The 61,287-nt window shown below is 47.3% G+C and overlaps 1 protein-coding gene across 1 annotated transcript; it reads right to left on the bottom strand.

Moving 5' to 3' along the window:
• Positions 1 to 1,338: 1,338 nt before the first annotated feature.
• RHPN1 (rhophilin Rho GTPase binding protein 1) lies at positions 1,339 to 50,967 on the bottom strand. The gene is made up of 16 exons (XM_054985097.1): positions 50,525 to 50,967; positions 50,198 to 50,307; positions 30,713 to 30,828; positions 22,450 to 22,578; positions 19,217 to 19,292; positions 17,905 to 17,982; positions 16,760 to 16,884; positions 15,210 to 15,376; positions 12,903 to 13,090; positions 12,626 to 12,782; positions 8,336 to 8,455; positions 7,539 to 7,733; positions 6,578 to 6,654; positions 4,566 to 4,712; positions 3,494 to 3,652; positions 1,339 to 2,435 (listed from the first exon to the last, which is right to left on the bottom strand). The coding sequence occupies exons 2-16, from the start codon at positions 50,285 to 50,287 to the stop codon at positions 2,247 to 2,249; spliced, it is 2,013 nt and encodes a 670-aa protein (XP_054841072.1). The 5' UTR covers positions 50,288 to 50,307; positions 50,525 to 50,967; the 3' UTR covers positions 1,339 to 2,246.
• Positions 50,968 to 61,287: the final 10,320 nt, after the last annotated feature.

Raw genomic sequence — 61,287 nt, 5'->3', positions numbered from 1 at the left:
GCAGAACTGGCCTGGGGAAAATTGCTTCCTGACCCCTAAGTGGCGATCGGCCTTACCCTGGGCATGTAAGAAGGGGCCACAATGAGAACTAAGCACTGATGTGACCCTTCCTGCCTTACCTCTCGTGATCGGCCCAGGCTCACAGAATCAGCATTGTTGACAGGTGGCCATCTAGCCTCTGCTTAAACACCTCCCAAGAAGGAGAGCCCCCCTTCCTTTCTCACAGTATGCTTCCCCTTCTGTGTCTTCCTGAAATGGGACCCATTGGCCAAAAAACTCTCGGGGGCATAAGTGACTGAAAGGCAAGCGACACCTGTGGGCATAAGACAGCACGAGGCACTGGCAAGAGGGCGGCAGACCAGGACGTGGAAGATCCAGGTTCGAATCCCCATGAAACTTATTTGGACCGGGTCACTCTCTTTCAGCTTTGTCTACCTCACAAGGTTGTTCTGAGGATTAGACAGAGAAAGGGAGAACCACATAGGCTACTCAGAGCTCCTTGAAGGTAGGTTGAGATAAAAAGGAAAGGGTGCAGCTCCTTCCACCTGCACACCCCCCTTTGTATGAAAACCTAGACGCTCCCCTCTCCCTTAGCATTGTGCGCAACCTGGGAGCCTGCCGCTGGGTCTCGCCTGGGTTTCTGCTGATCTTTGATGCCCCCTGGCCTAGTGATTTGAAGAAATGAGCAACTCCACTCTTCCGTGCCAGAATTCTGGGCATTTTTCCCTCCTGATTTCCAGGCACGTGCTCGGCAAGCACCTCTCCCCACCATAAACGTAAACCAGTTTTAACTGCTTGGAACTTTGCCCCGAGTAGCCCCAGGGATTGAAATTCCACAGCACAGCTTGACAACCCCTTCTTACCACCACTGATAGGCGGCGACCTTGGGAATCCGGCCTCCATGAAACAACTGCAGCTTTGCACAGGGGCTAGAATGCCAGCTTTCACCGGTTTCTCCCTTTGCTCAAAGGCAGGGTCTCGCCTCTGAACGTCCTCCACAGTTGACACGTCTCCAACCTTTCCCTGAACGCTTCTAGAGAAGGAGATCCCAAAACGTTCTTGGGCAGCTTTCGGAAGCCCTGCAACTTAAGGTTAGGTTGTATTGCTGTCTGGGAGGCCCAGTTTCGCCCCCCGCCCCGCACTAGCGTGTTGCTGCTTAGAAGAACTGATTGTACTTGGCATGGATATTACACTTTCGCATGTTCAGAGTGCTTCACTTCCATTCCCTTGTGACAATTCTGGTAGAGACTCCGCAAGATGGATCAGTGCTACCTCCCTCACTGCACATGGGTGTGTGTGTGGGGGGGGGGGAGGTGGGGCTGAAAGGGTGGCTTGCCTAAGGCTACCTCAAAATTTCATGCCAGGGTGAGGTTTGGACTGGCAGCTTCCTAATACGCTTCTCAGCGTCTTACACTGCAGTCTTACTCAGCAGTAACGCCCACTTTATTCAAGGGGGATTCTGTCCACAGCCGTGTACAGCGGATCACTCCACAACAGCCGCTCCTTGCTGAGCCGCGCTTGCCCGTCTCCCTCCTCACTGTATAGGGATGCTGGAAGCGGCTTGCCTGACCTTCCCCCTTTTTTCCTTTACTCTAGACAGACCATGCCGACTCCAGCTGGCCAGAGCCCACCTCCTAGACCCTTTTAATAGCCCTCCTGGCTTTCAACAGGCTGGAATCCTCTCACCTCCCTTCTCAAAAGGCGTGGCCCAAAACTGAACGCAGGACTTCCGAGAAGGCAGCACGCGCTTGTTTTGCCAACACAGGATCCTCCGGCCAACCCAGCCCCAAATGGCCGTGGCGCTTTGTGCCACGCTGCCCCCCTCTTGCCTGGCAGCCGTGGCAAAGAGGCAGTTTTGGCAGAGGGAAAAATCAGAACGTTGAAAAGAACAGGTTTTAACCCGTTGGGGTCGATAGCCCTCATTCATTTAAAGAGCCCTGTGAGATCGGCACAAAGGTCTTTCTAAGCAAGCATCCCGTTTCCAGCAGTTCCAGGCCAGATGTGGCCAGGCAGCAGGGTTCTCCCCTGTAATTCCTCTGCAGCATCTGGAATTTAGACACTCAAGTCAGCAATGGGAGTTTGCATGCTTAGACTCGGTTTCTGGCAGTCCAGGCACTTTCCCAAAGACCTCCGGGCTTCCAGTTTTGTGGCCCCCTGTCCTTGATGAGAGCAGGCTCCACCATGGCCGAGACTTGGGTGTTTGCCCTTGCGGGGGCGCCCACCTCCTGCCCGGGCAGCCAGGCTGCTCAGCAGGCCAATTCATTGTCCCCGACGGTGGAGAAGGGGAGGCCGAACGTGCCACGCTTGCCCCTCCTGCCCCACGCCAGGAGCGTGCCGGCCCCCTTGCCGGGCAGGAGGCTCTTCCGCCGGTTCTCCTTATTGCTTTTCACCAGACCGCCAGCCCCCGAAGACATTGCCGACAGCTTCTTGTCCGCCTTCCAGAAAAGAGACAGAAAAGCAGTGTGAGAAGAGCCAGAGAAGCGAGACAGGAGACTCTGCAGAGGGCAAAAGCAATACTGCGAGGTCCCTTGCAGTACGAGCTGAGGATCACGTAAGGCCAGCCGTGCCATTCTGGCTGCTACAAAGCCTCTTCCTCTTGGTGAGCGGCCCTGTGGTGTCTCTTTTCGTGAAATCTTTCATCCCAAGTAAAAATGGCCTTCCCTTGGAACGGCAGCCAAAGGGTGAAAATGTAGACAAATCAGAAAGGTTCAGAGGAAGGCAGTGAAGTAAGTTGGGGGAACTGGAAAACAAGCCCTTTGAGGGAAGGCTGAAGGGAGTGTGTGTGTTTAACTTGAAGAAGAGAAGGCCAAGGGGGGGGGGCACAGTGGCCTGCCTCAACTAGGAGCCTCTCTACACAAGACATTTGACATGTGAAGAACACGTGTCGGGAGATGCAATGTTCGCAGGGAAGGATAGTTTTAAAAGACAGAGCTGGCGGCAGGGCAAAGGCTTTGCTATACACTGGAGCTGTGTCAAGGGACTGGGAAATACTAGAATGGAAACTTCAGCCCATTAGAACCTCTCCAGATCCAAGCCTAGCTCTGGAAGGCAGCTCCAGCCGATTTCCATCCCTCGCTGCCCTCTGGTTGCCATCCCATCCAGTTTGAGACTGGAGAGGTGAAATTGACAGAGCCTTTGGGAGGCGAAGATGAAATTAATTAACTCTCTGAGCAGCAATCTCCACCGGCTCTATCTTTTAAAACTACGCTTCCCGGCTAACATTGCGTCTCCCTGCACTTGACAAACGCACCCCGAGGTGTCTTGTGTTAGAGACACTCTTGCTGAAGGGCTGCCACATGAAAGGGGGCAGAGGCTTTTTTTCCTGCCACACCAGAGGGCAAGATGAGATCTAGCGGGCTCAAGCCGTGGGGAAAAAGGGATGCTCCAGACCACCAAGGCTGCGTGCCTCCTAAATGCAAACTCCTCTCCGCTGGCCCTGAAGTTCTCTTTGCCCCCCCAAAGGGGCCTCATCCACCACCCCAAGCGGACTTACTGTGCTCTGCCCATCGGACGGCTGCGGCGTGACCACGCTGATGTCCACTCCCTCTTCCCCAATGACCTTCAACAACTGCACCACTTCGGCATGTCTGGACCACTTGCAATCCTTGTCGCCGATGGAGACGATGTAGTCGCCCTCTTTCAGGCCGGCTTCCTGAAAAACCACCGAGCAGAACCGAGTCATGTCACGGCCCAGGGAGCCCCAGACATCCCCACTCCGAGGCTGGGGGAAGACTTCTGGGGCTGGGGCTGCGTGGGATACAAAGGCTACAAGCAACTCTGCAGCCAAAGGAAACAAGGGGAACATACAGCAGAAAGATTTCTTTTACATCCTTTGCTGACGGGTTAAAGAACTATCCGCTGAGTTACTTTTTAAAAGAGGTAGGGTTAGCCCCTTTTAATGGCTTTCAAAGGCTTACATATATTTGAGAGGGCCATCAATGACTATGAGCCAAACTGGCTAAATAGAACTTCCATGCTCAGGGACAGTGTATCTGTTTTACAGTTACTATGATGTGGAAGGCCTGGGCCTTCCAGCCTGCTTAAAGAGGCATCTAGTTGATCGCTGTGGAAAACAGGACACTGGACTTGGCGGGCCTTTGGGCTGATCCAGTAGGCCTCTATTTATCAGCCAAATTTAAATAAATTTGCAGAATGTCCTTTGCCTACATTGATGCAAGCTCAAGATGGCTTATAATTTATCAGGAAGCAATTTTTCATTAAGTTGTTTTATTACGAATGCAAAGAATTAGCTTTCTTTTTTCTGCCATGAATTGGTTGCCAATCCATTTTTCAGCTACCCAGCCCTTATTCCCTGGTTTCATTGATCTGTTTGTCTTTGCTTCGAAGCAAAAATGGATCCAGCAGTTACACAGAAGATCACAACCATCTGTAGTTAGGATAGTCCAAAAAGAAACAAATTAGCTGAGTAGAAATTGTTCTCGTAAGATGAAAGAGGCACTGGGGTTTCTTAGCAGGGAAGAAGCAGGTGGCCGTTTGAACTCACTGCCACCACAGGCTTTAGAACAAGACCCACCATTTTCACAAGGCCAAGATCCACAACTCACCGCTGCACAGCCTCCGGCTACAACTCCTGCAATGAGGACTGGAGAATCCCCTCGGAGGGTGAACCCAAAGCCCTTCTCTCCTCGGACCAGGTGAACCGTCCGTGGGGGGTGCCACTTGTTCTTAGCAGAGAAAACAGACAGCGGGCCCTGGAGAGAGCAGAGCGTACAATTTCAGGGAACAGAGGGAGGACTTGCCAATTAAGTTGCAGTGAAAACAAATCCAAGCCTTGTGGGACATCTAAAACTGAGAAGGTTTTGTTTTAACAAAAGTGTTGGCGGACTAGAATGGGCTAGATAGAACAGAAACCCTTTAGTCTTGTCCGAAGGAGCTCTGACTCTCAAAAGCTTACCCCCTGAAAATCTTGCTGGTCTCCAAGTTGCCACTGGACTATAATCCTGCTGTCCTACTGCAGACCAACACAGCTACCCCCCAAAACTATCCTTTATACTTGGGTTAACAGCAAAAACATGCAAAGGTTCCTTGAGACTCCTGAACAGTTAAGGGAAGTACCTCTGGGGCTGGGAATTGGGAGCAGCTGTCTGAGCCATTCAGTCAACATCCAGTTAACAGGCAAGTCTACCAGGTTCTAAGGGCCAAGCTACACGTGACAAATGACACGTGAACGGCAAGTGTATTTCTCCCTGTTCACTTGCCCTCCACTCAATCCACTTGCCGTTCAAGTGTCATTTGTCACTTGTAGCTTGGCCCTAAGAATGAGCACCAGGATCATTCCCGATACAGAAATAAAAATCTCACTGGGCAAATCAACAAGCTCACGGCCCCACCGTCGTCTGCTTATCTGTCTCCTGCCAGGAAATGCTACTTATGGGAGATTTTTGCAGTTGAACCCCAGATCCGCCAGCCCAGGCAGAAGCGGACAGAGAGAGTTGAGGGGCACTGTGCCAACTGATGGACCATGTGTTAGGTGCTTCCCCCACCACATACAAATAACTGCCAGCTAGACTCTCTTAAACTCTCTTCTGCCCTCCAGTTCTGGTGCATGCCTTATTCATACCTAATTTCCTGGGTTTAAAACCCTTTGTCCAAGGCCAGCCACAAGCACCGAATGAAGGAGGCAGCCCTCCCTAACTGGTATTCAAAGATACACTGCCTCTGAGCCTAGAGGTTCTACATAGTGCAGGGTTTGTTTGTACATAGAGAGTTGAGGGGCACTGTGCCAACTGATGGACCATGTGTTAGATGCCACCCCCACATATAAATAACTGCCAGCTAGACTCTCTTAAACCCTCCCCTGCCCTCTGGTGCATGCCTATCTTATTCATACCTAATTTCCTGGGTTTAAAACCCTTTGTCCAAGGGTTAACAGTGGCCAGCCACAAGCACCAAATGAAGGAGGCAGCTCTCGCTAACTGATATTCAAAGGTATACTGCTTCTGAGCCTGGAGGTTCTACATAGTGCAGAGTTTGTTTTTATGCTGTTAAATCTGGCTTTTATCATTATTTAATGTACAGTTTTATCAATGTGTTTTTATCTATATATTGTAATCCGCCCTGAGCCCATCCACGGGGAGGGCGGACTATAAATTTAATAAATAATAATAATAATAATTTACTCTTGTGTCCATCGAGAGAAGCTCTCCGCTATGCGTTTGTCTGACCCTCTTAAAGTCACCTAAGCTAGGAGCCATTGCAACACCCTGTGGCAGGGAGTTGCACAAAGCAGTTAAAGGCTGGGTAAAGAAGGACTTGCTTTTTTGTGCCCTCAATAAGCTGCCCCTCAGTTTCACTGGGCACATGACGAGTTCTAGCATTTTGGGACAGGAACCTCCATGCATAATTTTAGAACTAGAAAAGAAGACAGCAGAGTGCTGGGAGGAGGGAACTGGACCGAATCATGCCACCAACGAAGCACCAGTGCAACCCAGCAATTGCCACAGTTTATCTGCTCAGTGCGGGTGTGGCAATTCAAGCCAAATTCAACAGCCTTCTGAAATCTTGAATATTTGTATCCTTTGCTGGATGTGGCCTCACCCTGCATCTTTGTACGTACCAGTCTGTGGAAGATGTCCACGACCTTCACCTTGGAGAAGTTGGGGGATTTGATTTCTGGTCTCTGATGCGTTTTGGCTAAAAGAAGAATAGGGTGGGGGTGGGATACAATGTTAAAATTGCCACACAACTGGAATAGGCAGATGTTGCTTTCTATGCCTGGTAGCTCAGGTGAGTAAAAAGGAAATTGTGTTTCTATGCACGGGTCACCTGAACACGTACTTCAGCAAAGCGGCCCTCTTTTTCCTTTATGAAAAAAAAGATTTTAGTTCTTAAGTCTGCAAAGATGTACTTGAAACTGTGAAGCCTCAAGTGGCCAAAGGGAGGGATTCTAACAACCACCACCACCACCACTACCAACAGCAACATTCATGTCAGCAGCATGCATCAGTCAAACATAAAAACAACATTCGATTTATACACTGCCCTTCAGGACAACTTAACATGCACTCAGAGCGTTTTACAAAGTGTGTTATTACTATCCCCACAACAATCACCCTGTGAGGTGGGTGGGGCTGAGAGAGCTCTGAGAAGCTGTGATTGACCCCAGATCACCCAGCTGGCTTCAAGCGGAAGAGTGGGGAATCAAACCTGGCTATCCAGATTAGAGTCCTGCCGCTCTTAATCACTACACTAAACTGGCTCTCATGCCTAATCTGTGTTCAGTCCCCAGAGTTCAGCGTGGCTCGCTGCAGAATTCTCACTCTTATAAAAGGATGGTATCTCTGGCCCCAGACTGCAACCAATTATAAAGGCTGTGAAGCTGTACATTGGGTAGGAGATCCCAATCTCTTAATTTTGTGACAAGCTACTGCGCAGGGCTTGCCTTAGCAAGCTGCAAGAGAGAAGCACTCCCTCACAGACACACACTCACACACCACTAAGCGGCCTTGCTGGGGAATCAGAACTGGCTTACTCAGACCAGCGCCGGCCAGCCCGGACTTTGCCCCCTGCTCACTTACGGTGGATGTCCGGAGCATCCACAGTTTCGAAGAAGTCCTCCTCGTGATCAATCTCCGCATACTTGCTGAGCGAGCGCTTGTGGGCGAAGCACAGCACCTCTTGGAGAATGTCCATCTTCCTCAGGATCTTGCACAGGCTGTGGAGCCGCATGGCTTCCTCGTGCCTCATGATGGCCTTCTTGAGGTGTGCCTTTCCTGCCGAGAGATGCGAGAGAGAAACCATGGAACCAAAGGGAAAGGAAGGGCTGCGCCTTGATGGAAGGGCATCGGCGTGGCGTGCAGGTGGTCTCCAGTTCAATTCAGAGCCCTTCCTGTTCTAGGGGATCTTATGAAGAAGAGTCAGCAAAGACCTTGCTCTGTCTAACACCTGGGGAACGACTGCCAGTCAGAGCAGGCAATACGGAGCTAGACGGACCAGGGGTCTGATCTGGCAGAAGGCCGCTTCGTGTGTTCAATATAGGAACGTACGAAGCGGCCTTATACCGAATCAATTCGGTCTAGGACTGTCTACTCTGACCGGCAGCAGCTCTCCGGGGTCTCAGGTGGAGGTCTTTCTACATTGCTTACCTGGTCATAGAATCATAGGGTTGGAAGGGATCTCCAGGGTCATCTAGTCCAACCCCCTGCACAATGCAGGAAATTCACAACTACTTCCCCCCACCGCACCCCAGTGACCCCTGCTCCATGCCCCAAAGATGGCGAAACGCTGTCAGAATCCCTAGCCGAACTGGCCTGGGGAAAATGGCCTCCTGACCCCAAGGTGCCGATTGGGCTTTCCAGTGCAGTATAGCACGTACCCAGTTTCCTTCGCTCTTCCCGGTCCTGCAAGAGCTGGCAAAGGGCTGGCCCCTCTGGCACGCTGACGTGGAACTGGAGGAAGGCCTTTTCATGGTCTGCGAGATCCACATCAGACGCAGCTGCAGAAAAACACGTCAAGTAAATGCTTGCTTAGGGGACGGGATGGACGGTGGCCAAACACAGCGGAGAGAGCCTGTGTCCTCTCTGTCCCAGGGCAGGTATTTTCAGGGGAACGAGAGAGCCTTCACAGAGATCCTAAACAGTGTTGCACCCTTCTGAGGGCCAAGCTACAAGCGACAACGGCCAGGGATCCATCCCTGACCACTAACACCATTTTAAAAGCAATTGCAATTCTTTAAAAATTGCTGCAGGGCCTCGATCCAGATCGTGTATGTGGCGTAGCAGCTCCAGGAGCTCTTCCTCCCCACCCCACCCCCGGCCTTTTCAGGTGCTGAAACGGCAATTGGGGAGCTGCTTTGGCACGTGGAAAGGCCGGGGTGGGCAAACAAGAGCTCACGGGGCTGCTACACCGCACACAGATTGGGACCCTGTGGCAATTTTTACAGAATTGCAACTGCTTTTAGAATGGCGTTGCTGGCCACAGGTGGATCCATGGCTGCTCTCACTTGTAGTTTGGGCCCAAGACCATTAAAGTCAATGGCATTAGGAGGGTCTCCGGGGTCATCTAGTCCAACCCCCCTGCACAATGCAGGAAATTCACAACTACCCCCCCCCCACACACACGCATCCAGTGCCCCCTGCTCCATGCCCAGAAGATGGCAAAACACCATCAGGATCCCCAGCCAAAATAGTCTGGGGAAAATTGCTCCTTGACCCCAAGGTGGCAATTGGCATTACTCTAAGCATGTAATAAGGGGCCACAAGAACTAAGCACTGGTGTAGCCCTTCCTGCCCTCCCTCTCATGATCTGCCCAGGCTCACAGAATCAGCATTGCTGTCAAATGGCCATCTAGCCTCTGCTTTAAAACCTCCAATGACGCAAAGCCCTGTAAAGATGCTATCCTGCCGTCAGTAATGTACGTGTTACATCTCACCCACTTCACTGAGGTTGCAACCTGAGTGTGACAGGAAGGACTGCAGCTTTGGTAACAATTTCTACAAGCACGTCCATCACTTGAGAACTGCCTAAACGGAAATGCATGGTGTGAGAGTAAAGGAACATGGAGCAAGCTGGAAGCAAGCTCTGTGGCGTTACTTTCACACGTGCAATTTTCCTCCTGACGCTGCAGCGACCAAGTGGCCACGCACGCGGCAATACTGCGTGAAATCAAGGTTTCCCACAGAATCGCACATTTGGTGTGGAATTCAGACTCTTGAAACTCAGTTTTCATTATAGGCTGTTACAAATTTTGCAGCAGATGTGTCTGACTGTCAAACCGACTGCATTCAATCAAATGGAGGCTAATTACCGGATCTGTTTGTTCATTTTACCAGCCAGTGGCTCAAATGCTTGACAAATGGGTTTGCGCTGGGCTTTTACAAAACTCCACAGGCAGGAAAACCCTGCAAATCTAAAACAGATCAGCAGCTGTTAATGTCCCTAAGGACTACTTAAACGAACACCAAATAGAGGGATTGTTTTTTTTAAAATAACCATGACATTTATTTGAGACCAACTGCTATGATTTAACTATGTAAACAATTGCCTGCCAAGCACAGCAGTGGTACGGAGTGCGGGGAGGGCAGAACTCCACTGTGTAAGAATGCGCATATGCTAAAAAATGTGCTGTACACCACCAGTGAAACAATCTGCTTCAACAGCCCTGAATGGACTAACAGTCTGTTGGACATGAGTTTTAATGCTGTGCAGCTCTCTGCTCGTCTCCCGCAAGTTCCTAGTTCCTGCAATCCTATTCTCACCCGTAGCTCTTTCATTTATCTGCTTCCCTTCCTTGTAAGTGCAGAGAAAGAGGCTTACACAGACCCTATAACTGGATTTCTGAACCGGTTTGGAAACATTACATACTCAGACCCTGCTTTGCACCCTAATTTATTTTATTTATTATATTTATAATCTGCTCTCCCCACAAGTGGGCTCAGAGCAGAGCACAACGTAATAGTATACATACGAATAAAAACAATTGCAGCAGATACAATCGTATTTAACGTCAATGCAGTGCACACTGCACATCCTCATATTCTAAATATCAGGGCTCGTGGGTCAGGGAAGCCATCCGCCTGATGACAAAGTGGGAGGGCACATCCCCCCACCCCCCACTGGTGGGAGGCCAGTTGGAGAAATCGCTCGCCTCAACCCCCATAGGCCTGGTGGAACATCTCTGCCTTACAAGTCCAGCGGAACGACAATAGGTCCCGCCGAATCCGGGTCTTTAAAGAGAAGAGAGTTCCACCAGTGAGTGCCCTGGCTGAAAAAGCCCTGGTCGAGGCAAGACGAATCTCCATGGAGCCAGGGATCACCAGCAGCTGACTGAAGCATTGTCTGGGCAACATAGGGTGAGAGATGTTCCCGCAGGTATGTTGGTCCCAGTCCACGAAGGGCCTTAAAGGTTGAGACCAAAACCGTAAACCTGATCCGGAATTCTACCAGGAGTCAATGCAGCTGGCATAGAACCGATGTAATGTGCATCTGGAACACAAGAATATAAAAAGCTCCATGCTGAATTAGTCCAAATAAGTCCCGCTTTTTACAGCAGCCAGCCACATGCTTCTGAGATGGAACGAGATCACCGGTATTCCTTCTAAGGAGGAATGCCTCGGAACAAGGACGTTCCATTTAGCACTCCTGGCTAATAGGTGTTGATTGACCTCATCTGCCCCCATTAGTTTGTCTACACTCTCTACCTTTGAAGCCAGCTAAGCCTTCTTGGGGCAGGTAGTTCTACACTCCTCATCTGCCTTCCCGGGACCCCTTACAAGACAACAGTGGCTAACCAGTGAGATACAGGATAATTTAATGGTTAGAGTGTCAGACTAGAATCAGTGAGGCCCAGGTTCAAATCCCCACTCTGCCTTGGAACCTCACTCGGTGACCTTGGGCCAGTCACATACTACCTCACAGGGTTGTTGTAAGGATAAAATAGAAATGAAAGCCGCTCTGGGTCCCCAATGAGTAGAAAAGTGGGACTAAAATGAAGTAAATAATAATCATCCCCCCCCCCTTTGAAGAAAGTGTAGGATCACACAGCAAATCTAAAAATAATAATCGGCACCACAAATGTAACTAATGGGAGGATTTTACTTTCTTTAAACTACCAGGCATAGGTCATTAAAAAAAAAAAGGATTAAAACCAGAGAGCGGGGAAGGCGGCACCTGCCCACTCTTCAGCGGGCCTCTGAGCTGCGGCTTGGACGCGGCCTCACTGGACTTGGTCCCAGCTGCCGTGAAGCTGCAGAAAAGAGGGGGAGGAAGCCCTGGCCTTGGTCACCAGCCAGAGATCACAGGGCCGAGGGAGAGTTGGAGCGCTTCTGTTCAGGACGGGAAGAGCAGCCGAGCCCAACTGGATGTGAATCTGGCCCGAATAATCCATCTTCCACTTCTTTTCCTGTTTTAGAGCTTGCATGGTGCAGTGGTTAAGAGTGTCTCCGTAGGATCTGGGAGACCCAGGTTCGAATCTCCACTCTGCCATGGAAGTTCTCTGTGTGACCTTGAGCCAGTCACACCCACTCAGCCAAACCTACCTCATAGGGTTTTTATGAGGGTAAAATCGAGGAAGGGAACGTGTTATAAGCCACTTTGGTCCCCCATTGGGGAGAAAGGTGGGTTATAAATGAAGTAAAGAGCAGCAGGACTCTAATCGGGAGAGCCAGGTTTGATTCCCCACTCCTCCGCTGGAAGCCAGCTGGGCCAGTCACAGCTCTCTCAGAGCTCTCTCAGCCTCACCCACCTCACAGGGTGTTTTGTTGTGGGGATAATAATAACACACTTTGTAAACTGCTCTGAGTGGGTGTTAAGTTGTCCTGAAGGGCAGTATATAAATCAAATGTTGTTGTTGTTGTTAATTTAGCACGGGAGCCATTGGGCAGTGGCTTCTGGCTTGGGGAGGCGAACTGGGGAGGCTGGCTTTAAATATAACAAATAAATAATGTAGGTGTCCGTTAGGTGGATGCGGTGGAGTCAGGTGTCCTTGGGAGTGGACGTATGAAGCTGCGTTATACTGACCGCTAAGCCCATCCAGCCCAGAACCATCTGCTAAGACCTTCAGTGGCTTGCCAAGGACCGGGCCCTGCTACTGGAGACTGAATGCAAAGCCGGTCCTTGCCCCCAAAGCCGGAGCCCCGCTTGCATGTCGGAGTGCCAGGGTACTCACGCGGGCAGTCGCAAAGGGCAATGGCGGCGTAGTAGTGCGAGAGGGCCTTGAAGTGCTCCGACTTGACAAGCACCATGGTGGTCCACGAGAACGGGACGTAGTCCTTCACGTGGGGCTGAGCCATGGTCTGATACACCAAAGAGTAAACCTCGTCCACCTGGGGGAACGGAGGAGAGAAAAGGGCTGCGAATGAGCAGGAGCGGCCGGCGGTCCGGCCCCAAAGGCCACGGCTCCGCTTCCACCTCCCGCCCCTCCGCCTGCGCATGGACCTCGTTACCCTCGCTGCTTCCTGCGCGAGCTGCAGGCAGGTGAGGAAGTCGCTCTGGGCTGGGAGCAGAAGGACCTTCTCAAAGACGCACTCCTGCACTTGGGCGATCATCAGCCGCACGAGCATGTTCAAGGAGGCCGTGCTCATGTCCAGGCTGGGGGCGTTGGAGAAGTTCTCCTTCAGGTAGTTAAAGGCTCCTGCAAGAGAGACGGGATGAGACAGGCCTACGGGGATGGAGCAACCCGTCTGCTAAGTACTCCCAGGAGTTGGGCCCCCAGCTCTGGTCTAACACCCATGGGTGTCCGGACAAGAAGATGGCACCCCTCTTTCTCCATGCCTTGAACATCACATGGATTCTCACGATGCTGCCTTATATTGCATCAGACCCTTTGGTCCATCAAGGTCTGTATTTTCTGAGCAGAAAGTTCAGACTGGCAACAGCTCTCCAGGGTCTTAGGTGGAGGTCTTCCCCGTCACCTCCTGACTCGTCCTGCCAGGGACCGAACCTGTGACCTTGTGCATGCAGAAGCCAAACCCACTCCTTTAACACCACAAAGCTTTGTGCAGCTGACCACTGCACGGCCTCCTTACTAAATGTCAGGCGAGCAGCAGGCATTTCTCTACAGGCAGGCTAATTGAGGATGCTCCTCCCTGCAGAAGAACGTCCCTGCAGGTTAGGCGCTTTGGCTGATCTTAGGCAAACAGTTCCACAATGTTGGGGCCACAGCTGAGAGAGCGTTGCCCCGTCTCTACCCCGCATGGAACCAGAAAGGGCTGTAACCCTTGTTACATAGATTGCATGATCTTTGGTAACGGCATCTGAACCCAGCTGGAAGCATTATTCCAAACTTACAAGTCATGGAAACCCATATGGGCTGCCCCGATCTCTTTGAGCAAGCACAAGTATTTTGAGTATGATACTCATTTATGTTTTTAAATGGATGTAACGGTTACTAACTGTAATTCCTCAAACAGACAGGAACCAATAAAGCACGTCCACAAGAACATGCAAGAGAGAACGTGGGTTCTGTGAGCTCTGCCCAAACCCTGTTTTCACTCAACCTCTGCTTCACCCGCACGCTTCCCTTCCTATCTATGGTTTATCTTTGATCTGCCTAAAGGTCCAACTACATGCACAGTTCTCTCCAATCAGAACTAACTAAAGATTGGTCAAAACAAGGGCATAAAAAGAGAGGAAATCAGATGTGACTCACAAAAGCACATACTGAAATTTTTGTTATTCTTTAAGGTGCCGCTAGATTTGGGTTTTATTTTGCCGTAACAAACAGGGCTGCCCCCCTTTGTAATAAAAGAACCCTGCTGGGTCACATCAAAGGCCCGTGTGACCCAGGATTCTGGTTTCTAGCAGTGATCAATCAAGAATTTCCAGGAAGCCCGCAAGCAAAGGTATTTCACTCTCGTTATTTCTCCTACAGCATCTGCTATTCAAAGCTACGCTGCCGCTGAACATGACAATTCTATTGAGCAAAAATGGCTAACAGCCATTACTGACTCTCTCCTACATACATTCGTATAATTCCCTTTTAGAGACACTGACACTAATGGCCAAAGGGTTACCAACCTCCAGGTGGGGTAGAGAGATCTCCCAGAATTACAACTAATCTCCAGACCACACAAACTAGTTCTCCTGGAAGAAATGGATAATTCGGAGGGTGGGATCTGTGGCATTATACCCCACTGAGGTCTTTCCCCTTCTCAAACTCTGCCCCTCCCAAAACTCTGCCCCAGGTCTCCAGGAATTTCCCAACCTGGAGTTGGCAACCCTAAGTTGCCATCATCATATCCTTTGGCAGTGAGTCCCACAAGTTAATGGTGCATTGTGTGAAGAAGAAATTTCTTGAGTCTGCCACACATCTATTTTATTAGGAGATGCCAAGAGCCAGTTTGGTGTCGTGGTTAGAGTGTTGGATTAGGATCTGGGAGGCTCGAGTTCAAATCCCCTCTCTGCCACGGAAGCTCGTGGGGTGACGTTGTGCCAGTCACAGACTCAGCCTAGCCTACCTCACAGGGTTATTGCGAGGATAAAATGGAGGAGAGGAGAATGATGTAAGCTGCTTTGGGTCCTCACTGGAGAGAAAGAAGGAATATAAATGAAGTAAAAATATATTTGGGGGGGGTGGGGATAAAAGGAGGAAAAAAATTCTCTCAATCCACTTTCTTCATCCCATCCATTGCTGCTGTGTTTGGGAGACAGAAGTCACCGAAGCTGATTCTTAAGACTAAATCGATGAGACCGAATGCAGGTTGTATATACACCTATAACAACGTTGCATTTGTCTCGCTTGACTGACTTACCAGATGCCTTCTGGAATGCCTCAATGGCGCAGTCGACCCCTTGCAAGGTGGTACGATCCTGGCGTGCTCCAATCTGAGTGTGCAGCGCTCCGATATTGAAGAGAACGCTCCCCTTCTCAAAGGCCAGCGCTCGCTGGTGCGAAGGAACTCCAGTTAGCGAGTCGTACCTGTCGAGAGCGTCACACAAAGTATAGCAAAATTTTAAGTCAGTCCCCTCCTTTCTTCATGCAGAGAAGATATGGGGTGGGTGGGAAACAGATGTTAACTCTCTCAGCTGTCAAAATGAAACTGCCGATATACTTCACAATGAGAGAGAATAAGAGCCAAGCTACAAGAGACGAATTACACAAGGAGGAGCACGTGAAGGGAGTCGCAGTGTTAGCCGGGATGCTGATTTTTAAAAGAGATCGGAAGGCTTTGTCAATTTCCCCTCACTACAGAGCCAGGGAGATCCCTGCTCAGAGGGTTTGTTAATTTCCTCTTTGCCTCTGGAAGGCTCTGTCAGTTTCACCTCCCCTTCTAGGAGGCAAAGAGGAAATTAACCTTCTGAGCAGCATCTCCCTGGCTCTGTAGAGAGGGGAAATTGACAAAGCCCTCCGATCTCTTTTAAAACTCAGCTTCCCGGCTAACATTGCGATTCCCTTCACGTGTGCATCCTCGTGTAATTCGTCCCTTGCAGCTTGGCTCTTTGATAAATACAGCAGCACTGACCTCATCTTGCATGTTTTTAAAAAAATGTCGTCACGCTTGATTCTTTCTAAGGAGGGAGAGGAGCATGTGTTGAACGCCTGTGTCAGGGAGAAAGAGCTGACTGATGGTCCCGGGTTCTATTTCTGCACCTCAATGAAAAACAATGCCCGGGGAGGGGCAGCCGCAGGGCTATCACATGCAAGATTCCAGTCCAGTAAGGCATTAAAGAACAATAAGATTTCCAGGGTATAAGCTTTCGAGACTCCAAGATTATATGCTGGGAATCTGGTCGGTCTTTAAGGTGGACTCAAACGTTGCCGTTCTACTGCAGACCAACAAGGCTACCCACCTGAAACTCAGCTATCACCAGGAAGTGACTGTGGGGTTTGGGAGGGGACGGGAACATTCGCTCAGGCAGTGCAAAAATCTCTAGCGACGTAGCAGCATGGATTTTCTGCAACAATCCAGAGGCACCTACGAACCCACATACAAGTTCCACTAGTAGCAGCATTTTCCTCCAAACCTCCTACATCAGAACAAAGCATCTTGCACTGGAAGAAGCGCCACTGCTGGGTGGGGCTCGTGTCGTTTTCTGAGTTAGACCGATTGGCTCTGTCTGTCTGGTCTACTCTGCCTGGCTGTTGTAGAGATTCTCTAGCCTGCTACACAAGAACCATTTTTAACGGGACCCTTCTGCATGCAACATGCACAGACTGGATTTTCCGGTGCAGGGTTTGGGATGCATTCTTAGCAAACCAAAGTGTCGGCAAAGCTGTCTTTGGAAGCCCGGATAGGTCTTGTTTCCATCCAGAGAAATAGATACGCTCCATCTCGTAGTGAGAATAAGGCAGCCGACTAACCAGTGGAAGAACACGCCCAGGTTCTTATTGGGTGGGAAGAAACGGTTGTCGAGAAAGTAAAGTTGACTGTAATATTCTCTCAGCAGCTCCAGGCCTGCCTCGTTTCGGCTGGGAGTCCGCATGGCCTGTTTGGAGAGAGAAAGAGGGGGCCGAGGAAGGCAAGAGACAGAGAGAGAGCATTCAGACATGGATGAGAAAGAGCCACACAGTCAAAAATTAAGCTTGCCAGCTCCAGATTGGGAAATTCCTGGAGATTTGGGGAGACAGCAGGGTTTGGGGAGGGGAGAGACCTCAACAGGACATAATGCCATAGAGTCCACCCTCCAAAGCAGCTATTTTCTCCAGGGGAACTGATCTCTGTGGCCAGGAGATCAGTTGTAATTCCGGGAGATCTCCAGCCACCACCTGGAGGCTGGCAACCCTAGTCAAAATGCCTCCTCCTTGGTATGCTTCCTGGGCATAGACGGTGGCTGCAGAAATTGGGCTTGGGCAAGGAAAAGCGCCGTGAAGGTCTGTAAAGGTGGGGTGGTGACACAAGCAGAGCTTAGTTCCAGCCTTCTTCCCATGGTGTCTCAGCTGAAAATGGGCAGGGGATTCTGGGCCACAGTGCCCCCCCCCTCACCGTGGCATGATCTCCGTCCCACTTTCGTGCATGGATGGTGGAGAAAAATGGGAGGAGGAGAGCAGCAGAGCAAGAGTGGGTGTATGCAGAAATGCGCCCCCCCCCAGCCTGCTGCTGTAGAGGGGGGGGGAAGCTTTTGCAGCCCCAACCCTAGTAAGAATCCACTCCATGCATCCAACAAAGTAGGCTCAAAGTCCATGCCCCCTTCCAGTGAAATAAAAATTCACAAGTTTTTAAGGTGCCGCAAAATTCCCATTTATTTTTTTCTGCAACAGACGAACACAGCTGCCTCTCTGAAACAGCGTTGTTATTACCAATATTATTTTTAATCATTAATATTTATAACAATGCTAGGCAGCATTTGTATGATGCATGCTTAAGCTATGAGGGAGGGAAGAGGAGATACAAATGCATGCATGGTGTGGAGGGACTTGTGGAAACATGCCAGCGTGTTCCATCAGTGCAAGGAAGAACCAACTTTCTGAGCACTTCCGTTTCCTTCGAAGGAAAAAAGTTCACTCACCTGCCGCAACTCCACAAACTCTTTGATCTCTGCCTCGTATAAAGCGCCATCCTCACCATAGTGGTCCCCAATCATCTCCTAGGAGTGCAGAAATGAGGAGGGGGGAGGGAGGGGGTCTCAGATGCTTTGCTAATGAATTAGGGACTGTAGACTACACCATTATGTTGCCTTACATATTATCAGTTGTTTTAAATATGTACTCCTATGTACTACCGGTGCTTTATGTTTGCTTTATGTTGTCTAATGTCAGTCCTAGAATTGATTATGTTTTGTTTCAGTATTTTTTCTGCTCTGTATTGGATTCTTGCTAACACATACCCTTGCATTCATAGGGACAGCGGGTGGCTTGTTAGCAAAGCCTCATTTACCACAGGGGAAGCAAAGGACTTGCAACGTAAGGCTGCCAACTGGTCCAGGGAAACAGCCAGAGATGGTAAACCTAACAGTGCTTTGGCATTCCTCCTGGCCTAGGAGTCTTTACTTGTGTCTGCTGTAGCTTAGAGGTTAAGTGGCTGGGCTGTGAATCAGCCCTCTGCTGGTTCGACTCCCATTCCTGCTGTGAGTTCAGCAGGTGGCTTTAGGTAAGCCACCCCTCTCAACCCAGCTCCCAATCCGTATTGTGGGGATAATAATGACACTGACTTCATTCACCGCTCTGAGTGTGGCACTAATCTGTCCAGAAGGGTGGTATATAAGCACACTTAATTATTAGTATATTTTAAAACACTGTTTTAAAACTGTGCTTTTAATTTACTACACTGAATGTGCTTCACTAAAGTCCAGCCAGGGTATAAATGTTTCAGATAATAAGTTAACAAGTACACAAATAAATCAAGTTCAACAAAGGAGATTTTGCACAATATAGGGAGATGGGTCTTATGTGCCCATCCTGCTAGGAGCAAGAGACACTTCCAGATGACACACAGCACCGCCTCATACCAGAGGCCCTCTGCGCCTCTTGCACCAGGGAAGGTTGTGTGCGCTAGAGAAAAGCACCATCGTTCCACTAATATACCAGGCAGGATCAAACCCACTGGATTTCTAGGCAGTCAGAGGGCTGGCAAAGAAAAAGCAAGTGGGCAGTAGTGGGTCATGCGTGTAACCTCGAAACTGGCAGAAAACCACAGTGAAAAACAAAACTTGGTTCCCGTGAACTTTATGCAATCCCTACGCACCTGTGAATGCACCTCCATGTGCAAAACAGTATCTGGGCATGACAAGAAATTCTGTGAAGACTTGTGTGACTACCTCCGCCGTGCCTCTTGTCAGAAGGGCGCATCGTCCCACACTCCATTCAGCAGAAGGCTCTTACCTTTAATGGTCCCGCTAGATCCAGTTCCTTCGTCTCCTTTAGCCCCAGCGGGATCATCGGCACACTAATGGAGTCACTGAAAGAAATGAACAGGGGAGATCTTGGAGCCAAAGCTGCCGTTTCCAGTCCGTCTTCGTCTGAATCTTCCAGGTGGACAAACGAGCGCCCCTGCACGTTTTTATGTTCCAAGCTACTTCAGCTCTCTCTCCGTACACACCTTTCCTCTGTAACCTGCAGGTAAGCATGTCTACAAATCCAACTCCCATTTCTTCTGTCTCAGGTGAGCTGCCCGTCTTCAAAGTAAAATTCCAGGTTCTCTGCAAATGTGTCTCAATTCAAGCTTCGTTGGGTGTCTTACATATTTTCTTTAAAAAACATCCTTTTCTATAAAACCCAAAGGCTGTCCTGGGAAGGAGCGTGTGTGTGTTTTCGATATCACACCCACCAGACAATCAGTGTATTTGGTTCTAGTAAAGAGGCATTATGTGATTTTCATTCTGGGAATTTTTCCACGGACCAACATGGCTGGCTACTGATGACCTTTCTCAAATCAACTTGCTGTGACTCAAGGAAATTGGCAACCTTGCTGGCCTGCTATGGGGGTAGGAGTGGCAGAAGGGATTATAGGAAGAACTTTTATAGGGTTAACTGCTGTCTTCCGCAATAATCTCCTCCTTTCTGTGCAAAGTTGCTTTCTGTCATTTGCACATGCTCAGATGAATTTTCCTTTTGGAAATGAAACCCTGACACCGGAGATGTGTTCCAGGGCTGTCTTGGCTGCAGGAGCACCGTGTAGTTTTTGATCACCGAATCCTAGGGTTGGGAAGGGTCTTAGAGATCATCTAGTCCAACCCCCTGCTTAATACAGGAAGCCCATGGTTAGAGCATCCTCAAGTACTGGCTGCTCAGCCTCTGCTTGAAGATTTTCAGTAAGTGCCCCCCCCAAGCCCCCAGCCCTTGAATCTGCTGTCAAACTCCTCTTACTGTTAGGCAAACTTTGAGTCCAGTAGCACCTTAGAGACCAACGAGATGTCCAGAATGTGAGCTTTCGAGATTTTCGAGCTTCGACTCTCGAAAGCTCACACCCTGGAAATCTCGTTGGTCTCTAAGGTGCTACTGGGCTCGCCTTGCTCTTCTACTGCAGTCCAACACGGCTACTCAACTGAACCGACTCTTAGGAAGTTTCTTCTCATGCACAGCCAAAATACGCCCTCCTGTAACTTCAGCCCATTAAGTCTAATCTTGTCCTCAAGGAGCAGCAAAGAATATGTGAGGAATGACAACCATTCTGGTATTTGAAGAACACAACCAGATCCTCCCCTTCTCCATTCCCTTCAACCTTTCCTCAAATAAACACACGTAGTTTGCCTTTTGCTGAGTCAGCCCCTTGGCCTATCAACGTCAGTGTTTTCTACTCTGACTGGCAGCTGTTCCCCAGGGTCTCAGCTGGAGGCCATTCATATCCCCTTGTCTTCCAAACCTGTTTGGTTGCCCTCCATCACACTTGTATAGCGCTCATGAAAAAGGGGCACCATTCGGAACCAGCAGTCCAAGAAAGGAGGAGGAAACACATTTCTTAGAAATGGAGCTGGAAGGGACCACTAAGGGTCATCTAGTCCAACCCCCCACACAATGCAGGGAATTGACAGCCACCTCCTCCCGCCCCGCCCCCAGTGACTGCTGCTCTATGCCCCCAGAGGAAAGCTTGCAGGAACCCCAGCCGATCTGGCCTGGAGGACAATTCCTTCCTGACCCCAAAGTGGTGATTGGCATTACCCTGATCATGTACGAAAGGGGCACGAGAGCCCAGCACCCGCTCTTCCCTTCATGCCCTCCCTCGCCTGATCTTGCAAACCACATTGTTTGATTTCTCATTGTGTGTGTCTGGCAGTGAGAGACGCACGGGGAGGTTAGAGTGTGCACATTCAAGCCTCTTACACAATGCCATTATCAGATTATGCAGCGAGAGCCTTTTATTAAACCAAAGAGGTCAGGTTAGCTATTTAGAAAATGCCAGGTGCTTGTGAGAAATAAGAAAGGAGTGGAGGGAGAAGTGCCTTTTAAGAGCCAGTCATGTTCTCATCTGTTTGTTCTTGCAGGGCGCTAAGTAAACAGCTTAGCCGGAGGACTGGGAATGGGGAAAGAAGGTTTTCCCCTGGAATAAACGTTCTAGAGCATCTGGAAGGTGCTTCATAACCACAATCTAAGATTTTCCAATCTATTCCAAGCACAACAGAAACTAACAGGGACATCTTTATTTTAGCTCCAGTGCATAGCAAAGCCTTTGCCCTGCCGCTGGCTTGGTCTTTTTAAACTACCCTTCCCGGCTAATGTTGCATCTTCTGACACGTGTTCTTCACATGTCAGATGTCTGGTGTAGAGACTCTCAGTGAGTGAGCAAGGCACACTCTCCCAAGGAGAGATGCCCAGAAGGCAGGGGCCACTGCAGAGAAGACCCGGCATCAAACTTCCCTCATTCAAGCCTCTACAAATGAGAGATTCCACTACAGATTGCAGGACGCATATGAAAACTTTGGGGAAGCTGCACTCCTTCAGGCATGCCAAAATCTGACTCATATTGGTTTTAAATCATTCTTTAATCACTGGGTTGGTTTTGGTATGGTTTCATTTACTGCTGCGTTTATAAAGGTTGCATATCAACATAATGGGCCAGACTGAAAGCTGTCCTTCCATTCTTGGAGGCACCTTCCGTCAGAAGGAGATTCCTTCCTAGGCAGCAGAAGCCTTCAGCCAGCAGCTTCAACTTCACAGATGGAGGAAGAGATCCAAGAACTTGCTGCATGCGCAGACATCAGGTTGTGAGAAACTGGGGCGATTCTAACCCCCGAGCTCTTGCTTGCGGGGACAGTTTCAGCCATTCGGAAGCACTTCAAGTCTTCCCAGCAATAGGCTTGGTAGGCAAGCTTGAATGCTTGAAACTGCAACAGCCCTGTAAGGTAGGTCAATACCGTTTCCCCGCTTTTGCAGACAGGAAGATGGAGGCTGTGAGATATTGGCTTTACTGAAGACCACCAAGTGAGTTTAGGGCTTTGAGGCAGAGATTCCCAAGCTTGCTTGCGGCCTCACAAAGTTTTTTTTGAAAGGATTAAACGGCACAGAGGGAACCGTGTACACTGTGCTGAGTTCTTGGAAGAAGGGTGGAAACCCAGAGACTCCCTGGACCCACCCTAACTGCCTCCCTCTCCCAGCCAAGCAACCGACACGCCCCATACCTGTCATTTTGGTAGGCTCCCATGCAGCTGTTGAGCTCCTCCAACTCTTCCTTTAGAAGCTGCAGGTTCGAATTGACGTAACTGAGCTCCAAAGCAACCGTTTCCTTTACTTTGTGGTTACTGGTGGCCCTGAAATCAGAATAAAAAGGAGGGGGAAATCTTGTCACATTTGCACCCCCATTTTTTCTCCAGGGAGCTCAGGGCCAGCTGTGGCTCTCTGTGGGGCGCTCCTGCCTCTCCAGCCCCACAGATCATAGAATGGTAGAATTATAGGGTTGGAAGGGACCGCCAGGGTCATCTAGTCTGACCCCCAGCACAATGCAGGAAATTCACAACTACCCCCCCCACACACACACACACAGTGACCCCTGCTCCATGCCCAGAAGCAGGACTGGGAATGTCAGAACATCTTCCACGATTCTCTATCCATGGGCTTCTGCTTATACAAGACTTTTTGCATGTTGCAATTTAAAGGAAAGTGAAAAATTATACGGACCACAAAGATTTGTTTGTAAAACATATGTGCAGTATATGATTGTACTGTGTATTTTTGTTGTGTATAATTGAGAATTGCATACTTGAACACATTGCACTTTGCACATTGCACTTTTATATGATTAGAAATATATTTATATTTGCAATAGTGGTTTCCTGGCATTGTGTGTTTTCCATGCCCAGAATATGGCAAAACAGCATCAGGATCCCTAGCCAAACTGGCATGGCGAAAATTGCTTCCTTGCCCCAAAGTGACAATCGGCCTTACCCTGGGCATGTAAGAAGGAGTCACAAGAACTAAGCACTGATATGACCCTTCCTGCCCTCTCATGATCTTTTTTTCCCATATGCTTTTTATTAATTTTAAGTAAGAATACATACACATAAACAAAAAACCACAGGGGGGTATCAAGAAAGATAATATAAAACAAAATTACATACTTATGTATTATATTCATTTTCCATCTCTACAATTCCTTCCTCTTTATAAGTTCTATTCAATATTCTAGACCTAGTTCTCCTGTAAGACGACTCTGCTTCGTTCTAGCAAACATTTTCTCTTTCCTTTCTATTTTTTCCTTCCCATTCTCTTTTCCTTTCTTTTTTCCTTCCTCCTTCTCTATCCCTTTCCCCTCCTCCTCTTTCTTCCCCTCCCCTCCCTTCTCTCCCTCTCTTTCCTTCTTTATTTATTTTCTCTGTTCCTATACTCATACCATATATTTAAATTCTCATTCCATATTTTGCTTCGACCCATTCATGGAAGGTGTCCATCTTTTCTGCAAATCACGTCTGCTTTGTTCTTTTATCAATTCCGTTAAAACGTCCATCTCTGCTGTTTTCTAAGACTTTTTCTATCCGTTCTCCTTTCGTTGGTACATCTGTCTTCTTCCAATATCTCTGCCCTCTCATGATCTGCCCAGGTTCACAGAATCAGCGTTGCTGTCAAATGGCCATCTAGCCTCTGCTTAAAAACCTCCAAAGAAGGAGAGCCCCCCACCTCCCGAGGAAGCCTGTGCCACTGAGGGACCGCTCTAACTTGTCAGGAAGTTCTTCTTAATGTTTAGCAGGAAGCTCTTTTGATTTAATTTCAACCTGTTGGTTCTTGTACAACCTTCTGGGACAACAGAAAGCAACTCCGCACCATCCTCTATATGGCAGCCCTTCAAGTACTTGAAGATGCTGGACCTTGACAGCATGGGAAAGAATTACACGCATCTCCATCTTCAGCTTCCATGGGATTCAAAAGTGGGGGGGGGAGAGAATCTCACTGTCCAAATAACAGCACAAACAAAACAGCCAGAGGAAGCATGGACTTGACGCAGTCTGCAGGTGATAACAGCCCGTTGGCTTCCTGCCGCTGCGCTGAAATGTTGCTCCAGTTGTCCGCTCTGCTCTGCCTTTTCTTGTTTTTGTTTCAGTTTGTTTGTTTGAACAGATAAGAGTAGCTACCCTGGACAGCTGCCTTGCCAAAGCGCATGGTGCGCAATGTCATGCTTGCCTCTCCCTCTGGGGTGGGAAAGATGGGAGGGCCGGACAAAACAAAATTCGTATGAGAAGAGGGAAGGGTCTCCTTTTGATTTAACAGGCAACTTTTGCTGGGACACCATCTTTGTAGCACTTTTTAGCAAGTCTAACCAAAGGAAATTTAACAGTGTGTGAGCTTTTTAAGTTCGCCAGAAACCTTAAATCACACTGGTTGTTGTTGTTGTTGTTGTTGTTGTTGATAATAATAATAATAAGTGTTTTAAAAGAGAAAGAAACATTTCTCAGGACCTGGTAGTGAAACCTGGGAACTCTGTTTCAGAATGAGGCAAGCTTCAAGTTAGAGTCAGCTCTTCTAGAGGCAATAAAACAATTCCACTCCACAGGCATTAATAAATTCCAGCAATTGCCTCTAATTACTCTATTACTGGCTTCACATCCTGGGAAATTTCTCTCTCTCTCTTTAAGTATTTTAAAAGACGTATAACATCTAACCTCATGAAAGAGTCCTGTGATGTCTAAGTTCACACAATTGTGTGTGTCCTTTGGATGGTTCTCATGAAAGGTCTTATGGATATTGTGTTCTGATGTTTTTTGTGGATTTTGCTGTGGGACTCCACACGGCTGCTAATCGCTTCTTTTAGCTTTTGCTGAGTCAGAGAGAGAAGTCGGGGCAGCCTGGGATGGGGTGTTTCGTTCTAGAGACATTCACCCTGGTGTAGGGGCTAGAATACCGGATCAGAACATGGAAGACCTGGGTCCAAATTTCCACTTAGCCATGCCTGTGGCTGTGTGACCTTTGCCCGGTTGCTCTCTCTCAGCTCACCCTACCCCATAGGATACTTGTGAGGGTAGATTGAGGAAAGGACAGCAGAGCCTGTTTATTTATTTATTCAATTTACACAATGAAAGATCGGTTAACGAAGATGATGGAACTGGCTGAGATGGCAAAGCTTACTTCACTGATTAGAAAGAAGTCAATAAGTTCGTTTGTTGGTGAATGGAGACCCTTCATAGACTATTTATATGAAATAGACAACAACTATTTAATGATTTCTGGATTAAGGGATTTTGACGTGAGAAAAAAGAGAACTGTTAATCATTAGGAAAAGTGTAGGTTTGACATGGTACGAATATTTGTTTGGGAGAAAATTGGAAACTTTTTAGTTTAGAGCAGGGGTGGGCAATTGTTTTAGCTCGGGGGCCACTTTGTGGGAGTGGAGGTTAGTGGAGGGCCGCACCTTTTAAAATGATTGCATTCATTAGTTAACTTTGCCTTTCAGAAAAGGTATAAATTGTATCATAAAAATCAATAAATATAAATTAAATAAAATAGTGGTAGTTTTATTCAATTTATTTATTGTGCTAATTTCATATCATCTATAGCTGCAAATCTCGGTTCAAGGCGGATTTTTCTGACTGTCTTGGCCGGCCACAAAAAACTCTGTAGCGGGCCGCATGTGGCCCGCGGGCCGCAATTTGCCCACCCCTGGTTTAGAGTGTTTGGTTTTGTTGTTTTCTTTTCCTGTATTATATAGGTTTTTGTACGTTGATTGGCTTTTTTTGTTTTTATTTGTTTTATTAGAATTATAGAATCACAGGTTTGGATTCTGGTCTGGGGTCATCTAGTTCAACCCCCTGCACAATGCAAGAAATTCACAACTACTTCCCCTTCACCCATACACACCCAGTGGCCCTTGCTCCATGTCCAGAAAATGGCAAATCACCGTGAAGATCCGTAGCCAAACTGGCCTGGGGAAAATTGCTACCTGACTCCAAGGTGGAGGTCGGCACTACCCTGGGCATGTAAGAAGGGGCCATGAGAACTAAGCACTGGTGTAACCCTTCCTGCCGTCCCTCTCATGATCTGCCCAGGTTCACAGAATCAGCATTGCTGTCAGGTGGCCATCTGGCCTCTGCTTCAAAACCTCCAAAGGTTTGTGTAATTGTAGTTTTGTATATGTGTAATAGTGTATGTGTAACTGTAGTTTTCTTAGGTTTGTTTTTAATGATATAAAAACTTTTAATAAAAAGGAAATGATGAAAAAAATAATAATAAAGGAAAGGAGAGCCATGTGTGCCACTCTGAACTTCTTGGAGGGTAAAAATGCAATGCATAGATAGACAGAACCATGGCTGCAGCTGAAGCACGTTGCTGAAGGCAGAAAGGGAGCTTGCAAAGATGCAAGAAGCAGAGAAAATTCTGAGAAAACAATGGCAGGAATTTCCTTCTGGACTGTATTACTGCAAGAGTGCTGGTGGTTGGGTGTCCTATGATAAAAGAGTCCTTCCTTTAAAAAAAAATCCCCCCTCCTTGCACACAGAAAACTAACATGTCTGGGAGAAGTCCGGGTTAGAACCCGCAGTCTGCAAAGCAGGAAGACTGGCTGGCCAACTTCAGTGCAATTGTGCGTGAGATTGGGAATGAGAGTTGATCCGTTTTGGATGTGCCTGCACCTGGAGGAGAATTGGCTCAGTGACCCAAGAGGTCCTTTGCAATTACCACAGCATCCCAGTGTTTTGCTTTCGAGGTGCTCCGCAAAATTGGCTGGGCGACTCCCTTGCGCTCTTCCAAATTCTAATGGGGCAGCACATTCTCTCCCCGCCCTCTCCTGCTCCTTTCTCACAATACGTCAGCTTTTTAATTGCTGACCAAAGAAAGGGAGAAGAGACTCTTTTCGTCTGGCAGGACTCTCTGGGCGCTGAGCTTGGCTTTCGGAAGCCGCTTCCCAGCTGACCTGGCACAATTTCATCAGAGAAACAAAGCCGTAGACGCTGATTGTCTCTGGAAAGTGCCCTGTCTGTGGCTGCCCAACTGATGCCTGGGGATGGAGAGTTGGGTGGGTGACCCAGAGAGAAAAATGATGATCTCTCTCTCTTTTAAACCTGGAAAGTTTTGTATTAGACGAGAGAGAGAGAGAGAGAGAGAGAGAGAGAGAGAGAGAGAGAGAGAGAGAGAGAGAGAGAGAGAGAGAGAGAATTGTTCATAACAAGCAAAACATACACAACTAGTCAAAGTTAATGCACACAGAGTAACTGCAACAGCAGTGTCTCTGGAACACAGGAGCTGTCCTTTCACCCTCACCCAAATCAGGCTAGTTACCAGTATCTTGTCTGATCATATTCTCAACGGGAAACCGAAGCTCTCCTGCTCAGTGTCCCAGGACAGACACAAAGGGGGACCTTTGGTTAACCTCCCCTGAATTAAGAGATCTGTCACCACAAAGCTCTGGCATCGCGCCCTGGCTCCATTCTCCAGACCTGCCCCTTCTCAGTACGTAATGTTACACTGCTCAGTCTGCCAGGCGAGAAACCTTTGTTGGCTTTGCAGAATTTGGTTTCCTGCCCTGGCAAAGATAGAGCCAACAGACTGGTGGAGAAGAGGCAAGGGAAGTGCTGTCCTTGCTTAAAGACAGACCCCTAACCTTCACCAGCAAGGTGGGGGGGGTGTCACCCAGCAGCTATCCAGGCCCACGGACCCTGGTGCAAACCTTGTCTTCATAGCCGCTCAAATGATACCATCCCAACACCCAGCAACATCAGCCACACCATTAAAAACCCCTTCACCTGCACACCCTTGTAACGTGGTATGTGCCATTGTTGAGTTTGCAATTCCCGTCCGCCATTCCCCTTGGCTGAACTATAAGCTTCGAGTGATAAATTGAAACAGAACATGAAAATGCTCAGAAACAAGCAAGGTTGCATTTCAACATCTCGTCATTCCAGATTTAAAAGCTACGATATTCCTGCAGGAGTTTCAAAGGAGCATGAACCTGCTGAGTTCAGGCGGTAATGCAGAGACTTATAATCAGGAAGAGACAGCTCACTATGAAAAGTAACGGTACTCCTAACAGTATTTGTATGCTGTTCATCTTAGATTCCCAATTCACTAAAATTTGGGAGTACATAAGAAGAGCACCAATAATAGGGATTCAATAAGATTCAAGGTTTTGGTATTAACCTATAAAGCCCTATGTGGACTGGGACCAGTGTATCTGCAAGACTGCCTCTTCCCGTATGGGCCCCAGAGGATGCTCCGATCAAGGGATAAACGACTATTGGTGGTCCCTGGCCCCAGGGCGGCCTGCCTAGCCTCAACCAGAGCCAGGGCCTTCTCGGTCCTGGCTCCAACCTGGTGGAACTCTCTGTCTAACAAGACCAGGGCTGGCAGGACTTATCTTTCCGCTGGGCCTGTAAGACAGAGACGTTAGCTGGGGCTGAGCTGGGCCTCCAGCAGCCAAATAGAGGAGATTGGATCGCTCCCTGCTAGAGGTATCCACCATCCAGCTTTTAAGTGGTAGTTTTAGGTGGTAGACTGACTGCCTCCGACTGGCTGATTGCTGCTATCTTGTTCTCTTTTAAATATTTATATTGAATTGGTTGCTACTGTTATTTCAAACTGTTTTAAAGTGTACGTTTTATTGTAACGTTTTTATTGAATGTAATCTGCCCTGAGCCTGCCTGTACAGGGAGGGCGGAAAGCGGGGGGAGCGGAAAGAAAGTCGAAAGGAAATAATAAATAAATAAATAAAAGGTTAAGGCCATCCCGACATTGCCTCTTAGCGCTCGTTTTCAGAGGTTTATTGCATCTACATGCTAGTAGCCGCTGACAGATCTATCCTCTACAAAACCTGTTCTCCACAAGTAGTCCACTCCCTCTCAAGATAATCTGCTTTTTACTCTATCTCCACTTTTCACCTGCTCTTTGTAGTGAAACACACCCATGTCTTGAAATGCTGCGCCTTTTGACCCATTTTTGTAATAACTCCCCCACCCAACCTACCCTTCTGTGGTTTGCACTTCGTGTGGATGTATTTATACATTTCTGCCCACTCCACATACCCCTTGATGAATCTGAAAAGGTGGGCTCTGGCTCATCGAAATTCGATACAATAAAAATTGTTTAGCTTTTCTTGTATCAAGCAGTTTTGGTTTCTTCCGGTTAGGTCATCAGGAACTAGTGCTGTTTGCACTGAACACTCTTCCATTCCTGGTTGCTTCTCAGAGTTGGCGGGCCAGCAAGGGAGAGCTACACAACTTCCATTGTACATTACATTGGATTCTTCTCACATTACAGGTGCTGATTTTCTGCTTTTCACACCCCATCTCTATCCAGCTAATTAGAGTATTATTATATCTTACACCCTCACTTTAAAAACCGCCCCCACTTTCTGGCTGGATAAAACCCTACATACTTTCACTTCTGAATGTATCTAAAGAAGGGAGCTTTGTCTCTCGGAAGTTCACACCATGGAAATCTAGTTGGTCTTTAAGGTGCCACTGGACCCGAATCTTGCTCTTCTTGACTTTCTGTTATTCCACACAGCTCCCTGCAAGCTGTACTGCATGTTAGGACCTCAGATGAAAACAGTGGAAGTCTGGATTTTTAAACCTGAACAACTGGTTTGATGACAAAATCCTTCACCTGTCAAAAATGCAAATTGAGCCACAAAAATAAAAGAGACTCCCAACATTTGATTCACTTTGGCAGCAAAAGTTCTCTTCAACCACCCAAGCCTCATCCTCTGTGCCCTTCTGTCTCCACGGCCTGACCCCCTCTCATTTGTCAACCTCTGACCTTACTTAAACCCGTCCCCTCAGTCTTATCTATGGGGATTTATAACCAGTCTGTTTAGGGGATGAATCACTTGCACTTTCTATGAATCACTTAACACAATCATGGCACTTGGTTAGTATTACATAGAAAAGAGTCCAGTAACACCTTTAAGACTAGCCAACTTTACTGTAGTGTAAGCTTTCGAGAACCACAGCTTTCTTCGTCAGATGCATCTGACAAAGAGAGCTGTGGTTCTCGAAAGCTTATGCTACAATAAGTTGGTTAGTCTTAAAGGTGCTACTGGACTCTTTACTATTTTGCGACTACAGACTAACACAGCTAACTCCTCTGGATCTATGTTAATACATGTTTCCCTTTAAGCTTTCTACGCACAACATTTGCACCAACCTATCTTGGTAGAGAACTTTCCTTGATGGAGTATTAAAATTTTTTAAACCATATTTATGTCATGGCACCATATTTGTACAGTTTATTAATCCAGAAGTCTGTTAGAATTGGACAGATCAGTTAATCATGAAGGTATCACAGGAGTCTCCTTTTTGTAGTTTCAACTGCACTGGATATTGTTTGGATTTTGGAGAGGTATCAAATTAAGACATGATGAACTATAACTTTCCTGAAAAGAGACAGTGAGCATCTAGCCCTCAAGGTCTTGGAGGCAAAGAATGAAAACATGGACCAGCCTGCTGGAGGCAGGTCCCACCTCACCTGAAGAGATTTTCGGCACCGGCTCGCATCCTCATCTCTTTGTTGATCTGCTGGTTAATCCGTGCACGGCGGTGTTGCAACTTGCTACGCTGTGTTTGAATCAAAGGGTCGCAGCCCTGGAAGAGAAGAACCCAGTTTTAAAAACAATATTTAGATCTGATATTCACCCACTTTTTTCAAGCCTGTAATTTTAAGGACCCGAACTTTGCTTTTAAAAAAACAAGTCAAAGCAAGGAATTTCCAGGATGGTGAATTCTGTTCTGGATATGCAATTTTCTTCAGCAGAATCCACACCGACAACTCCGTATCACTTACAACTGGATGCATCACAAGGGGGAAAACCCACATAGGGTCCTGCTCTAAGATTTACAGTGGCTGCTTCCACACACGTTGGATAATCCACTTCCAATACGCTTTAGTGAACATTTGTAACTGCTTTTCCATGTGTGGAACAAAAAACCCACTTTGAAAGGATTGCTAAAATGCATCGAAAGTGCATTATTCAATGTGTGTGGAAATGGCCAGTATAAATATACACACACACACACACACACACACACACACACACACACAGCACGCACGCACGCACGCACGCACGCACGCACGCACGCACGCACACACACACACACACAAAAAACAGAATTCCTTATGCTGGCAGAAGGCAATCTCTGCCTGGGCTCAAGTCTCTACAATCAGTGAAACGGAACCTTTATATTCAATCCCCTAGTTAGTTACAACAGACTAACCCGGCCAGCCCTTGGGAATTTCAAAGGCAGCACATTGGCAGCTTTATTTATGTTATTTATTGTTTGCTTTTCTTACTCAAGGCAGATTACACAGCGTAGGTCAATCAATAAGCAATGTAACGTCAAATACAAATAGTTATCTGTAGTTTTGGAAAAAGTTATATAAAAAATGCAAAATAAAAAGTTTAAAAAAATATAGCATGACTTCCAAATGTTGCTGCGTCAGAGAGGGGCTGCATTAAAGTAACAAACAACACTTCATACTCACGTGGCCCCTTCCTAAAATATTCTTAAGGATCTTACCTCTAAATTGCAGCTATACTTACAGGTTATAAGAATATGACGGCTTTCACACACACAATAGATAATGCACTTTTAATGCACATTAGCAAGTGTTTGCAAGTGGACTGCTAACATGCTTTATTTTTATTTTTATTTTATTCAATTTTTAGCCCACTCTCCCCGTGAATGGGCGTAGGACAAGTTACATCAAAAATCAATACAATTTAAAATCACAATAAAATCAACAATCATAATGCCTATAAAATATACATTCTGCATAATGGCCATAAAATATACATCCTTAACATCCACCCCTGTTTATAGTAAACAGAGGGGAAGAAAAGGACGGGGCAACATTTGAGTTGGACTCATTCATATGGGGGGCCAAGATGACAGCGCAGACCCCTCCCGACAGGAGACTGGTGCAATTTCCAACATGTGTGCATTATCCAACATGTGTGAAAGCAGCCATGGTTCATTAGGAAAATATTCTAAATTATAAATGAAAACATTTTAGAAACAATTTCAGCCTTAAGAATAATAGATGCCAGTAACCCAATATCAGAAAATTTACTCAAAAAGAAATTCCTAATTAATTGTTTGAGAAAGAAGGTAGTTTCCTTTTTTTATTCCAGAGATGAGGGCCATTTGAAAAAAAAATTCTGCTCACGCCCTCATCAGACTTTGGCACCTGATAAACAGGTACAGCAGGTTTTTCGAACATCTCAAAAACCTGCAAATCAGTTTCATCACAGGTTTTTTAAAAAATCCTTCCATTCTTCTAGTGCCTGGAATAGGCCAGACTAGCCCAAGCTTGTTAGAGCTCGGAAGTTAAAGCCGTGTCAGTCAGGGTTAGTACCTTGATGAGAAACTACCAAGAAATACTAACTTTGCAATTCAGAGGAAGGCAATGACAAAACTATAACTACTCCTCTCTTTTCTTGAAAAACCCATGAGGGGTAACCATAAGATCATAAGCTGGTTATGACTTGAGGGCTATTATTCCAGCGATCTAAACTGTCTGTTAGGGCTTTCAGTGCTGCAATCCTATGCACAATGACTTGGCAGCAATTCCCTTTGAACTTCAAAAGCCTTACCTCTAAATAAACATGCATAAGAATTGGGTTGTAATATTCCACATGCATTGAGAAAAGATTTTTTAAGCAGCCCCACAAAAGGAGAAGGCTGGGTGACTCAAGACTGGCCGCAAAAGCAAAACACGTAACAAAAGCACTACCCACTAGGGGGAAAAAGACTTATTGTCCTGGAAACTATTCCAATAAACGATGAAAAGGAGTTCTTCGGATTCCCAGAGAACCATACAAAGAGTTCTTTGAAAGAGGTGGGTGAGTCAGAGACCCCCAAGTGCCCCTGGATGATACAAAAAAGGGCCCAGTTTGCTTAGACAAAAATGAAGGGGCTGCCCCCAATAACTGCGACACAATCCATGCAAACAAGTCTAAATTTGGGGGCGGGGGGGAAAGGGTCGATTGGATACAACTGAATTGTACTCTGGTTAAGAACTAAGGCAATGCTTGCCAATTCCAAGCCAGAAGAAGAGACAGAGCTGGGCTTCAAGGTCGTTCTTTCCCCTCAAACTCTCAGTGGCGGCTATAGAACTACTGCCACCACCTGAGAATGGTGGAGAGTGCCGTCAAGTCATAGCTGACTTATGGCGACCCCTGGTGGGGTTTGCATGGCAAGAGACTAAGAGAGGTGATTTGCCATTGCCTGCCTCTGCAACCCTGCTCTTTGTTGGGGGTCTCCCATCCAATTACTAACCAAGGCCGACCCTGCTTAGCTTCTGAGATCTGACGAGATCAGGCTACTTAGGCAATATGTAACTCATTGCCCAGTTCTACGGATTCAAAATTTGTGGAAATTTTACATTTCCGCTAGTGGAGCCATTCCATTCCATAGAGTCAGAGCAACTACAGAAAACAACCTAGGATGGGCCACTAAAGATTGGTAAACTTAAATGGGAGGGTGCAAAGAGAGAGGGTTGCCAACTACAGTTTGGCAAACTCCTGGAGATCTGGGAGTGAAGGCGGGGGGGGGGGGCAGAGTCTGGGGAGGGCAGGGAGCTCCCTGCAGGGATGTAATTCTGTACAGTCCACTCTCTGAAACTGCCATTTTCTTTGGAGGGGCTGAAATCAGTTGTAATTCTGGAAGATCTCCAAGTAAACCCTGGAGATTGACCAACCTAGCTGGAGAACTGAAGCTGCCACACATGCTCATATTCAGGGCTTTTTTTCAGCTGGAACGCGGGGGAATGGAGTTCCGGAACCTCTTGAAAATGGTCACATGGCTGGTGGCCCCGCCCCCTGATCTCCAGACAGAGGGGAGTTGAGATTGACCTGAGCGGCGCGGAGGGCGATCTCAACTCCCCTCTGTCTGGAGATCAGGGGACGGGGCCACCGGCCATGTGACCATTTTCTCCGAGGGCAACCCACTGAGTTCCGCCACCTTTTTTCCCAGAAAAAAAGCCCTGCTCATACTGGGGGGGGGGGGGAGAGTTTCCTTTAGACAAACAATCTCCCATGTCAAGAAGGCTTTTAAAGGTTAAAACCAGCACCTGAAATTGATCCTGGAAGCAAAAATTATCCCAGAAACAATACAGTAGCTGTAAAATACGTGCCTTACACTGAAAGCGATTCGTTTCGCACGCTTTGCAATGCTCAGGAACGAGGCAATCCTTCAGCAATTGGCCTGTGATCCATGATCCACTTTTGCCTACCCACATCTCAGCACATGCCTCCTCCAACACATGCTTCCCACATAGCCCTGTTCCCTTGCCCTCACTTCTGCCAACTGAACTGGAAACACCAAAGTGAAGAGGCATCTTATACCAGTATGCACACACAAGACGTCTGGCTCTCTTTTTTCTTGACTTTGGTGTGTTATCCCACCGTTCAACTTCCCAGTTCACAAAAAATTCCCCCACTTCACATTTGCCAGGGATATTTCTTTCTAGGGGCATCAAGGATGGTTACATGTCAAGGCAAGGCTATTAGATGCCATTCAATGTGTCTCCATCTCTGCTGAATCCAATCTTTGCGGCTGGGAAAGAGTGGTCTAGAAACCTCAGAAAGTTTTTATGTAGCTGGGCTTATTCCCTCAAGGTATTCATTTTCTCTGAATTCCTAGCTTTCATTGAAAAAAGGGTAAGTCTTTAGCCCCTTCTCTTGCAGATATATAATGGGAAAGGCATATATCCAGAAAGGAAGACGCTAGAGACTAGGGGTGTGCAATTCCGGTCTGATCAAATTTGGGATTCTTGGATAGACCAGTAATAGCGCTCTCAGTTAATATTCAGAAATAACTGAGTCAATCATTGTTATGGGGGAATCTTTCTGGGGGGGGGCACAGAGGGGCTATTTTTAGATGATACCAGAATTGCAGCAGAAAAAGCAGTTGCAGATGGCTGCAGCTTCAGGAGTGCAACACTTCTGCAGCCAGGTTGGTTCTGCTGGGATTCTCTGTTTCTGTTGGGCTTTGTTAGGTCTTTTTGGGAGGCTTTGCGTCAATCGTCGCTCTTTGTGTGTTTGACATTGGCTTCCATGCTCTGGAAAAAAAACTGGATTTTCGATGGTTGTTGGGGGTTTTCCGGGCTGTATTGCCGTGGTCTTGGCATTGTAGTTCCTGACGTTTCGCCAGCAGCTGTGGCTGGCATCTTCAGAGGTGTAGCACCAAAAGACAGAGATCTCTCACACTGAGAGATCTCTGTCTTTTGGTGCTACACCTCTGAAGATGCCAGCCACAGCTGCTGGCGAAACGTCAGGAACTACAATGCCAAGACCATGGCAATACAGCCCGGAAAACCCCCAACAACCATCGTTCTCCGGCCGTGAAAGCCTTCGACAATACAACTGGATTTTCCTCCATAGGAAACAATGGGGAGTAGCTGGGAGCACCTTGTTCAGGGGCCTTAGAATTGGACCCGTTGACCTATTCTTCTTGAAACTTGGGGGGGGGGCAGTCTTAAAGGGACAGGCAGCCCTCAATTTGGGCATCATTTGCTCCAAAGCCCCCTATCTCCCCAGAAAGTTTCCCCCATAGAGAAAAATGAAGCCAAATATATTCCTGGAAAAAACCCAAATCTGAATACTAAACTGGTATTTTTGGACCCAAATATTGGGAATACCGATATTTATGGCTTTCCCAATACCCCGACCTTAAGAATTACTGATTTTTTAAGTGCAAATATGAAAGATTGACTTTTAAAAAAATGAAAGCTGGGAAATCAGAGAATCGGCTACAATGGGATAGCAATACAATGATATTCTAGTGCCAAGTTTTAAAAAAATAACTCAGTGGTGGGGGAGGAAATGGCTGCCATGGGGACAGGATCAGAGGAATTTTCACACCCACACAGCAAGCATCTTGGCTTTACTGCAATCTTTCCCAAAACTTCGGAGCAAAGCTGGTTTTAGAAAGACAGAAGAAAAGCTGGGGAAGTCCCCAGAGGTGCACAAATGCGCCCTGATGCTGTAGCAAAAAACTCATTTCCCGAAAGCATTGGGGCTGATTACCCATGCAGAAGACACCACAATGCTCCAGGCTTCCTGGGGTGATCTACAGGGTGAAAGAATGGACATGTAGTCCTTTCCCAGCTCTAATATTCTAGGGAAAATGTGAACATCTTTGGCCTCTCCATTCTAAGACACGCAGATTATACAGACGAAGCTTAAGTTGGTTCCTAGTTCCCGGTTCCTTATTTGCAGTTCCTAGTTCCTTAGTCGCAGAGCAAAACACAAATATTGGGCGAATTTTAATTTGGGGTTGGGGACATTCTCTAGAGTGCTGAGCTGTGTGATTTGGGGTGACCCAAAGATTTTTTTTCAGGTGCAGCTATCCCCCTTTTTGCTTATTGATTTGTTCTGGGGGCACCCTACTTTGAAGCGGTTAACTCAAGAACTGGGCTGTGTAGGAGGACCCAGTATCCGTCCACTTAGAGGGCAGAGTCTGCTGGATATGAAGGTGTATGATATGTGCCCCTACAGTCTTTATTTTGGGGTACAGAGCTTTTCAATTTCCCCCAATATTTGTGTTTTGCTCTGCGACTAAGGAACTAGGAACTGCAAATAAGGAACTGGGAACCAACTTCAGCACAGAACTTTTCAATTTCCCCCAATATTTGTGTTTTGCTCTGCAAATAAGGAACTAGGAACTGAGAATAAGGAACTGGGAACCAGCTTCATCTTCGTATCATACAGACACATCCTAGTTTTCCCTGGGAAACAATAATCCAATCCATGCCGCTTCGGCAACCTTTCTCCTCGCTCCTGACAAGCAAGGGTGGCGCCTACCCTGTTCAGATCTGCGGTACATGCTCCTCTATTGCTGAGAAGGGAGTTTTTATGGTCACAGAGCGTGCAAGCTCAGGAGCCTTCACCGTCGCAGCTCACTGAAGTTTGGCTATTACACCTCCTTGCATTGAGGCTGCAGAATGTAATGAGGGTGTTATCAGTTCCCTCCCCCGGGGGGGGGGGGCAAGGCAGCCAGCAGGAAAGAACATCTTGCAATATAAATAGAACACAAAAACAGGAAGCTCAGGGAGTGACAGGCTTGCTGACGCGGGCTTTCACTCCACATATCCAGATGTGCAGAGTGTCAGTCCTGGTCTTCCAGAACTAGCCCGTTGCAGAATTCACAGACTGGACCGAAGGCCTTAGCAAAGAGCAAATGAGCTCTGCTGTGATGCTCACGATATTTTTGACAAGCGCCTGACAATCCCAAGGGACTCAGGAATAAGCCAAGCTGAGCTGCCCCAGGAGGGATTCTGGGCTTGCTGAGCCGGCACCTCCACCTGTGACCCCATCAGCTGGGTCTGAGATGTGGCTGGGGGACGTCTCAGGAGGAAGCCATAGGAGCCCCCCCCCATTAAGGCTGCAGGAGGGCTCAGTCTGGTGGGCTCCTGGCTGCCAACGTTCCTCCAGGGAGACAACCCTCAAAGAGCTTTCCCGGGTTGGGAAAGAGCTAATCTACCATGCCAACCTAAGAGCCCCGTGGCGCAGAGTGGTAAGCTGCAGCACTGCAGCCCAAGCTCTGCTCACGACCTGAGTTCGATCCTGGCGGAAGCTGGGTTCAGGTGGCCAGCTCAAGGTTGACTCAGCCTTCCATCCTTCTGAGGTCGGCAAAATGAGTACCCAGTTTCCTGGGGGTAAAGTGTAGATGACTGGGGAAGGCCATGGCAAACCACCCCGTAAAAAGTCTGCCAAGAAAATGTTGTGATGCGACGTCCCCTCATGGGTCAGGAATGACTCAGGGCTTGCACTACCTTTACCTACCATGCCAACATCTAGAAAAGGTAGGTGTTGCTGTGGGAGGTGCAGGGGGTTGAGATGCAAGCAGTGTCAGGGTCCGGAGCAAGCTGGATAGTGGTTGGCCGTCCGTTAGGCCTGCCCCCAAATAGCACACAGCAGACGACGAGGTCAATTTAACTGTCCTCTCCAGGGGTCATTTTGTAGAAAAAGAGCTGGAGGAACTCATTAGCATAACTCATTAGCATATGCCACACCTCTTGCCATCATTAGTATAACTGATTTGCATATGCCACACCCCCTGACATAGCCTATTCTGGCTGTTTTGGACCCAATCCTGGCCATTCAGGGCCGAAATTGGGCCCAAAATGGCAAAAAGGGGCTGAAAATGGCTGAAAGGGGGCCCAAAATGGTCAGGATTGGGCCACTGATGAGTGGGAGAGTGATCCACCACCTGTCAGAGGCCCAATCCGGGCTGTTTTGGCCCCAATCCAGGCTGAAATGGGCCCAAAATGGCTGAGAGGTGGGCGGGGCCACCTGACATGTGACCTCTTTGGGGAACTGCCGGAACTGCGTTCCTGTGCGTTCCCCCTCGAAATGAGCCCTGGTCCTCTCTATTTAACAGAAGCCGGAACAGTTATTTTCACTGTTGGCTCCGTGGGTCAGTTCTCCTCTCCTTCTGACCTATGCCACCCCACAACTACACCACAGTATGGCTTTTAAGGCCTGCCACAACCAGAGACACACCCCCTGAGCATTTCCACCATTCCAGCTCCTTCAGCCCAGTGCCACGCCTTCACCAGCAAATACAGCGCCGGCCAGGGCTGGCCAACCTGGGCGAGAGGTTGGCATCCCGGAACAACCTGCCCCACAGATCTCTCCTGTGCAGCTGCAGTCTCCCAGCTGCCCTCAAAGTGTGCCCAGGTGGGCTGTGCTCATCTCCTAACACATGCCTTAGCTGCTCTACCTCCTCTCTCATTGGAGGAGAAGGCTGGCTGTGACCGGCCCAGGTCACAAAGGGCTTTTGAATGAAGACGAGCTAATGCGCAGCGTCCTCCTAAAGACTCCGGTCTCACCCACAATCCTCTTTGCCCTCGAGGTGAAAAGCCCGAAACTTTGGCTCAAAACCCAAGACCTCAGTAATGCTGAGCTGAAGAGAATCTCGAGACTTTTGCGCGGGCTACAGCTTGAGCATCCCGCATCACCTCTTCCCCCTTGCCATGGGCCTTACCCAAGACAAGAACACATTAGGCCACACAAAGCCGTCTATGAACAATAGCTGACTCTGCATAATTTATACAGCATTCGTCACCTTTTCTCGGCACTACTTTGGTATGAAATTGAAGCCTGGAGGATCAACACGTAGCTAATCCAATATCTCCATTCCCTGTCATTTTAGACAGTCAGTATCACAAGACAGAAGGGGGAGAGTGGTTACATTCATAGGCACATTTGTGTGCGGGAAATGCGGAGGGGGTCATTCAGGCACAACTGTCACATTTCTGTGATGTGCGCGTACACAATTGCAGCTCAGTTCAGAATTCCACAGGCCTTGTGCGCAAAAAGCAACTGCCCTTTAGAGCATATGTCTACACATGGGAACATATTCGCCTCTCCTTTCCACTTTAGAAAGTGCACAAGCCCTGTTGAAATGAATAGGAGGCGTCAGGGCTTTTTCTCAGCTGGAACGCGGGGGAACGGAGTTCCGGAACCTCTTGAAAATGGTCACATGGCTGGTGGCCCCGCCCCCTGATCTCCAGACAGAGGGGAGTTGAGATTGCCCTTTGCGCCACTCCAGCGCGGAGGCCATGTGACCATGTGCTCCGAGGACAACCCATTTCTACCAGCCATATGACCATTTTCTCCGAGGGCAGCCCACTGAGTTCCACCACCTCTTTTCCCAGAAAAAAAGCCCTGGGAGGCGTACAGTTCAAAAGGACTGGGCGCCCGGGAGAAGAGATGTAACACTTCCAGAAATTTTAAAAGCATGGGGGAAAGCCCCCTTTGGGTGTGGGATGGAAATCTGGGTGGAACTGAAATAGATACATTACTTACTTTCCCATCATAGCTTTGCTGCTTTAACATCATAAGATGTGTTATTTAAAACTCAGGAGTCCAGAACCTATAAAACTAACAAAACGGTATGAGCTTTCGTGAGTCACAGCTCACTTCTTCAGCTGTGACTCACAAAAGCTCCTACCCTACCACAAATTTTGTTAGTCTTATAGGGGCTACTGGACTTTTGCTCTTTTCTAGGGCTACAGACAGACTAACACAGCTACCCAACTTGATTTAAAACTCAGCATATAAAATTGTATTAATTGGCATATACCTTTAAAGTATAAATGCCTTAATTTTCTACGAGCAAAATTGCAGATATAACTAAAATAGATGAGAGTTACAAACTGCAGCACTCTGTGCTATCTTAGCACATTTTACTCATTCCAAAAGAAAAAAAGCAAGAGTCACCTATAAGACTAACAAAATTTGTAGTAGGGTATGAGCTTTCATGAGTCACAGCTCACTTCAGATACAGCTAGAAAGAAAAATAATTTATTTCACAGGACTTTTTTTCCTCAAGTGCTCCCCCAAACTTCCCATGTTTTTTCAAATGGAAAAAAAATAGGAAAGACCTCAGACTTTTTTCTTTGCTATATACTTTGAATAAGATCTTGTCTTAAAAAGGATTTAACTCATTTCCACATTAAAAAAAATCATAGTTCCCCACCACTCAATGTTTTCCCATTTTCCTCTGGAAAAACGGGGGGAAAGTCCTGAAAAAATGTTTTTCCTAAACTTCTCTGGATTTTCTCTTTACTACTTGCAAGACCTGTTGAGCTTTCTTGGATCACCTGGCACGAGGTGAGCAAACTCCCTGGATTATATCCAAGGAGTGCTATCATTTTCCTCCGGTCCTTGCTCTTGTGTCTTTTAAATCAGGCAGAAAGTCAGTAGGTCAGATTTTTCTCACTTCCTTTTAAAAAACGAAATACTTCCGTGATGGTTTTCCAAATTTGCTCAAGACAGGTAAACATCTTAAAATAATCAACACTAAAAGAAAAAACGCAGCCAGAAATTACTATCTATATATGTTTAGACAGCAGCAAAACCAATGTGTTTAATTTCTGCAGATCCAGTTGTGGATAAAAGCACAGACAACAAAGATTACGAGAAAGCCTCTCCACCGTTATCTGGTACTGCCGGTGTGCTAACCACGGGGCTCCCTTCGAAAGCCTGCGTGGAAATTTTACCTGCTCAAAAGACAGCAGAACGATTATGGTCTGGGAGGAACAAGACAATCCTCAGAAAAGTTACATCCTTCTAAGACCACTGAAGTCAATTGCCTTAGAAAGGAACAACCGTGTTTAGGATTTCACTGAAAATATTTGGCCAGTAGTCAATTCTTTTCACTGGACTCTGATTTGTTTCACATTTTATCTATAGTTTTGGCTTTGATCCATAAAACCTCAAGCGGATCAGGACCAGATTAGCTAAATAACCATCAGCGCCCGCATAAACCTTGCCAGGTAGGATCTTCTCTAAAAGTCCTCATATGATAGCTCCCCTTCAGAAGTCAGGGGACCAGGTCTTTTCCCATGCACCCCAGCCATGGAAAGATTGCTCGGCACTTCCTGAATTAAATTTTAGGCATTGCAGTTAAACCATTTCGTATTATTTTGAGTGCAACTGTTGCTTCTTTTGTTTGCGTGCCTGCTCTTTTATGATCTGCTATTTTCTATTTTATTGGTCAACTTGTTTTATTGATGTCTTGATTTTAATGTAATTTACTTTTTACTATAAAGCCATGTTGAGGTGGAGGAGAAGTCATTTGCATTAATAAGCCCTGTATCCTAAACTCACCAGCCTTTTAGAAATGATCCCCCACTGATCGTCTCCCTGTAGAGTTCCCGAAAAGTTTTTAAGGAATTCCAGTGCACAGCTGGAAAGACACAAGAAATATCTCTTGCTATGTTTGTCCAACTGTCATACTGTGATTCAGTGAAAACTTCCACTGCCTTTTTGAAAAAATCCCAGAAGTTCACCTTGTAACCAAGTGAGTTTTGACTTCTGAGTGATGGAGCAGAGGAAATGTCAGGTTTGGAACTAGGAAACTTTACTCAGCTCTGAGACTCATGGAGGCCACCCTCGCCCGCCTGACTGCAATTTGGCCAAGGTCAAGCAAGGCCAAGCCTATTCCCCGAAGGCTGTTGAGAAAGAGACGTGATCTCATGATGTATTGCAACCTGCTTTGATCCCTTGGGATAAGGTGGGAAAGAAACTTAACTACACAACAATGAAGAAATGTTGAAGAGTATTACAGAATTAACTAAGGCCCGATTAGCAAGCTATACGGCAACCGTGGTTATTTCAAGTGGGAACCATGTTAATTATGGGTCATGTAAATTCAGCCTGGGTGGGAGTTACTGACTGCAAAACCATGCCTCAATGTGGAAGCGATATTTACATCGGAGGCATCAAAGGCTGCAAGACAGTCTGACTGGAGCACCAGCTGAAAGGTTAAGGCCGTACTCTCAGTCCAGCGAAACGGCTGGAAAATTATACTGGGCGCTCGAGCGGGTTATTTTTACTGCTTTAAAGATAACGCTGCACTGGAGAATTTTTTTTGTCCCAGAGCAATTTATGCATGCTTTACACAGAAGTCCAATTTCGTTTAACGGGGCTCACTTCTGAGTAAACCTGGCTAGAACTGCAGCCATTGTGGATTTAAATTTCTAGACTATGCCAACCATCATGTTCTTGAAGAGAAGGGCTGGCGCTGTTGGCAAGAGTGTTAGTTCATACTGGAACCTCCAGCCCAGGCTATGGTTGCATATTCAACATGGGACTCCTTGCTGGAGGTCCCTTCCCTGAATGACTTGTGGCAGGCATGGGGCAGCCAATTTCACATGATTTGGAAACCTTTGCAATGCTATTTGTTTCCAGGGGGTTTCGGGAACCTGACTAATACCAGTCTGGCTTGTTGAAATTACAGTGTGCTCATTTTTTATTATTGCTGCTTTCGGTTTTGTTGAAGCCTTGAATAATCTTGGATGAATATTTAGTTTTAATCAAAGTGGAAGTTTGAAGTTGGGCTTTGTTTAATGCATGGTTAGTTATAGTTTTGTTAAGGTGTGTAATACTGTATTTGATTACCTTTGGAAGATACTTCGCCGAAAGAAGAAAACAGGGCATAATTAAAAAAAAACCAGAAAATTACTACAGGCAAGCAAATGTGACGTGGGCAGAGAGAGAATATTCACTGGATCGCTTTATGTGAAGGTTCTTATATCACTGAGTTGCAAAAAACAAACACAATAAAACCCACAATTACTGGCTGGAGATATTAAATTAACCATTATTATATGCACAGGAAAAAAATGAGAAATCTTTCAAAATATAACAGCAGCTGCAGCCCTAAGAAAATTAGGTAACTAGAGTGGTCTAATTGTGAATGAGTTGGACTAAGATCTGAGATCCAGAGGAGTTAGCTGAGTCAGTCTGTAGTAGCAAAATAGTAAAGAGTCCAGTAGCACCTTTAAGACTAACCAGCTTTACTGTAGCATAAGCTTTTGAGAATCACAGCTCTCTTCTTCAGATGCATCTGATGAAGAGAACTGTGATTCTCGAAAGCTTATGCATCTGAAGAAGAGAACTGTGATTCTCGAAAGCTTATGCTACAGTAAAGTTGGTTAGTCTTAAAGGTGCTACTGGACTCTTTTCTATTTTATAAAGATCTAAGATGCCCAAGGTCAAATTCCACAGGCCAGTCTCATACTCTCAGCCTAACCTACTCGCAGAGTTGTTGTGAAGGATAAATTGCAGGAAAGCAGAACTGTATATAGTGCCCTAAGGGCTGAATAAAAATGTGCTGGTTAGAAACTGTGCTATTTCTAACTGTGGGAATTGCCATAAGTCCTTCCATCGGACACTGCACTGCTCATGTGAGTAGAACACTAGCATGAACCGCTGTTAGAAGAGCTAAGCGGACATCAGTTAATGCTCAGCCAGCATCTAAATTGTTGAAAAAAGGAGAAACTCATTTCCAAAACTCATTCCCAAACGTAAAACAAAAAACAGATTGCAAATGGGATACGTATTATAAAATCAGGGCTATAAGCTGGGCTGAGAACTGCAAGCAGGAAACAGATGTATGGAGGCCTCAGTGACAAGATAGCATTATCCAGCCAGGGAGATAACGGTCCGGCGCTCTCCGCTGCGCTGGGTGGAATCACCCTGGCAACGATATCCTAACCACAATGCATCCGGTGGACTGCTCCAAAACAGAATTCCCGTTATCCCTCTGTCAAGTCTAACCACGGTCTCTTTTAGAATAACAAATATATGAATATGCTTTTTTTTTTTGCCCCCACACTCCCCAAAATGTGGCTGGTGTGAGTCATGTTGTGTTGCTAATTTATTTCTCATAAAGCCTTTCATACCACTTTCATGTAAGTGGTATTTTAAAAAACCTTGAAATTTGCATGAATTGGACCAGGAAAACTTAGTGTGATGAAACAGAAAATGGTACAAAAAAAATTTAAAAAGAAAAAGATTTACAGGCTCATTTTGCCCAAGCAAAAATGGAAGAAAGATTTTCAGGTCGAAATGACAGGGCTGCAAAATGTGGAACTATCTTGCCCAAGAATCCAGGGCTACTACAACTTTGAGAAATGTATTCTTGCTCTCTGGAGGATGTTGCATTTCTCCGGAGACAGCAAGCAACAGGCAGCAGTGAAAATCTAGTTCTATAGTTAATTGCGAATGAGCCCTTGAAATGGGTAACTTTTAACCTTTTCCAGGTGTGACTGCTGACCCCATCTGGCAATATGAGACCTAGATGAAAACTTCTTTACTATATATATATCTGTTGTTTTCCTTCCCGCTGCCCCTGTCTGCTTGTCTTCATCTTTTCTCCCTCCCTCTCTGCCTCACCCTTTCTCCCCCCATGAAAAATGAAAAAAGTGAGTGTGATCTCTTTTCTGCGGGTTTCATTATCCCTCCCCTACCCAGCTGAACTCCCCCCTCCACGCTTCAATGGGTATCAAACCAGTAAGAAATGCACAATTGTCCTGAATCTACATTACTGAACTTTACATAATACAGGTCTAAACTTCAGGGTCCCTATTTAAATCCAGTCAGTAAAATTTGTTTAAAAATCCATTTGATACTACCCAGAGGAGTTAGTTGTGTTAGTCTGTAGTTGCAAAATAGTAAAAAGTCCAGTCGCAGCCTTTAAAACTAACCAACTTTATTGAGGCATAAGCTTTCAAGGACCACAGCTCTCTTCGTCAGATGCATCTGATGAAGAGAGCTGTGGCTCTCAAAAGCTTATGCTACAATCAAGTTGCATCTGACAAAGAGAGCTGTGGGTCGCGAAAGCTTATGCCTCAATAAAGTGAGTTAGTCTTAAAGGTGCTACTGGACTTTTTACTATTTTGATACAACCCAGGTGTCATGCATGAAGACAAGAAACTGACTTAAACAGACGATGGTTCTATCAAGGTTAGGATCATCTGCTCAGATGGGCAGCTTCTGTAGCACAGTGGTTAAGTGGTTTGGCTGCGAATCAGCACTCTACTGGTTTGAATCCCAGTCCTGTCATGAGCTCAGTAGGTGGCCTTGTGTAAGCCACTCCTCTCAGCCCAGCTCGACAGCTGTAGTGTAAGGATAATAATAACACTAACTTGTTCCCTGCTCTGGGTGGGGCCCTAATCTGTCTAGAAGAGCAGTACATAAGTGCAATTATTATTATTTCATATTTTTCAGGGGTCTCAGGCTGAGGTCTTTCACATCACCTACAACCTGGTACTTTTCAACTGGAGATTCCAGGGACCGAACCTGGGACCTTCCGCATGCCAAGCAGATACTCAGCCCCAGAGCCACAGCCTCCCCTAAGCTGCAACCTGTTAGAGAAAGAATGGGATCATGGTTTAAGACTGGAAAGATCTGGGTTCAAACCCTCACTTAACCATGACACTCGCTGGGCGGCCTCAGATCTACCGGTCACCCTCCTTCAGCCTCAACAAACTGTTTCATTCCTATCACAGAAACACAGAAGTAGAATGAAGTCCAAGGGTCATCTAGTCTAGCCCCTGCACAATGCAGGAATTTCACAGTGACCTCTCCCACTTCATCCCCCTCGCCCCAGTGACCGCTGCTGTATGCCCAGAGGAAGGCAAAAAACCTCCAGGAATTCCAGCCAATCTGGCCTGGAGGAAAAGTCCTTCCTGACCCCAAAGTGGCAGTCGGCATTACCCTGGGCACTTAAGAGAGGGCCACGAGAGCCCAGCCCTGGCTCAGCCCTTCATTCCCTCCCTCTCTCGATCTGCGTACATTCATGTTAAGTCAGAGGATCATCATAGCTGTCAAGCCTCTTAAAAAACTCCAAAGGAGGAGAGCCCAGCACCTCCCGAGGAAGCCTATTCCACTGAGGAACCACGCTAACTGTCAGGAAGTTTCTTCCATTTTAAGCCAATGGTTCTGGTCTGACGCTCCAGGGCAAGAGAAAACAACTCCACTCCATCCTCTATGCGACAGCCCTTAAACTATTTGAAGAGGGCTATCACCTCACGTCTCAGTCACCTCCTCTGCAAGCTAAACACTCCCAGCTCCTCCACCCTTTCCTCCTAGGACTTGGTCTCCAGACCCCTCACCATCTTTATAGCCCTCTCTGGCCATGTTCCAGCTTGTCAATGTTCTGCTTAAACTGTGGTGCCCAAAGTGAACACAATACTCTAGGTGAGGTCGAACCAGAGCAGAGTAAAATGATACCATCACTTTGCGTGATCTGGACACAATACGTCTTTTGATACAGCCTAAGATCGCATTTGCCTTTTTAGCTGCCCACATCACACTGCTGGCTCATGTCTAGTGTATGCAGGACTTTTTTTCAGTGGGAACGCAGTGGAACGGAGTTCCGGCACCTCTTAAAAATGGTCACATGGCCGGTGGCCCCGCCCCCTGATCTCCAGACAGAGGGGAGTTTAGATTGCCCTCCGTGTCACTGAGCGGCGCAGAGGGCAATCTAAACTCCCCTCTGTCTGGAGATCAGGGGGCGGGGCCACCGGCCGTGTGACCATTTTCCGCAGAGGGCAATTTAAACTTTAAAAAACTCCCCCCTTGTTCCAGCTGACCCAAAGTGATGTCATTGTGCGGTCTTGAGTTCCACCACCTCCTTTCCCAGAAAAAAAGCTCTGAGTGTATGATCTGCTAAGACCCAAAGATCCTTTTCGCATGTACTTCTACGAAAACAAGCCTCCCCTGTCCTATAATTATAAAATCCTGTAATCGTTCCTGTGATTTCCTACTGGCAAGTTTCTTTACCCACTGGCGTGACAAAAAAACCCAGATTAACCTCACCTACCTCACAGGGTTATTATGAGGACAGAATCGAGGAGGGAAGGATAAAAATGTACTAAAATAAAATCAAAAGTGATAAATTCTTTCCATCTTATTAATGCATATTTTATGAGCAAAGTGTTGGATTCTAATTCATACTGATCTGTGCCGTGGGAAAGTAATTATTCTGGACGCCGTGGGAAAGTAATTATTCTGGAATAGTTATTATTAATTATGAATTAATTATTCTGGATTATTCTGGATGAATTAAGTAGGGTCGATGCTGGTTAGTAATTTGATGGGAGACCACCAGGGAAGTTCGAGGTTGCTATGCAGAGGCAAGCAAACGCAAACCAGCTCTTTTAGTCTCTTGCCTTGAAAACCCCAGGCAGAAATCTCCCTAAATTGGCTGCGACCTGATGGCATGTAACACAGACACAAATTAACAATAATACATTAATAGCAATACTTAGTTTCTGTGTTCCAAGCACCTTATTTGTACCATCATTCGGTCTGAATCTTTCATTGCTACCCTGGCATTCTCCCATCCCTCTTCCTCTTGCTCGGTACCTGACTTCTCTTTGTCATGTTTCCCCCCGTTGAAATCTAGACTGTATATTCCTTGGGGCACAGACCTGTCTTTTTCTTGCTTACATTCTCTAAAACATCATCTTTGCTGATGCGACTGCATATATCAGTCAGCTAATTCCATATGACTTTAACTTTAACACGACCATTCTTTCTGAATCTTTTAAAACAAAAAAGGACCAAGTATGAACTATCCTGCAAGCCTAGACAGGTTGCTGATTGTAGTAAAGAAATATTAAAGCACCCATCTGGTCTGCCTTGGGCTGGTGAAGTTTCCTTTTTTCCATCCCTCTTTGAGTCAACAGGGAAGAAGTTTTCAAAATTCTAGCAGAAACCAGTTGGAAGAGGTATCAGCACCTGCCACCAAACAGGTTAGTAACTTACAGTACAATCTTAAACCGAGTTACACCCTTCTAAACTCATCGACTTCAATGGACTTAGAAGGTTGTGAACTCCGTTCAGGACCATTTTGTTATAACAATTTGCAAAGCTAACATTTCCCCAAAGTTATGGGTAATTATGGAGAAACTTTCAAAATGCAGCCCTAAGCAAAAATTGCCAAGGGTATTTGACAGTTGTGGGAAAGTGAATTTATTCTGATATGGAGGCTATGGAGATTTTTTAAATATCCTGCTGGAAAAAGGTTTTGTAGTGTCATTAGTGAATAGTCTTATAATTAAATCCTTATAAAAACAGATAAAATGCACTGGGGCACCTTTTTGCCCCTCTTATGGTCCCATAGTTTCCTATTCAGAACAAAACGGGTAGACTGACTTCATACATTATATATTTCAGGAATACACAAGCTGTTTTAGTGTACACCTTAATTGTAACATGTGGATGCAACAAAAAAGTGTTTGCCCTCATGTTTATCGTACAGCTCCCCCTATGAAGAAGCCACGACCAGGTGCAATTCCCTGTTCAGTGTGTGCATTCTGTGGGCAAACCCTTGAGTAATGTGTGAAATGGCAAAAGCACGGATGCAGGAAAAAAGCCGAAGATTGAGACAGCTGCATCAGAAAGGGCTGTAAAAACTAGGACAGACGGAATAAAGGGATCAGAGAAGAGTTTATTGCAGCTTTACAAATATCTCCAGGAAAAAATGATTGCCCTTTCTGGCACATCAACAGCCCTTAGGAGAAAGCAAGACACTCTCGTCCAGAATACGACTCCTGGAAGCAAGAGGTTGTTTACAAGCCTACATTAATGAGAGAATGAAACTCTTAAGCAACCTGTTGGCAGGAAGGGTAGAACATAGCAGAAAAACATATTCTACTGCCAACCTGTTTCCCGTGGGCATCCCCAACCAGCGGCCCCAAGGCCAGGGAGAGGGCAGCTGCTGATGGTAGGCTTTCACCCAGCCAAGCCAGAGACTTCATTTGGAAAGACCAGCCACAGGCCAACAATCCACGTCTAGTTTTTTTGGCTTAGGCTTGCTTAGGAGCAGACATGAATGGCTGCCAAGAACCCAGCCGTCATGCAGCCCGCGGGGAAAATGCTAGCATACAGCACCAGCTGAATTGGAGGCGCTTCAAAGGGAAGTGGAGAAAGAGAGAACTTTTGAGTTTCACTTTGAAGTCGGGCTACCATGGGATGTGGCAAGCTTGAAAATCACACCCAGCACCCATTTTTGTAGGGTGGCTTTGGCAGAGGTGCCCTTCTTTCAAGGCACCCCACACCGCCCCGAATGCCTCTCTCTCCTGTCCACATCTCCCGAACATCTGCCCCTTTCACTGCCTTTGTCCATTCAAAGTTTTAAAACACCAAGTCACAAAAACCAGCCGAGGAGGCACAATATCCTCAGCACATGGCAAATATGGCACTGATGCTAAATGTTAGTTCAAGGTACTTACATTTTACTGGCTACGTGGAGTGATGCAGCAGGATTGGAGCCCAGGGGCACCTTAGAGACCACCAAGATTTTCAGGGTCTGAGCTTTCGCGAGTCGGAGCTCCCTTCATAAGATACTAGAAGTACAGAGTGCAGAAGGGAGCTCTGACTCTCGAAAGCTCAGACCCTGAAAATCTTGGCGGTCTCTAAGGTGCCCCTGGGTTCCAATCCTGCTGTTCTACTCAGACCATCAGGGCAGCTACCCATCTAAAACGATCTACATGGGGTGACAGATTGCACATGGCACAGAGTTCTTGCCGGATATAGTCAGAAAGCAAAACACCACCTAAGTCACAACACCCCTGACATCCACACCCCCTCCTCCCCACCCAAGTTGGCTCTGCCTACCCCCATGCCAAGCCCTTCCCTGGCCGTACCTTGCGCACGCTGCCACTCTCGGAGGGCTGTCGCAGGAGAGGAAAGCCTCCATCTCCGTCCGCCTCGCCTTCCTCTTCTGGGATCATCATCACCGGTGCTGGCGGGGCATCTGTTGGGCCACAGGTGGTACCATGTTTTTAGGGTCTGCACATGGCTCCGACGGGGCGGGGGGGGGGGCAGGCACACCACCCTGGTTTCTGGGGGTCCCCTTGTGGAGATCGAGCTAGGCACCCTCTGGGATCTTGAGCAATTGACAGTGGAACCCTCTTCGCTGGGACACCTGAGAGGATCACCTGGGATTCTGAGACCCTTCGGGGCACACCCACCTGCTTGATCCTCCAGGGGTCCTGAGAGCCCTGAACTGACGCCTCCAGTTCCAGGGGAGGCAGGTGCCTCTCGGAGCTTCTCTCCAGATTCTTGAGCATCCACCTGTTGGATTCCTTCCCAGATCTGGTTTTCCTGCCTGAGCCTCCGGCACCTTTCCAGTGGGGCGCTGCCTGGACCTCTCCCTCTTGGGGCCCTGGCCGCTTTGCACTTGAGAAAGGGGAGTCTCGTCTTGAACAGAGGGAAGAACCTTCCTTGCAGGATTCTGGGATCTCTCCCGAGAGGTCCTTCCGTGGACCTCTCACCCACCCTGACCCACGCCAAGATTCTATACCACCCCAGTGCAAACCCTCAAGATTGCAGGGAGGGGGTTAGGCGATCCAGCGCCCCCTTATTTGGCCCCCAAACCTCTTCGCCACAAAGATGGCAGGCGGGCTCAGCGCTGCTTGGGGATGAACCCGCAGGACAATCATCACACTCGAGCATCGCAGCTCAACCAGGGGCAAGAGAAGGAGCAGCCGCCCTGGCCAATAGGGAGGCAGCTGGCCTTTGACAGGCAGCGCCTTCATCCAATAGGCGTCGTGGAAAGGAGTAGGCGGGACATTCCTTAATACGGCCCATTGACTCTTTCCCAAGGGACGGGGAGGAGCCGAACAATCGCGTCTCCCGGGGCAACCGTGGGAATTAGAACGCGAGTGACGTCAGGCGGGGCGGGCCATTCACAAACTCTCGGCTGGTGTTGCAATAATGAAGGCGGAGGGGGAACTTTGCAAAATCTGGGCTGGAAAGAGGAAAATCCTCTCGCCCTTCTTCCAATGCAACCTTTGAGTTTTCTAAAACCGTGCTTAAGAGGGAGGCAGTTCGAGCCTCCTCGTCCTTCAGCGGCCCCTTGCACATTTATTTATTTATTTATTTCCTTGGGAGTAAGCCTCCCTGCATTCAGTGGGATCTGCTTTGGAGTAAATATGCACGGGGAGGGGGCGACTTGGTAAAAGCTCTTCGCGGGGGCGTCCTCGAGAGAGCAGCTGAGATTCAGCAGGCGACGCCCAGCGAGAAAGGGCTGCGTCTGTTGAAACGGTGCCTGCGATTTGCAACAGGTATAAAGCAAGGAGATCTAGCTGGAAAGCGATGATCTGTTACTTTTAGAGCATTTTTCCAGCATCCAAAATGTTTCCAAGTTTTGTCCTCGCATCGCAACAAACCTGTCAGGCTGGGCGACATGTAGACACCGCCTGGGTAGTTTATTTATTGTTTGTTTATTTATTTTATTCAATTTATACCCCGCCCTCCCCACAGATGGGCTCAGGGCAGCTAACAACATTAAAAGATACGTTAAAATCACAAAAACATGAAATAAATAATTTTTTAAAAATCATTAAAATAGTCCAGGAGCAGGCTATTTAAACAAATTTTGGGAGTCCATATCCGGGCATAGCAGATGGCCGAGGGCAGCCCCAGAAGAAGTGGTGGTCTTAGATGGAAGATGGAGGACACCTGCTGGCGCTCAACCGAAGGTCCGGCGGAACATCTCCGTTTTACAGGCCCTGCAGAAGCGTAACAGGTAAAAGTAAGAATCAGTAGGAGTTGCTCTGAGCGAGCAGAAGCTCGGGTTCTGTGGTTTCCATGGCACAGGATAAACCATGCTATTTAAAGGTTGTTGGACGTGAAGGCCGAGTCGATTATACTTACTTACAAGTAAGTTCTACTTTGGGCCATTTTGGGCCTGTTTTGGCCGGGATCAAGACCAAAGCTGCCAGGATTGGGTGGGTGCCTGGCAGGGGACCCCTACCCTGCCCAGCACTGACCCAATCTGGGTCCTTTTGGCCGCGATCCAGGCCAAAACGTGTCCAAAATGACCATTTTGGGCCTGCTTCGGGGCCAAAAGGGCCCTGATCAGACCGCTGCCAGGTGGGGCAACACTCCCCAGTCTGGCAGCAGCCAAACCCCAGCCATTTCTACCCGATCAAGGGGTGTGGCTTATGCTAATAAGTTATGCTAATAAGTTCCTGCAGCTCTTTCCCTAGGAAATGATCCCTGCTACAACAACAGCAACCATCTGACGAAGTGAGCTGGGACTCACGACAGCTCATGCCCTCCCGCAAACTTAGTTAGCCTTCTAGGTGCCACTGCACTCTTGCAACATCGCAGGTCAGAAAGCAAAAACGATTTCTGTAGCCGACTCTTCGACCAGAAGGCGTCGCCTTGCCACGGCCCTTGGCAATTGCTCGGAATCCTTTTTGCGCCGAGGTCGCACATCGCCTGGATGGGCGCCTTGCAAAGCCGAGCTCCGTTTAAACCCTGACTCCCCCCCCCCGTGCTCTTTGGTTTGCTCCTTCCCCCCCAATCAGAGGCAAGCGGGGTCTTTAAACGAGGGTCCTGGGCGGGGGGCCGGGCCTTAGGGAGGAGGCGAGGGAGGCGGCGGGGCGCGCAATGCCGCGGCGGCTCTCAGCAGGTGGGTGCAAGTCGGACGTCGCGTTGCAAAGGGAGGAAGGAGAAAAGCGGGGGAGAGAGGAGAGCCCCGCGCTGCGGGCCTGGCGCAGTCTATCTGTCTCATGTGGGCATCTCTACCGGAGGGGCCTTGCAAGAAAGCAGCTGGTTTATTTGGGGGGATGAAAAATAGTTTCTGGGCCGGGGCAGGCAAAGCATAAAGTTCTGATGTGTCCCCATCGGCTGCCGGCGCAGCTTTGGACAGGAGGGGTCAGCCCTAGCGAGGCGTGGTGTGTCCTCCCAACGGACCCTTGCGAATACAACGTCTTCCTTTAAGAAAAACTTGAACGTCGAAAGCTAGCATAATAATAATGACTGTGCTTAGATACCGCTCTTCTAGACAGTTTCGTGGGTCAGCCAGCCAGGGCAGCAGTGGGATTCAAATAGGGTTGCCAGCTCCAGGTTGAGAAATTTCTGGAGATTTGGGAGGTGGAGCCTGGAGAAGGTGGGGTTTGGGGAGGGGAGGGACTTCAGCAAGGTATTATGCCATGGACCCTACTGTCCAAAGCAGCCATTTTCTCCAGGGGAACTGATCTCTGTGGTCTGGCGATCCCTTGTAATTCCGGGAGATCTCCAGCCACCACCTGGAGGCTGGCAACCCGGGATTCAAACCAGTAGACTGCTGATTTACAGCTAATCCACTTAACCCCTGTGCTACAGCATCTCTCATCGTATGAGAGCAATGTTCAAGCCTTGCTCACTTGATGTGCTCCTTTTCTACATGCAGGGTGGTTTTATTATAGGTATTCTGGGACCTCTTTTAATTTGGGAAACTGAGGGCAGGTGGGTGTTCTTGATCTGAGGACCGGAGCCCTCCTCTTCCTGCCGGCAAGTAAGGCCTCTTAAACCCCGTGTGGTTTATCTGTAAGTAAACTTGTTAAGACTGCTTAGAAGGTTCACATTTGATGAATGGATAGTATGGATTTTAAGTAACGTGGTGGAAAATTGCAATATATTTGATAGGGTTCCTCCTTTGAAGGGGAGCTTCCGCATCAGTTTGTGTTCCTCTTAAAAGAGTAGGCATTCGGAATATATGTCTCCCATCCTCTAAAGAGAAAACACTTACTTAAAATCATTCAAGAATAACTGGCTTTTCAGTTCTTTGAATAGGGCAAAGGGTTGGTGTGAGGATAAAAGGGGGCGGGGGGGGGGAAGATGAAGGATACACAGCTGAGCTCCATGGAGGAATTATGGGATAAAAAGAGCCAGTATGGTGTAGTGGTTAGAGTACCAGAATAGGATCGGGAGACCCTACTTTGAATCCCCGCTGGATGACTTTGGGCCGGTCTTCACTCAGCCTAACCTACCTCACAGAGTCGTTGTGAGGATAAATCGGAAGATAGGAGAATAATGTAGGCCGCTTGGGTCCTGATTGGGGAGAATGGTGGGGTATAAATTAAGTAATTAAATGAATTGTATTATTTTGCAAATGTGCGGATTGATGATGGGTTGCAATAAATTTGCTATTAAGTCTGGCCCATATTCATGTACCCTTTATGCTCTTCAGCGAATGCCTTAAGACACGCCAGCCATATTGTTTTAACCCACTTGGTGTGATAAAAATGCAGCTCGTCCCTCGCCCCCGCTTTTCCCAAGGCAAGCTTTTACATGAAGTGATTCTTGAACAGTGAGGGCTGGTTCTATGTAGCCTTTCTGTGCAAATGGCAAATGCTGGATCCGCATTTGAACTATCGTCTGATTCTCACTGCTGCTTGCAAAGGCAGGTCTGAAGCTTTTACAGCCTTAGGTCACTATTGCTGTTGCAGGGCTGAACTCTTCCTTCTTCACCTGTTTATCTTCATGGTAGCCCTTGCAGGTAGGTTAGGCTGAGCAAGGGTGCTGGCCCAGGGACAGGGAGCTTCGTGCCTGAGCGACTGGGGATTGTCTAGCCACCGTTCAGTTTCTAGGTCTTCTTGTGCCTGCTTCTGTGCTGAAGTGTTTGTGTGAAAGAGCTTCACTTGAGAACATCAAAAGAGCCCTCCAGTGGTCCATAGAAACATAGAAGTGATACCAAGGGTCATCTAGTCCAACCCTTGCACAATGCAGGCAATTCGCAGCTACTTCACTCCACTGGTGATTGCTGCTCTATGCTCAAAGGAAGGCAAGAAACCCCAAGACCACCACCACCACCACCACCCGCTAATCTGGCCTGGAGGAAAATTCCTTCTTGACCCCAAAGTGGTGATCGGCATTACCCTGGGCATGTAAGAAAGGGCCACGAGAGCCCAGCACCAGCTTGTCCCTTCACGCCTTCCTTTCTTGATCTCTGTACATTCATATTAAGTCAGAGGATCATCATAGCTGTCAGGTGGCCATCTAGCCTCTTCCTAAATACTGCCAAGGAAGGAGAGCCCACCACCTCCTGTTCCACTGAGGAACTGTGGTAGCTGTCAGGAAGTTCTTCCTAATGTTTAGCCAAAAACTCTTGATTTAATTTCAACCTGTTGCTTCTAGTCTGACCTTCTGGGGCAGCAGAAAACAACTCTGCACCATCCTCTATCTGACAGCCCTTCAAGTACTTGAAGATGGTTATCATATCACCTCTCAGTTGTCTTCTCTCCAGGTTAAACATTCTGAGCTCCTTCAACCTTTCCTCCTAGGACTTGGTCTCCAGACCCCTCACCATCTTTGTCGCCCTCCTTTGGACATGTTCCCGCTTGTCAACAGCCTTCTTAAAGTGAACACAGTACTCTGAGAGCCAAGCTACAAGTGACGCCTTACACAGGTTGGACGCTTGTCAGCTTCCCTCAAGTTTTGATGGGAAATGTAGGCGTCCTGGTTTTACAGCTTGGCTCTCCATTACAGCTGCAAGACCAGGATGCCTACATTTCCCATCAAAACTTGAGAGAAGCTGACAAGTGTCCAACCTGTGTCAGGCATAGCTTGGCTCTTGGAGGTCTAACCAGAGCATCACTTCACGAGATCTGGACACAATTTCTGTTGAGTATTGCACAGTGGCCAACCACTCCCTGGGGTTTTGGTTGTGGGCAGAGAATAACCATAGCAAATGCTGTTTTAACCTAGGGTAAAAATTACTTTAATGCTACTGCTCACACAGCCAGTAATAAGGAGAATTTATTAATACATAGATCTGTATCATATAGAAATTTAATAGGCTTTAATCTTAATCAACTGGGAGAGGAACTTGGCAACTGCCAATGTAATATTAAAATCCACCCTGCTAAAAGGAAACTCAAATTGTCCGCTACATAGAGTCCTGGATATAAGGTTTTGTCCAACTATCTCTTGCCACATTGAGCATATCACAGACGAAGTAGAGTAAGAATTTATTATTAAATTATTTACTTAATTTATACCCCAACTTTCTCTCCAGTGGGGACCCAAAGCAGCTCACATTGTTCTCTTCTTCTCCATTTTATCTTCACAACAACCTTGAGATGTAGGTTAGGCTGAGTATGTGTGACTTATCCAAGGTCACCTAGTGAACTTCTACGGCAGAGTGGAGATTGGAACCCGGGTCTCCCAGATACTCGTCTGACTCTTTGACCTCTACACCACGCTGTTGAATAATTTGCCCTTAGCCTCTGGAAACTCAAATAGAGTTTGGTTGTGCGCTTGCAACAGTGACATAAATCCCCCCTCCCAAAATGCTATGCCACCTTGTGAGCAGTTTTAAAATCTTTATTTGCTTTAAGACTTCAATAGAGACTGAGATAATTTACTGCAATGGGCAATCGTTTCCTAACCCTTTCAACATGCATCCCTTGGTATGCTTCCATGGCAAACACTAAAAAGGCCTCTTCTCTCCTCCCCCACCCAGTCCAGCCTTCTGCTCTCGGCTTCTACTGGGTTGTGCACATCTGGCAGACAGAACTGGGCTATTTCTTCGCCCCAAGGTTTCCCAAGCCTTACGTGGGGGTAGTTTCCACGCCAGATGTCACTTTATGAAAACTAAATATGCCTTTGCTTGATTATCCCTTGAGGGTTTCCCACATGCAATGCTTAAGTTTGCATTTTCCATTTCCTGCACCAGTCGTTTGAATGGAATATTCAACATTGATTAAAATGTGCTTCCACTTTAAAGTTGCAGTTCCTATCTCACAGGTGATGCTTAACTGTGGGGGGAAAGAGGCAGTGCATAGAGGTTAGAGAGCTCGGCTATGACCACGGAGATATGCATGCAGGTCCCTGTTTTTCTGTAAAAGTCCGAGCCTGTCACTCTTTCGGTCTAAACCTCACACGGTGGTTGTATGCACTGCCCTGGAGAAAGAATGAAATTAAAATGCCATTGACAGGAAAGAGAAATGCTTTTATAGGGACCGTTCAGGCATAATAGCGAATCACTGTTTGGTGTAATGTGAGGCAGAGGCTTGCCTGCCATTTCTCCCTCGGTTGCTCCTTCCTGGTTTGGCAAACCAAAACCAGATCATGATTTGAAAGGGGAAATCGAAATGCAAGAGGGCCCAAGTGTGGCCAGAATATTGACCATGTCCAGAGGGCATTTCGTAGAAAAAGAGCTGCAGGAACTCATTAGCATAACTCATTAGCATATGCCACGCCCTTTGCCACCACCGGAAGTGTGTCCTTGCCATAACTGATTTGCATATACCACACCCCCTGACTTCACCTATCCTGGCTGTTTTGGACCCAATCCTGGCCATTCAGGGCCCAAATTGGGCCCCAAATGCCAAAAAGGGTCTGAAAACGGGCCCAAAATGGTCAGAATTGGGCCGCTGCGGTGCGGGAGAGTGATCCACCATTCATAAGAGGCCCAATCCTGGCCGTTTTGGGACAATCCTGGCTGTTTTAGGCCCAATCCTGGCCATTTTGGGCCCAATCCAGGCCAAAACGGGCCCAAAATGGCCAAAAATCAGGTCGGCGGGGCCACCTGACATGTGACCTCTTTGGAGAACTACCGGAACTGCGTTCCTGCGTGTTCCCCCTCAAAATGAGCCCTGACCACGTCCCTTTGAATTGAGCCTGACTCTGGTTTTTGTATCAGCAAATTAAGAATGTTTTCAGCTGGGGCTGGCAAGGAGAGAGGGGCCAGGAATGGTCCCAGGTACCCCAACCATTTTAGAACCTGACTTGGAAAAATACCAACTTCCAACTCTGCCTTTGGCTGAAGGAGATCTCGGGCTGGTTCTCTTGTGGTTCCTGCTGCGCTGGCGATAATAACAACAACAACAACATTCGATTTATATACTGCCCTTCAGGACAACTTAACACCCACTCAGAGCAGTTTATGAAGTATGTTGTTATTATCCCCACAACAACAAACACCCTGTGAGGTGGGTGGGCCTGAGAGAGCTCTGTGAGAGCTGTGACTGACCCAAGGTCACCCAGTTGGCTTCAAGCGGAGGAGTGGGGAATCAAACTCGGTTCTCCAGATTAGAGTCCCCTCGCTCTTAACCACTACACTAGACTGGCATCAAACTGACTGACATGCATGACTTTGGGCCATTATCAGTCATAACTGAGGGTTGCCAACTCTAGGTTGGGAAATTTCTGGAGATTTTGGGGTGGAGCTGGGGTTTTGGGAAGGGAAGGATTTCGGCAGGATATGATCTCATACAGTCCAACTTCAAGAGCAGTCATTTTCTACAAGGGAACTGATCTCTATATTCTTGATATCAGGTCAAGTGTAATTCTGGCAGGTCTCCAGACCCCACCTGGAGGTTGGCAACCTATTGCAGCCACCTTGCGTTCGCTCAGCTGGGGTGAGCTCACACATTCAGTAGCCATTAAAGTGTAAAGAAGCCAAGAAATGTCATATGCACATGTGAACTGGCCTGTCATCTCAGCATGTCGGGGCTGGTCCAGATATTAACATTATAGCAGGATAAGGGTCCCCTCCAAGATCATAGCAGGTTGTATTGGTCTCCCCGCCCTCATCACCTGGAGATGATGCATGCTGGAATCACCACATGAGCACAAAATAGTAAGAGACCAGTAGCACCCTTAAGACTAACCAACTTATTTGTAGCATAAGCTTTCGGAAACCACAGCTCTCTTCGTCAGATACGTCTGACAAAGAGAGCTGTGGTTCTCGAAAGCTTACATTGGTTAGTCTTAAAGGTGATTAGTCTTAAGTTGGTTAGTCTTAAAGATGCTACTGGACTCTACTATTTTGTAACTACAGACTAACATGGCTAACTCCTCTGGATCTATCACACAAGCACAGTTGGGTGAGAAGTGTAGCTGTGGCAGACTTCCATGTGTTGAGGAAATGAGGAAGCGGGGCAGCGGGAATCGCCGTTGCACAGAGATACCTAATGTGTAAAACAGGTAGAACCCAGAGGTTGATCTAGAAATCTTCCGTGGGCATTCCAGATTTTTAAGATGAAATGAGAGACGTTTTGGGTTTCAGGCAGTCCTTCTCCTCTCTTGCAGTGGATTCAAACGGCCATCAGAAAAGGGTGGTTTTGTACTGTTTGCCTGAGGATAAAATCCCAGATTCTCTGTTTCCTCTTAAATAAGCAGCACGCCGCAAATAGGAATCAAATCTCACTATAAAGAATTGGCTGATGGCTGAGACGATCTGCTTTAATGCATGCCGGAGAAGCATCCTTGTCTGGGTCTAATTTTTCCTAAGGGCTTGGCGGATGTTTGATGATGTATACTTGGTGGATTAAAAGTTAAGAACCGCTGGGATCAGTCTCTGGAAAAATTACTGGGCCAATACTCAATTGTTCTGAAACATATTGCATTTTCTTATTTGTTACTAGAAGCTGACGTGGATGCTCTTTTGAACAGAAAGTTGGGACACAAATTGCCCAGATAAATAAACCATCATCTCCTAGAAGGCTGTCTGCCCATTCATTTCTGTTTCAGTCATTTGTAGCGTGACAGGGCCATTTTTGGTAAAATTTCCCTGCTTGAGAGGTCATTCTTACCACAGGTGAGCAGACAAATAGCTTTTTGCATTATAGTTGCTTGAGAGATAAATTATCACAGCAGTTTTTAGGATTGGCTGCCCAGTACTCCTGGGGGAAGCAGTCTCCTAGGGTCGTAAGTTGACCCACTGGGTAGCTGTGGGTTACCTTTCATCATAGTGATTTAGCTAGGACAGCAAAGATGATTGGTTGAGTTAATTGCTGATGTCACAGTGCCGCCAGACAGGGCAGGTATGAACTAATCACCACACTCAGTTGTAGAAGAGACTAACATCTGTGGGGGAGCAGGCAAGCCTAAGTTCTCAAAATTATTAATTAAATATTTCCCAGAGCAAGTGGGCACACAGCTGACAACACGGGAGTGGATCAAATAAGCCCATGGGGAAGGAGGAGCAGACGATGGGTTTTATTACTGTATCGTACAGTTTTTGGTTTTTGCAGAAGTAAGCTTGCAAAATGACGGACTGGGAAGAGCTGGCCGTGCGAACGATGGGGGGCACCGTAGAACCTGAGTGGCCGGAGCCTTCGCCCCGGAAGATGAATGACGGCTTCCGGTGAGATGTGGGGCTTGGGGCATTGATTGACTGCTGGTTGCTCTGTGTGGTTTTGGGGAGCAACGGAGGAAGGTGCGTGTCCACACCAAGCCCGGATCAGGAAAGGACAGAGAGCAGAATGAAGGACAAGGTGGAGTCCCTGGTCCTAGATTTAGTCCCTGGTAGCATCTCCACTTCAGCTATCTAAGGCAGACATTCTCCTGCCCGAGAACCTGGAAGTTGTTGTCAGTGCATATCCTGGCATATCTTCGGGACTGCCTCTCCCTATATGTTCTCCAGAGACTGCTTCAATCAGCGGATAAATGTTTACTGGTGGTCCCCGGCCCTAAGGAAGCCCGCCTCGCTTCAACCAGGGCCAGGGCCTTTTCAGTCCTGGCCCCAGCCTGGTGGAACGCTCTGTCAATGGAGACTCGGTCCGAGCGGGACATATTATTGTTCTGCTGGGCCTGTAAGATAGAGCTGTTCCACCAGGTGTTCGGTGGTTGAACGGGGCGGTGCCATGTCGGCCTCCCACCTTTGGGGTGGGGGGTTCTCCCCACCATTGCACCATAGTGTATTTGGTTAATTTATTATTGCTTATTGTATGTTGATTTTAGAATTACCGTTTTCTTGTTTTTATTGATTTTAACTCTTGTTCGCTGCCCAGAGCCCCTGAGGATAAATCGAAGTAATAATAAATCGAAATTATAATATAATATAATATAATATAATATAATATAATATAATATAATATAATATAATATAATATAATATAATATAATATAATATAATATAATATAATATAATATAATATAATATAATATAATATAATATAATATAATAATACATGTGATTTGCATCTAGGATGTTCCTCTGCAGTCACATGAA

Source organism: Eublepharis macularius, chromosome 7 (genome assembly GCF_028583425.1).
Source record: "Eublepharis macularius isolate TG4126 chromosome 7, MPM_Emac_v1.0, whole genome shotgun sequence".
Classification (NCBI taxonomy): domain Eukaryota; kingdom Metazoa; phylum Chordata; class Lepidosauria; order Squamata; family Eublepharidae; genus Eublepharis; species Eublepharis macularius.
This window is presented reverse-complemented; position numbering and strand designations above follow the sequence as displayed.

Excerpts from the sequence above, each read along its gene's own strand:
- RHPN1 (XM_054985097.1), bottom strand. The coding sequence starts at position 50,287 with ATGATGATCCCAGAAGAGGAAGGCGAGGCGGACGGAGATGGAGGCTTT. Across the intron at positions 22,579-30,712 it reads GGTGCCGAAAATCTCTTCAG|GGCCACCAGTAACCACAAAG; the intron begins GTGAGGTGGGAC and ends TTCTGATTTCAG. Across the intron at positions 13,091-15,209 it reads GGCATTCCAGAAGGCATCTG|GAGCCTTTAACTACCTGAAG; the intron begins GTAAGTCAGTCA and ends TCTCTCTTGCAG.